The sequence below is a fragment of the Papaver somniferum genome, chromosome 3 (genome assembly GCF_003573695.1).
Source record: "Papaver somniferum cultivar HN1 chromosome 3, ASM357369v1, whole genome shotgun sequence".
Taxonomy (NCBI): Eukaryota; Viridiplantae; Streptophyta; class Magnoliopsida; order Ranunculales; family Papaveraceae; genus Papaver; species Papaver somniferum.
The window spans coordinates 218,628,602-218,700,690 of NC_039360.1; the positions used below are offsets into that span (position 1 = coordinate 218,628,602).

Below are 72,089 nucleotides of genomic sequence, written 5' to 3' on the forward strand. Positions count from 1 at the left end.
GCTGGGTAAATGTGTCGACTTGGCCGAAATTAGATAAAACAGTTGGGATATTAGGAACTCCCAACCGTGAACACATAAAACGGATGATATTTTATGAACTTCTGGTCGTTATTATTCCCAATATAACCTGAGTATGCATTACGGCTGGGTTTACATAAATTTCCCGTCCGTAATTAGATTTGAAAGTTGAGAAATTTTTTTATTCAACATGAATTGTTAATACGATTGAAAATTACTAATACATTCATTAACTAGACCACAATAAAACTCATTACATGCTTAATGTATCCCCGTTACAAAGTTGGTTTTAATAACATCCCTTCCGATGTATCAAGAAATCTTTGATGATGGTCATTTGAGCTTCGAAGTTGAATTCCATTTTCTCCATTCCTTGTTAGCTTGAGCCATGACTTCTTCATCAGTCTCACCTCTAAGTCGAAGTTGCTTGCACATACGAAGTAAAGCCATATACTCTTCCACTTTTTTGCGTATGTTTGAGAATCGAAGATACAATTCAATCCCATCGCGGTTGTTAGTGTTGCCTGTTTCACTACACAAATTTTCAAAAATCTTTTTCCAATAAGATTGACTTGGTACACCACCATTCCTTCGTTCTTCTCCCTTCTTTGGATAGCATAGCACAAAATTTTGGCAAAGAGATAAGTCTTCATCCAAAGTAAAGTCGGGTTTATCCTTGGAGTACGTTGCATTGAGTTTGTAGGAGTTTTAGTAGAGATTATTAGTGTAGAAGGTGTGATTTTGATTTGGAATGGGTGGTTATATGGAGATGGAGTTATTTCAAGTTTAAATAAGTGGTTGAAAAGCTAGAACCTTCTATAGATCAGTCTTCAAACGGATTTATTTTTCAAAATTCAAAAAACTAGCTGATTTGAAGTGTTACAAAAGGAAATTATAGGTAATTACGGCTAGGAAAAAGCAAGGTCGACCAAGCCGTAATTCTGTATAACCTGCAGAGTTTATGTTCTTTCAGAGTTACGGTTGGGATTTCATTCCGTAAACCTGATTTATTACTATCTATCAGAATAACGGCTGGGATTCCCGTCCGTGGAAGCAATTACGGCTTGGATATGTAGCCGTAACCAGGAGCCCCTTTTTTTTGGGTTTGCCAGAGTACTATACGTCTAGGAAAGTCCCAACCGTGACAAAAACGGATGAGTTTCCAAACCGTTGCTACGGTAACGGCTAGGAAATAGCCAGGTTGACCAAAACGTAAATACATTTACGGCTTCAAGTCCTAACCGTGATCATGATACACGGCCTGGATATCTAGCCGTAAACATGACTCATTGTTGTTCAGGGAATTCTGACCAAACAACGGCTAGGTTTTTCCCAACCGTGAACCAACAACGGACGGGTTTCCAAACCGTTATTCTCTTTACGACTGAGAGTTTCTAACCGTTTTCATGTTTACGGCTATGAAAGTTTGTTTTACAACAATTATAGTAATCTCGTAAGGATCTACACATATCTGGGAGGCATAAATCTCCGGTACATGACCCAAAGCAGACATTCCCAAGTAGTGATTTCTTCTCGTGTTGTTCCAAGACTTCCCCACCATGAAAAGGCTGACGATCTGAACCTATCAACTGCTATTCCAACTCGCATTGCATCACTTGTTACCTTCCTTTCATCGAATATGCATTCCACTTCATTGGCCCAATCCGAGAAACTCCAACCAGAGCCGTCGAATTCCGGAAACTCAAAACTTGATTTTACTGAGTTTTGAAGAAGGAAAAATGGTGATTTTGGTGAATTTTTTTTGAAAAAGTTTGAAGAAAATTGATGAAGCCCTTCATCACAAAACTCAAGATAACCTTATAATCAACTCCCAACACCAATTTTATCAATTCAAACCGGTCAAAAATCTGGAAAAAAAAATCTAGAATTTTCTGCTGTTACGGCTGGGTAAATGTGTCGACTTGGCCGAAATTAGATAAAACAGTTGGGATATTAGGAACTCCCAACCGTGAACACATAAAACGGATGATATTTTATGAACTTCTGGCCGTTATTATTCCCAATATAACCTGAGTCTGCATTACGGCTGGGTTTGCATAAATTTCCCGTCCGTAATTAGATTTGAAAGTTGAGAAATTTTTTTATTCAACATGAATTGTTAATACGATTGAAAATTACTAATACATTCATTAACTAGACCACAATAAAACTCATTACATGCTTAATATATCCCCATTACAAAGTTGGTTTTAATAACATCCCTTCCGATGTATCAAGAAATCTTTGATGATGGTCATTTGAGCTTCGAAGTTGAATTCCATTTTCTCCATTCCTTGTTAGCTTGAGCCATGACTTCTTCATCAGTCTCACCTCTAAGTCAAAGTTGCTTGCACATACGAAGTAAAGCCATATACTCTTCCACTTTTTTGCGTATGTTTGAGAATCGGAGATACAATTCAAACCCATCGCGGTTGTTAGTGTTGCCTGTTTCACTACACAAATTTTCAAAAATCTTTTTCCAATAAGATTGACTTGGTACACCACCATTCCTTCGTTCTTCTCCCTTCTTTGGATAGCATAGCACAAAATTTTGGCAAAGAGATAAGTCTTCATCCAAAGTAAAGTCGGGTTTATCCTTGGAGTACGTTGCATTGAGTTTGTAGGAGTTTTAGTAGAGATTATTAGTGTAGAAGGTGTGATTTTGATTTGGAATGGGTGGTTATATGGAGATGGAGTTATTTCAAATTTAAATAAGTGGTTGAAAAGCTAAAACCTTCTATAGATCAGTCTTCAAACGGATTTATTTTTCAAAATTCAAAAAACTAGCTGATTTGAAGTGGTACAAAAGGAAATTATAGGTAATTACGGCTAGGAAAAAGCAAGGTCGACCAAGCCGTAATTCTGTATAACCTGCAGAGTTTATGTTCTTTCAGAGTTACGGTTGGGATTTCAGTCTGTAAATCTGATTTATTACTATCTGTCAGCATAACAGCTGGGATTCCCATCCGTGGAAGCAATTACGGCTTGGATATGTAGCCGTAACCAGGAGCCCCTTTTTTTTGGGTTTACCAGAGTACTATACGGCTAGGAAAGTCCCAACCGTAACAAAAACGGATGAGTTTCCAAACCGTTGCTACGGTAACGGCTAGGAAATAGCCAGGTTGACCAAAACGTAAATACATTTACGGTTTCAAGTCCTAATGGTGATCATGATACACGACCTGGATATCTAGCCGTAAACATGACTCATTGTTGTTCAGGGAATTCTGACCAAACAACGTCTAGGTTTTTCCCAACCGTGAACCAACAACGGACGGGTTTCCAAACCGTTATTCTCTCTACGACTGAGAGTTTCTAACCGTTTTCATGTTTACGGCTATGAAAGTTTGTTTTACAACAATTATAGGAACTTTCGACTAGGTTTTGTGAAGCATCGACCTAGCCGAAATTGCACCAAAAATTCAATTATGTTGTTTTTTTTCCTCATTTTTCTTATATTAGACATATTAAGACTAACATTAATTCATAAATGCAAAGTTATAAAATTTCAACCATCCAAATCCTTGATCAAACAACGAAAATAGTAAAATGTCAAAGGCTTAGATGACAAAAAATCCATGAAGTAAAATACTAAAAAGCGAGTAGATAGTCATTCACTTGATTCCTCCGAAGAATCTTGCAAAAACTCATCCAAATCGTTCGCTTTGTCCTGTTCAACAACTTGTTCTACAACTCTAGCCTATTTACCTCCTTTTCCCTTGCCAGCTTGAGTTGGAGTCTTTTTACCTCCACCACGTCCACCTCGAGCACTTGTGCCACCTCGAGCAGCAGTTGTTTAGCCTCGAGCAGCAGTTGTTCCAGCATGGCCTCCTTTTTCACCTCGAGAACTTGTTCCACCTCGAGCACTTGTTCCAGCATGGCCTCCTTTTTCACCTCGACCGCCTTTTTCTTGCTTTGATTGAGCTTGCTCACGAGAGGGAGTATCCGAGTCGTCGCTAGAAGAAGGAGACCTATCCCTCCTACGTCTCCTTGATCGGTCATCTTCATAAGCATATAAACCTTCTTTCTCAGGGATTATTATGCCTTGGACTCGTTTGTTTCCGGATCGAGACTGAGAGTCTTCAACCACTGCAAATAACAAGCATTTACCTTATTTCCTGAGAAATCGGGAAAAAAGACGGTCCTAAGAGCGTGCAACAATTAACCTATAACCGTATGTCTAGCTATTTCTGCGTCCATCACGATTTCTCCATTTTTGGTCTTACGGTCAGAATCCTCAAACTGCTCCCTTAGACGAACCAGGTTAATCTTCCTTGACATATTAAATGTTTCATGACGTTCACCCGGTTGTTGAAATCCCCTTTTAGCTCTGGGAGGGGATCCATAACCTATCTCAAACTCTTCTTCCGCTTTATCTTTGATCCATTCAAGACGGTCTTTAGCCAAGACATAAAGGTCATCACAAGGTAGAGAATTGTTGAAACCCTCATACACAGCCTTTCCTTCCAAAGAAAGACCGAAGATTCCATTTGCATCATCCGGAGTCATAGTCATCTCGACGAATGGGAGTAGAAAAGTCATGGTTTCGGGCCAAAATCTTTCTCTAAAATTACACACTGTCACAACATCATACGACTTCTGCAGCACCTCGATTCCAGACCATAACCCCGAAGCTTTTACCAAATCTACCACATCTGGATGCTCTGGATTCTCACCCTCCAACGGCCAAAACTTTGGTTGTTGGTGCTTTAGTTTAGGAACCGCTTTATTGGGAAACTACATATTATATAAAATTGTGGTTATTACAATTAAATATACATAATAAAATGAAAATAACATATATTAAGTTTGATTTGTTACCTTTGTTGCACAGACTTTAGCAGCCCATGATGACTGGTAACCAATCAAGACGGAACGATCTCTTGGCTCACCCCAAGGTCTCCCATTATTCTTGGGAGGTAAAAACATCATAGCATCAATGATATCTCTTGCACTATCCTTTGGTGGATACTTCTTCTTTCCATCCTTATTGTCCTCCTCAACCACTGATTTACCTTTATCAAGAGCAGGACCACTAGAAGTGCCAGCTTCAATAACAACTCCACCTTCATTTCCTTCAGCAACAACAACTTCACCTTCATTTCCTCCAGTAACAGCAAGACCTTCATTTCCTCCAGCAACTCCACCTTCATTTCCTCCACTAACATCAAGTACACCTTCACTTACTCCACCAACTCCAAGTTCACTTGTATTCCTTGCGTTTTCACCCAATGGTTTTCCGTGACGAGGTTGCGGAGTGGGCTCACTAGAAGGTGTTACTTCTATTGATATTTCCTTCCTCTTTTGTTTTCTGTTCAAAGACAAACCAGACCAAAATGCAAAAGAAGATAAGTTACAACGGTTGGGAAATATGCATAGTTCCAGACGAAAACGAAATTACGGATGGGATATTTATCAACCGACCAAGACGTAAATAAAAAACGTCTAGGAAAAATGGAAAGTCCCAGCCGCAACAAAAATAACGGATGGGATTTTGATTTATCGACCAAGACGTAAAACCAATAACGGCTGGGAAAGTTTTTTTTCCGCATTGCTTACTCATATTACGGATAGGAAAACCTAGTCGTCGTACCAAATCGGATATATACACGGCTGGGAAACCAATAGATCCCAACCGTGAGACATATTTACGGCTGGGAATTCAAGAACTCCCAGCCGTAAACACTTTCTGAAACTGTTTTTTCAGACCTAAAATCTTCGAAACCAACTGAAAGATCGATAAAAAGCTTAAATAAAGAGTGGGTATTTCAATTCATACCTTATTGCTGTCATCTCAGGAGTCTGGGAGGCTGGTGCATCTCCTTCATTCAATTCTTCTTCATCTTCACTTCCTACTTCATTTGTTGAAGTTGGTTTCTCTGTTTCAAGAGAAGGTTGATTCGACGAAGAATGAACTAATTTTTCCTTTTCTTTCATGATTTTGTACAATGAGTTTAATCGACGATGAATTTTTTTTGAATCGTCGATTAATCGTTTCAAACGAAGAATGATAGATGAAGAAGAAGGAATAGAGAAAGGGGGAGTAAGGGAAGAAGAAGAAGAAGTAGGAGGAAAAGAGAGAGGTGGTGGGACGGTTTTTTTTTTTCTTTTAATGATTTTGATTTTCAGTTCTTTTTCATTTAATGAATTTTTTTCTTTTCTTTATTAGATTAATCAGTTAATAGAAGGGTAAAAGTGTTATATAAGTGAAAATGATTGAGGGTGTTTTTGAACTTTTACATAAATTTGATCTCCCCCTATACCACTTAGTCTCCATATAGTCTTTCAAGCCCCAAAATCCCACCAATTTAAGCCCCAATAATAGAGTTAAAAAGAAAGGCAATAAAATAGAGAATCCTTGGGCATTCACTAAAGATGCTAATAATTGATACCGTAGTTAATAAATGCAGCAAATAGAATGTTAGCTTATCCCCAATTTGTCATTTATTACCAATCATATCTTTTATATGATCTTTTTGGGCGATCAACTTATCCATAATTAAAATGTCAAGAATTATAAAACTAGGTGAAAAGCAGTTGAGGCTGCCTGTAACATACATAAAGTAGAGAGACTGCCAAAGCGGATGTATTATTAGAGATGATTACGTAAGTATATACGAGACCATGCGAGGAGGCTGGTACCGATCGTAGCCGCCCCAAGTGGTCATACAGCTCCAAACCTGCTAATGTCGCCCCTGTGAGCAGGACCAAAATGGTAAGTACGAATATATAGCTGTCGTTGTTTTTTCCTCATTTTCATTTGTGAGAACTGAGAAGAACTTCTTTAGGCATTCAATGATGTCTTCCGCACGGTGGCAGTTAATGATGCCACACATAGAATGCTCATGCCTATAATTTATGGACAAATGCTGTCCCACACGACTTTGTGGGATGGTTTCCCGTAAAAGCGGCTTCTAAGACGTTGGATGAGCAAACAAACGGTTAGATTTGTATTCAGTTTAGGACCCATCACTTTCAGTTCGAGACCCACCATTTCCCTAAAGGATTCAAGGTTTCTGGATCTGGGTTTTAGTCGTGGAACATAGTGATCTAACGACTTAGAAACCGTTTTTGCGGGAAGGCATCCCGCAAGGTCGTGCGGGATAACAGTGCTCCTATATATGTCCATTTTTTCTATATTGCCAATCATTTTTATCACATGTGTCATAAGCGCGTGTCACTTAATATATTGGCTTGTATTAAATGGGCGGACTTTATATGTTCGCTCCATCATCGTGCGTGCATTCGATCTCCGTTCCACTCCAAATGGTTATTAAACCAGCGCCCCATTTCAGGCGAACTCTTAATCTCCGCTCCACCATATATAATTTTGCTCCAGTTTTCAGACCAAATATACTCCCGAACCCTATAAATATCGACCATATACAGGTTTGCTCCACTCCATTGTGATTGATTTTCTGACCAAATATAATTTTACTCCGTCTTTTGCCCGTCCATTGTGGACGCTCTTAGGGAGGAGATTCTTTGTGCGTCAGGTAATGGGACCAATTGAATAACTACTCAATTAGTTTTTTTATTCTTTTTCATAGAAATGGAATTTATTTATAAATCAAATAATATAGTGTAATATGCTAACAATTTCTTGCTTATCGAAAATACTACATGAAATTATGGATTTGATAAAAGATTGTTTGTTAACCGTTCGCTCGCTATTAACAATGATTGAGTTTTTGCTGGGAAAGCTTGATGTCGTAAACTCGAACATGCGCAATGTGCATAAACTTTTCCATGTCTACGGATTATGGTAGGAATGCATATCCCACTGAGAGGTCACTTTCCTTAAATGAAGCAGCAATAAATATTATCCAGTCTGTTTTTGTACAAGACGATGAAGGTTTAATGGACCCTGAAGGATGAGGCTGGGTAGTATGATGTTAACAAAAAAGTATGATTGATTTTTAAATGACTTATAATTTGAAAATTTGGATTAGGAGTAATTTTTTCAAAAAAGACTAAGCATCTACAATTCTAAACGAACCGTTACTATATTGGTAGCCAAAAGCGAATACTCAGGTATTTGAAGAAATTCAAATATTTACCCACTCACTAACGGGAATCGGAGTTAATAGAATCAAGAGAGACTGAAATCCAACTTGCTTTGGAAAAGGGAACTATCTGAAGATGCGTTGGTCAGTTTCTGGAATTTTACGAATTACACATAGGATACTCTAAAGAGATTGTAAAAACATGATCCGCAAGCAGACTGGAAGTAGGAAGCCCATTCTGAACTAATTTTCATAAGAATAATCTAATCCAAGATCGAGATTCGGATTACATCCCACTTAACATTTAAGTTTTTCTGGGAAATATCATGAATGATTTAAAATCTGTATTTCATCGTCAAAAATCAATGTGTCGCGTTAAAAACATGGAAGCTATTGCTTCATCTTTTGAAAATTGCATTGTCGCTGTTAAACGGTTTTTATGATGGAAGTATAGTTCTTGTAGATATATCAGAGAACCTTTAATGTTGTTCAAGTACTTCTGAGTCCCAAAGGTCAAAACCAAATAGGGTTGATTAAGTCAAATCCTGGTCAACTATTTAGTCAAGGTCCATTGGGTTCACTGGGTCACGGTCAAGAAAAGTGCACCGATATGGTTCATTATATATGTATTCCTAGGCCATTTATAATAAACTTAAAATTACCACATAGGCCCGAAACACAATGTTAATCCTGAAGCTAGAAGAATTTCATTATTCAGTTGTTCTGACTGGTAGAAAATATTACCCTTGTCAAATTATGAGGTTTTACACGAGATTTATAAAAATATTACCCCAAAGATGGTAAAATTTAATATTATTCTAAAGTATATATAAGAATTGTGGATTATGATGTATGAGTGTTCCAGATCACGGTTTTTGTAGACACAGATGGAAATATCGTATATTCCGAGTATTTCCTTGGTCGGATCATTATGAATATTTTATAGGAGATACATAAGATCAATATACAGTATAACATAAAACAAAAATTCAGAACAATCTTACGGTTGTAATCTAAATATCAGGGTACTATGGAACTATTTTGGATTAGGGTTTTTTCGAAAATTATTATGCTTCGCAAAGGTTTTGGGGATGCGTTCATGCTCTGGTTTTCTTGAAACTTAAGAAGACAATATAAGAATTAATAAAATAGAATATACGCAGAAATCGTTGAAATCTAACAATGAAATAGTTATGTTTGATAATCCTACATCCGTGGAACCCTAATAAAATAGAAAATACTCAATGTATCGACACCCTTCACCTGCCATTTGCTTCATTTTAATCTGTAGCACTTCAAGTTGATACTTCAGTATTGATATAAATTATTTTCTCTTGATTGTATCATCTAAAGTTATGGTTTTTTCTTTTCCTGGTAAATAAGATGCCAATATATAGTGGAAGTGAAATGCCAATATAAAGCGCTAGATAGTGTAATGTTAGTTAAAGTATGATATGTTTTATTGTACTAATATTATCCACATGGTAACCACGTTGGCCACTCTTTTGATTTATTTCGAGCAAAAAATTAATAAGTGTGCTTCCAAGTTTCTGTTTATCACATAAATTTAGTCCTCAATTTGAGAATGACGAGAGGGTCTCATCCTTAACTGAGTACTGCGTAGGCGAAACAACTACCGTCAGAAATTACTAAGCATTAAACATGGCATCCCTATATCAGAAACTATAAATTGAGGAAACCTATTGACCATGTGTATGCTTTTATTTACGCTTCACTTCGTATTTACAGAAGCAAAACAAGTGCATCATCAATTTTACAGTTTGGATATGTGATCTCGATTCAGTATTTTTGTTTAATCATGGTTTTACTTGGATATTTGATCTAAATTTATTTTTATGTTTTGTCTTGATTTAAATGATTTTTAGTTAAGAAAAAAATAAAAATAAGTTAATTTAGTTTTAATCAAAGAGGTTTGACTGCTACAAAGTACAAACTATAACTTGTTCGGTCCAATCCATTGAGACAGTCATGTGGTTGGATTATGTAATTCGTAGGCTGGAAAAACCAAAATCGCTTTATTCGTTGCACATGCACTGAAAAGGACAAACAAACATCGCAAACTGGGTACTAGAAAAATGAAGCACAAACATACGCGAGACACACTGTTTGTAGATAAGAAACAAAAGCAACACTTAAAGACTTTTATCTTCTATGATCTGGAGATATGCTTGATGAACAAATCCAACTCTTCAGGTGAACTCATCCCTTCTGCTGGTAATACAGACTTCCGAAGAGCCAGACTCAACTCCTCTGCTCGCCTTCTCATGTCCTTCCCGTCATCGGAATCCATCAGTTTCCTAACCACTTTGTCAATCACAGTCGAAGAAACTAGGTCGTTTCTATTAGCCCATTCTTGAACAAACACGCCAACTTTTAACACCTCTGTCACCAGCACAGCGTTCCACGGGTGGTCCGAGTGCATAGGCCAAACTGCCATAGGCACACCCATGCCTAAGCTTTCCACGACAGAGTTCCAACCACTATGGCTTAAAAAACCTCCGGTGGACGGGTGTGCCAATATCTCAACCTGTGGTGCCCAATCCCGCACTATCACACCCATCCCTCCTTCGACGACCCTCTTCTCAAAGCCAATGGGTAGACCAATTCTCCGGACTTCATTATCAGCATCAACGACATCGTTTCGATCTGCTTCTCTGAAAACCCAAATAAACCTATGCTGACTGCATTCCAGCCCCTTTGCGAGTTGGTTTATTTCTTCCTCTGATAATGTCGTTGCAGTTCCGAATGCTACATACAGTACTGAATTTTGAGGTTGTGCATCTAGCCACTCTAGGCATTTGTGGCGAGACTTCACTGACGCTGCTGACGGATTCTGCGGTGTCCCTCCAACAGCTGGTAGTCGCCCTACTAATGGCCCAAGGCACCACAAAGTCGTATTCCCTCCTTGAAAAGGCGGGACGGATAACAGTATGTCGATGAACTTCCCTTCTAAAGGACGGCATGTGTTATATATATAACCAGAACTTATCTGTGATGCCAGTTTCATCTGCGGGGCCATTATTTTTTCGAAAAATCCATCGAGTAAGCAGCCATCTAATGTCAGCTGATGCGAATACTCCTTAAGATACTCAAAGCTAGGCCAGTTTGGTCGACCATAAATCTCCCATCTGGTATACAAGGCAGTGAAAATCGTAAAAGGACTGAAACAATACACTTCTAAGTTGTGAATCTTGGCTGATGAGGAGGCTTTCTCGACTGCGAAAGCCATGAAACAGTCGTGAACTAGGACAACCCGTTGAGAGGTGACCGAGAGAGAGCTTAAGAGTTTGGCGAGGGGCTGGTGGAAGTTCACCACGCCTTCAAAAGTGGGTGCTAGTTGGACTGGCAATTTGTTGGAAGAATTTGGATCTGGAGGAGGAGCAGGGAACGAATGAATCCCCACATCATGAAACTGTATTGGGTTGGTAGTAGAGAGGTTGTTCCCTTGTACACGCTGTGTTATTTGCTGAATGTTCACGGCTGTAGTGATAAAATGAACGGGTATTCCTCGTACCGATAAGAGATGGGATAAGTGTACTACTGCGCTGAAATGACCTTGTGTTGGAAATGGAAACATCACGACTATCACCGGTTCTAGTGGTAGTAGCGTTGATGAGCCATTGAAATCATGATCTTGTTGATGACCCATAAATGATGTTTGCTTTGATTTCGAGTTAAGATTAGCGACTGTTGATATGGTCAAGTTTTTGAATACATATTTTTTTTTGTTTTCGGCCTCAGTATTTATAATGTACTACCTCCGTTTTTAAAAAAGAGTTATGATAACTTTTCAGGCCGAGCTGAAAAAATTATAGTACATCTTTTCCAGAAACTGAGGGAATATCATTTCGAAAGACGATCAACTTATTATATCAAAGTAGGTAATGATGAATACAATATTTTCCCCTCTATTTGCAATAATTGCTGCTGGTGGCAATTCGTTTCATTAATAAAAACGCCGGGGCAGGTAGAAGAAACACTTAATAAAAAGATTAATCGTTACACCTCAACGAACTACAATATATGCTGTTTGAACTTCTTTTCTAGTTCTCTAAATCAACATTTTTCGGTATAAGAAAATGGGTGTTCCAGTTGATGATCATAGCATCACTTCGGAACCATCTTTGAAGTTCTTGATATATGGAAGAACAGGGTGGATAGGTGGTCTTCTTGGCCCAATCTGTGACAAACAGGGCATATCGTATGAGTACGGAAGAGGTCGTCTGGAGGAAAGGTCCTCGTTAATGGAAGACATTCAGAACGTCAAGCCTACTCATGTTTTCAATGCTGCAGGTGTAACCGGTCGACCTAATGTCGACTGGTGCGAGTCGCACAAGACAGAAACAATCCGTGCCAATGTTGCTGGTACACTGAACTTGGCTGATGCGTGTAGGGAGAATGGATTGCTGATGATCAATTTCGCTAGTGCATGCATATTTGAATATGACGCTGAACACCCAAAAGGTTCAGGTATTGGATTCAAGGAGGAAGACGTGCCCAACTTCGCTGGTTCCTTCTACTCAAAGACCAAGGCCATGGTTGAAGAGTTGCTGAAGGAATATGACAACGTTTGCATTCTCAGAGTTCGCATGCCGATATCGTCAGACCTTAACAACCAACGCAATCTCATCACAAAGCTCAGTCTTTACGACAAGGTTGTTAACATTCCCAACAGTATGACAGTCTACGATGAACTTCTGCCTATTGCAGTGGAGATGGCTAAGAGGAATCTGAAAGGTGTATGGAACTTTACAAACCCAGGAGCCATGAGTCATAACGAGATATTAGAGATGTACAGGGAATATATCGACCAAGACTTTAAATGGAGTAACTTCACCCTTGAAGAACAGGCTAAGGTGATTGTTGCTGCTCGATGCAGCAATGAGATGGATGCGTCTAAATTGAAGAAGGAGTTTCCTGAGTTACTGTCAATTAGGGAATCGCTTATCAAATATGTGTTTAAACCCAACCAGAAAACTTCTGCTTTATATTTCAAGGAACTGTGACAATCTGCACTTGGCATTAGTTTGTACTTTATTTGAAGCGGTTAATAAATTCGGAGGTGTACGTGTGTCTCTGGTGGCTGTAATACAATTCTTGTTTTTCCGGTTTAAGCTGATACTTCAACATTACTCATGAAAGAAACATACAGATACTTCCAAACTAGACTCAATTAGATTTCAATGGAGACTCAGACAACATCAGATGGATAAAAATTGCACTAGTTTTCGTTCTGATGCTATCTCACCTTAAGATACAAAGACGGAAGAATATGGTTTCTGGACTAACCCCCTATGATTTATATAGTAGAAGTGGAAGATCAAAGGGGTCCTAAATATAGAAGTTTGAAGAAATATGGAAACGCGTTTCAAATCACAACTCTAGTACGTGTTTCCTAATCTTGTATTAACTCGAATATGTAAACTCTGTCTACGAACTGTTTGATAGAAATTCTTAATGAGTTTTCCGTTTGCCCAATTGGTTTCTATCACTATCAAGCAACATAATGTTTCACTGATTTCACCCAGCAACACAATGCTTCTAAATGGAGAAACACCTTTTGTGTGTGAATGTCAGTAAACCTTTTGGTGATGAGATTTCTGAAAAAAACACACTGAAAATGAAGTGCTGTTCAGTTTCACTCTGACATTTGTATTTTCTAGTTTGCTATATTCAAATGGCTTGAATTGGTTGAAGTAAATTTAGATACTTATTAAATATCCTATATTACTGTAGATGGTACACAATATGGTTCATGCCGATGGATCCGTCGTTCAAACTTTTGATTACTTAAAGCAAAATGGGCTACAAGGATTTGTTGATATTTGGCCAAGACCTACTGCCATAGCATGGAAAATTATTGCTTGCTATGCAGCATTTGAGGATCTACTTCAACTTGCTCTTCCTGGCAAACGATTTGAAGGTCCCATCTCTCCTGCAGGGAATGTACCTGTCCACAAGGTAATAATCAGCATAATAGTGTCCGTGTATGTCATGATTATCGGCAATCTAATTTTTAGCATGTGAGTCTTGATGAGCAATGATAACTCGTTTTAAAAACTTGGCTTGAAGTACCTTTTACCTTTTCAGTAAGATCTCTTCTTTGTACAGATGGTATTTGGAAAACTGAAGACAATTAGAAACGTTTAACCCTGCAATCGTCTATGACCATTTGGGAGAGATTTACTCAGCACTCATCTTCGGAAGTTTAATCTTTTGCATCCTTCTATACATAAAAGTGAGGGTTATGGATTGAAATGGGCACAACTACTTCTTTGTTATCAGTATTCACTTGTTTACTAATACACTATATGTCGCACCTTTCTAATTTACAATCTTTGTCTATAAGGGTCATATTGCTCCATCCTCCACCGACTCCGGATCATCTGGGAATCCTATCATTGACTTCTACTGGGTGAGTTCTTAAATTTGATGGACAATAAGTTTATACTTTAGCGACTCCGGGTTATCTTTTACTGAATCTGATCATCTGGTCCACATTCCTTTAACGGGCAGAAGTTTATACTCTATACATGCAAAAGGTTTACTATTGGCGAAGCTTTTCAGGATCTAACTTTATGATCTTTAGCGTTCCCATATTTGTGTCGTATTATGAAGTTAATGGGAAAGACACAATTTCCTAGAGTAAATATTTCTGCAACACTAGTTAACTATCCCACATAATATGCAGAATTAAGCTTATGGAATTTGAACTGTCTCGGGGCTGCAGCCTTTTTTTTAAAGTTTTATGTTTGGGAAACACATGCATTATGCCTGCCATGGTAACCTAAACTCATTTATGTGTTTATGTGATTCTTAGAAGAAACCGATGTATGTATTTGGTTTTTCTTTTGTCTCACAATTATACGTTTCAATATGCACTAATATCTTGTCATATCCCTATAATGCAGGCAATGGAGCTATATCCTCGAATTGGGAAATACTTTGATATTAAGGTCTTTACAAGTACAAATTGTAGATTCGGTATGATGTCTTGGGGTGTTCTTGCTGTCACCTATTGTATCAAGCAGGTTAGTCGCTTAATCATCATCATCTAATGGATAGTTTCAGGAAGAGCACAACAGATCCTTTACCTGTGCCTTATAATGCGATACCATTTGTAGGTGAAGCAAGACAGTTAATAAAAGTAGGCATAGAATCTCAGCCAGGATGTTGTTAATTCAGATAGTCCCTTTCTAGATTTGCTGTCATGTAATACTCTTTTATTCTCTTGTTTAACAATTCCACCACTTCAATAAATGATTGCAGTATGAAATGAATGGGAAAGTAGCTGAATCTATGCTTGTGAACATTGTATTGATGCTTGTGTACGTAACCAAGTTCTTTTGGTGGGAAGCTGGATACTGGAGTAAAATGGACATTACACATGATCGAGGTACCACTGAAGTACCCTTTTTTGTTAATTTTAACAGTACTGGGCGCCATCTACCTGGAGGTGTAGATGAGTATAAATCACTATCATCACAAAAGTACATGACTTGCCTTCTAGATTGTATTTATCGACATTCGGTTTGCAATGGCCCCTATTGAAAAGAATCGAAATATCTCCCTCAAGATCTATCTGCAAAAGAGGCATTTAAATCATTACAATCTTCTGGGTTTGTAATTTTTAAGAATTTCAGTTGCCTCAAATCTTCTTCTTTGATTTCTACAGCTGCGTTTTATATTTGTTGGGGATGCTTGGTCTGGGTTCCATCAGTTTATACCTCACCTGGAATGTACCTAATCAATCATCCAGTGAATCTTGGTACTCAGGTAAGTAACTAGGGCACATTATCCATGCACCATCCTTGTTTAGGTGCAAGTGCTATTTTGTGATTCTAACCTTGACCAATTGCTTCCAGACAGCACTTCTTATCTTAGCTTCTGGTGTTCTGTGTGTATACATTAACTACGACTGCAACAGGCAAATACAAGTATTCCGCAGAACAAATCGAAAATGCTTGGTGTGGGGAAGAGCTCCATCAAAGGTATTCCACATTGTTATTGCTCCCATGTTATCTATTTCGCCGCAGTTATTCTGTTGTCTACGCAACAGTTATCCTCGAAGCAGGCTGTTTATATATTTTAGAAGCCTAAATATAACTAAATTTTTCTGTAGATTGTCATCTCCTATCAAACTAGCAAGGGGGAAACCAAAACTAGCCTTCTTTTAACCTCGGGATGGTAAGTTCTCTTTTCTTTTATTTGATACTTCACAAAAATTATTTGAACTTGCTTGGTACATCGATATGTATTTGCGAACCGGAGCAATTCATTTGCTGCTCAGTATTAGATATGTCGGTCGTAATTATGTAGTTAGTATTGATCTTTCATCAGATTCTTCTTAATATCATATATTGCTGCGCAGGTGGGGTTTAGCACGTCACTTTCACTACGTGCCAGAGATATTATATCTGCTTTCTTTTGGACTGTGCCAGCGCTTTTTACCCATGTAAGATTCTCCCTTTAATCGGTACTGCTGTTATATGTTAAAATTTTGTACCTAGAAACAGATGGAGATTAATATTTCACTGTACAATCTCCTCTCTATATTTACATAGTGTTTCACGTTGTAAAAGAATCCAAAAGTTATTACATTGGAGAATTTCTTGGGTTTGGAATATGCAGTTTTTTATTAGGCAGGCATAATTGGTTCTTATGGAAAAAATATGGGGAGTCCACGACAAACCCCAACCACTATGTATAAGGGGAGTGACGTTGTCGAATATACTGTACTGTATCAGCAATATTTTAATTAGCTACTCAATGAACCGTGCTCAGCTCTAATTACATTTTCTGTGGTTTGTTGATCATCACACCTCTTCTCTGAATTCGTTACGAAAACGATCATCCACATTTTTTTATGGAATTCTTTGTTGAAGTAATCCAGTTTCTAGCTAATATTCCATTACTGCAGAGGCTTCCAGTTTCATCTTTTGGAAAAATCGCTCAGTTAGTTCAACCCAGATATTACAGTGAGTTTTTTCATTGCCTTTTTTTCTTTCCATTGATTTTTTTTTTTTAACTTGATGATCATGAAATGTGATGTGATGATGTGGAACCTAATGAATATGTTGTTCGACAAGGGAAAATGGATGATGGCATTTCTTTTATTTGGATAGGGGAGTTAATTATTACTTAATTGTAACAAAAAAACAGGATTACATCCTGTTTGTTGATTTTCCCAACAGAACTTTTCAACTTTCAAGTTGTATTAGACTATATATATATATATATATATATATATATATATATGGATTCCGATTGTCGAATCATTTGCATAGAAGGCATGTGTGTGTAACGCATATAATTTTACTAGTTTTAATTTAATTAACATGATTGTCGTGGCGGCAGGCCAAGGTCCATGGATATAACAACGTGGAGGGAGAAAATCGTTTGTTGGAGCTTCGGTTAAAACCGTCTGATTATTTTGGTTATGGTAATTAATATCTGAATGAAATTGCAAACTCTATTATTTGTAGCTTCAAAATTTTCCTTTTAGTAGCTTTAGCTTGATTTTTTGGTTTTCTAGGGGATTTATCATCTTATCATCAGGCAGACGTAATCGCTTTAGATGAGGTATCTATTTGTCATATTTCATTATGTTTAATTAACTTCATAAAATGCACCTTAGTTAAGTATGGAAGTGGTAAATCACAAACTGATATCCAGTAGTCGTTAATTGTATATGGCAGCTCTCTTGTCTGGTGTTGCCCCATGAACATACTACTTTGCTACAGCCAAAATCAATCTGGACGGTGGATGAAACTCATGAGACCTCGTTGATGGAACGAATACTGCATTTGGATCCAGTTGATGTATGTTTGCGATGGCTAATGACTTCCTCTTGCAATTTTATGTATTAGTATTTCGTTTTTGCCTCAGCAATTACTCATTTCTTATGTTTTGAAGGTCAACTTATTCCGCGGAATCACATTGCCAGATACTCCAAGGACCGGAAAGGTTTTTGGAGGACAATTGATTGGCCAGGCAGGCTATTTTCATTCTTCTTTCTCTCTTTCTTTTGCTGGTCATAATTTTCATTTGATTTATACCGGGTAAAATTATCTCTAGCCATTTCCAGTACAATCCCTGCTTGATCTTTAAATTCATATATGATGATTAATTTGCAATAGTACTTAGATCTAAGTAGAAGCACTTCCATTTTTCGACAGGAATTATGTCCTGCTACAAATTTAACCAAGTAATTCGTGTGTTTACTGCTCCCATATCTACTGACTAAAGAATATTTCTAGCGTTCATTCACCTCATCCTTAATATGTTATTTGACACATTTTATTTGCCATGTGTATCATCCAAGGGTTTAGTGTTTTGACATAGTGAATTCTGATGTGAGTTCATTTGCAGGAATTAACTGCAGCTTCAAAGACTGTTGATCGCGGGAAACTTGTTCGTAGTTTCCACAACTATTTTTTACTCGCTGGCGATCTTGGGCGGTAACTTGGTATATTCAATATGACTGAGTAATGTATGTTGCTAACTGGCATAGATACAATGGGTTCAACATAGAGGAGTCGGGAGAAGATAAGGAATCCAACCCTCTATAGTGTGAGTTGATCTCCTACCACTCACACACAGTATGGGAAAAAGGGGATGGGTTTATCACTGTACTAGACAGTGGAACCCCACGTAGTTTTATTTCAAAGCCGGTTTTCAGGTGTATATCTTTGCAACTTTCTTTAGTAGGATGGTGTGGACTTACCAGCGTATTATATAATATTCTCGCCCGGTGTGAAATAAAGTAAATGCTCTTATCTAATTGAAGCACACAATTTTCAGTGCCAATTATATATCACGTTCATCGCTTGCGTGATGGGAATAGCTTCGCAACCCGACGAGTAGATGCAATGCAAAGGGGAAATGTCATATTCACTTTGCTCGCTTCATTTCAAGTAAATTACTGCGTACTTACAAAGCTGCAACTGCAATATCGAGAGGAAAAAGATCTTAATTGTAAAAGTGCTTTGCTATGTTTGTTTTATAGAAGGAAGAAATTGGGTTTGAACACCAACAAGTTACAATGCCATCTGCTCCTGCTCCAGAGACGGTAATTCTGTACTACATATGCACTTCTCTATTTTTAAGGACCGTATCGGATTCCTCATATGTTACTGAAATCCTTTTTCATTCCAGCTTTTATCAATGGAAGAGCTCCGAGAGAGAAGTTATTTGGACCTTCGTCTTCCTGAGTATGTATCCTCTGTTTAAACATTATAGTACTGTCTGATTTTCGTTTTAAGCAAGACCTAACTTAGCCGAGTTTCAGGAACTATCGGAGGAAGGTGGTTACAGATCCTTGGCCTGTAGATATGAGATTTTCAGCCAACTAGCTGTACAGTGCAAACTAAAATCCCCGGGAGGTTTGATCTAGTTCATTATTTTCTTCTATTCCCTTAACCCATGGTTGTGTTCATTCCTTTGTTTAGTGATAAATCGAGGGTCTTTCGGATTTTTGGATTTTGATTTATTTAATTTTTCATGACCAAATGTGTCATTTCGTGGACATTGAACAATTCCAGTTTGAGTTTCTGGCTTAAAGCACAGGGAACACTTTCTGATGACCCTGCACTACATAGGTAAGTGAGTACTGGTATTGTGGTAACCCACAGAGCTATCTTGAATTTTCATATCGTAATACTAATGTTAATAGGGAAGGTAATCGTGAATGGTTGGGTTGCAGATGTGTAGCGGCCTATATTTCAGATCTTTTACTAATTGTAGTAAGCTTAAAGCCTCATGTTAAGGGAGGATTGAAAACCATGCAAGTAAGTTTGGACCACTCGTAAGTTGCTCGCTTTCCCGTTACATCGTAGTTTAGTCTTAATTAGATAAGCTAGAAAGAGACGTACATGTATTTTTCTCTCGGCATGAAGCCATCTAGAGCAATAATTTAAGCTATTGGCATCTTTCATTCAAATTGTCTTTAATCCTTTTGTATCAATTATTAAGTGATAGTATATTGCAGACAAATTAAGAAATTGTGAGATAAAACTTTTTTCTCTCTCTATATCCGTATCTACAATTTCCTAGGAATGTTTTTTATTTGACTTCTTTTTCTAGCAGTACAGTATTCTACATAAACAAAGATTTCACAGGAAATTCATATTTTCAGTGTAGGAAAAAGAAAAAAAAAAAGAAATTATCACTTAAGAGCAGAAGCCTAATTTGTTTTAACGTTATTCTTCTCGTTTTCCAGGATGTGGTTCCACAGGCCTTTTAGAGCCGATGAGTGGTTACTAAACGTGGCAAGTACACGAACCTTTGTGCTTTTCTCCATAGTATTTGAACATAGTTGCCTAGTTGGTAACATTGTTGTTCATCGTTGATTTGAAGTAATTCTTTAATAAGGTTAATGTTGATATTACTGTCTGATCATTTATTTGTTTGTGATCAGATTGAAAGTCCGTCTGCCAGTAGTGGTCGTGGATTCTGTTCTGCTAGAATGTTTAACCAGAAAGGGCAGGTAAATTTTTCTTGGCTTGAACTATAGGTACACTGTAGAACTACTAATCATAAATTTACTTATGCTCTGTCTGGATGGCAGCTTGTTGCGTCGTTCATTCAAGAGGGTGTCATTAGGACGGCCAAAGCACAACAATCAGTTGCCAAATCAAATCTCTGATTTTGCCAATAGATCTTATGTATTATCATCAATGGACCCTGTGGAAGGAAAGGAATCAGAATCCAGAAGCCATTCAACAAGAAGTCTCTCTCAACAACTAAGCTCATTCAGAAAATCATCAGGCATACAATCGCGTACCAGCTCTATCTCCCACCACCTTGAATCAGCTCTTTTCTGCATTTCTTTGTTCTTGTAGTTGGCTTTTCTTTTCTGTTTGCTCTCTGGTTCTTTTTCTTTCGGGTGGATGCTTTGTCCTTCATTGTCAGAATTTTGTAATTTGTATTTGTCTTTGCAGTTGGCTTCTGGTTCTTTCAATAATGTACCCATCAAAAATATGTTAATTGATTTTTGAAGGTAATAATGATGAAGAATGGATCTTGTAAGCAAATATGTTCATCAGATTTTTTTAATTATTTTTTCTCTCCTTTGAAAGACACAGTGCGCACAATTAGCTTTAGCATCAATGCACCCTTCAATAGAAAGGTTCCCATGCCTCGTTGCCCATTCCCACTGTAGCATAAGTATACCAATATTTGTACGAAATTCATTTCTCATTTTCTAAACTGTACTACAGAGTGTTTCACGTTGTAAAAGAATCGCCACAAAAGTTCTGTCGAATAATTTACGTTAGAAAATTATTTTTTTTGTCATTACGTTGGAGAATTTTTAATATTGGGTTTGGAATATATATAGTGTTTTTATTAGGCAGGCATACTGGGCTCTTATGTTTTATTAGGCAGGCATAATTCCCCAATTTGCCAAGAGTTGTCGAATATAAATCTAACAAGTACACTTAATAAAACATTTTTAGATTCATTTTTTTTGGAAAAAAAAAATGATCTATGAGGAAGATCAAACACAGTCTGCTAAACATGAGAGTAAGTCTGCAGCTATGGACATCATCAAGAAAGCGAATCGACCGGTAACCTTGAAGGTAAGTAATACGTCAAATGCCGCTTAAATATTTGTTTCGCAGATTATAGAGCGAGTTTAAGAGCTTTTTCTTATGATCACTTAGTTGCTAAATGATGATAATACTAATGATTTGATGCAGTTTCAAGAAGTTTCTTACGGGATCAAACTCAAGAGTGGATCAGGTCAGGTAGAGAAAACGATCTTGAAGGGAATAACAGGTTCAGTGCAGCCTGGCGAGATGCTAGCCTTGTTAGGTCCATCAGGTAGCGGCAAAACAACATTGTTATCGGCTTTAGGAGGTCGCCTTGGCGGACGTCTAACCGGAGATATTACGTACAACGGAAAATCCTTCACCAACTCAATGAATCGAAACACCGGTTTCGTTACTCAAGATGATAAGTTTCATGTTCACCTCACAGTAACAGAAACACTTGTATTCACAGCTCTTTTAAGATTACCAAAAACCCTTACGAAAGAAGAGAAGATTAAGCATGCTGAAGAGGTGATAACTCAACTAGGGCTAACAAAGTGCAAGAACACCATCATGGGAGGACCGTTTCTGAGAGGTGTTTCTGGAGGAGAACGTAAAAGAGTTAGCATTGGGCAAGAAATGCTGATGAACCCAAGTTTATTGTTTCTCGATGAACCTACTTCTGGTTTAGATTCAACATCGGCGCAGCAAGTCGTCAGTTTGTTACGGGAGTTCGCCAGAGGTGGACGGACAGTTTTGATGTCAATTCATCAACCTTCTGGTAGAATTTATTACATGTTTGATAAGATCTTAGTCCTGTCGGAGGGTAACCCTTTGTATTTCGGGAAGGGAAATGAAACTATGGATTACTTCGCTGGCATCGGATACTCTCCGTCTGTTACTATGAATCCGGCGGATTTCCTTTTAGATCTTGCCAACGGTAATTACATTCTCAACTCTTAACCTTTAATCTCGACCTTAACCAATTCCCAATATATATCTTAATACATATGATCCAAGTGTAGTCACATTCCAGACCTTTACAATGTGTTTGTTTTTTGTTGACCGATGTCTGGATACGACTCGGCACAAGTCAGACCATTGTAGTTTGAGTCAGATCTGATTCGCGACATGGTTCAACCTTAATTTCTGGCTCAGATATGTTTAAATCAAGACATGAAGTGTCCTCAATTCATGGGACCAACCCACTAACTTGCATATTTTTGAGCCAGACGAGTCATATCTGACTCAAAAAACGAACACATAGAGTCAGATCCAGAACTTTGATTCGGTTGAGTCAGATCTGACTCAAAAAACGAATACATAGAGTCATATCCAGAAGTCAGGTGAATTCAGTCAGATCTGAAAGAAAGAAAATGTTAGTTATTTAATTTGTGTATTTTTTAAATTTTCATAAGCATCCAAAAAGATAATAATATTGTTGTGAGTGTTTGTGTGTGTTTTACAGGTGTTTATACGGATAAAATGGATGAGGGTAAAATGGAGGCAGTAAAACAACAACTTATCTCTGCTTATAAGATACATCTTGATGATAAGGTGAAGAGGGATATTATTGAAACGGAAGGCCAATTGTTAGATTATAATCATGCAAAAGATGACAAGGATTTAGGTAAATGGAGTACAAGTTGGGCTCAACAGTTTTGGGTATTGTTGAGAAGGGATCTTAAAGAAAGAAAAAACGAAACATTTTCATTCGTAAGGATCACTCAAACATTCCTCCTGTCACTTCTTTGTGGGCTTCTTTGGTGGAAATCTACTACTGCTAATTTACAAGACCACGTATGCATTCTATTATGGACAAATTTGCTTTCTACTGTAATTTTCTTTAGCTTCTTTTTCTGTCCTCGACTCAGTTTTTTCAATGATCAAGGAAAAAAGAAAAAACACAAAACCTGACACACTAACTTATTCGTATTAGCAACCACTATAGTTGCCAGTGGGCAAACAAAAGGGATAAAAGAAACTAAATAAACAAAAAACTGTCACGCATTCTACTGGGACCATGAGGCACGACCCCTTAGAGCTTAATGACCAACCACAACCGCCCTTGCCGTAGCGGAAAATATATTTGAAAACATCTAACATTTTTCTTACCCGAGTTATCTATTTTGGTGTGATATATATCCATGACGATCCTAATTTCTAGCATATAAACTTAGTATGAGGTAAAATATTTTTATGTTAGATATCCACGAGGCTATATTGACATTTGGTGCGATATTTTCATGGCGCCCAAATCAAAATCAATTGGATATTAATTAATTTTCATTTAGAATGTTATTTTTAAAACATTTTACACTCTAACAAGCATGTTAGTTAATTTTTCATTTAGAATGTTATTTTACAACCTTTTGCACTCTAATTTTACCATTCAGCAATTTAAATGAGAACCATTGTTTGTGAAGATGGAAATTATGAAATTTCCTAACAAAATTTGTGACAATGTAATAAACAATGAAAAGAGTTGACTAATGCAAACTAGATCAAATAACATGTTGACTTGTAACATTATGTATGGCAGATTGGATTACTATTCTTTTACTCCATGATGTGGGGATTACTCCCACTTTTCCAAGGTTTATTTACATTCCCACAAGAAAAGTTGATGCTTTCTAAGGAACGATCATCAGGCATGTACCGTCTCTCATCCTATGCCATGGCAAGATCGGCAGGCGACCTACCAATGGAGCTTGCTATGCCTTTTGGGTTTATCATTATAACTTATTGGATGGCAGGCTTGAAACCAACGGTTTTTCATTTCTTGAAAACATCAACTGTCGTCCTATACACGGTTCTGGTTTCACACGGAGTAGGTCTCGCAATTGGTGCGGTGGTCATGAATATTGAGTCTGCAACAATGTTGGCAGGAGTCATAGTGAATGCATTTTTTTTGGTTAGTGGTTATTACATAAGAAACGTTCCTAGCTTCATAGCATGGCTCAAGTAAATGTCTGTTACATTCCATAGCTACAAACTCCTATTAGGTGCGCAATATAAGAGCGATGAGATGTATGTGTGTGGGCCTAATATCACCTGCAGGATCGGGAGCAATCTATCTATAGAAAAAATTGGACTTGGAGGTGAAGGAATATCATATCTCTATCTAACTGCAATGCTTGTGGTCTTCAGGTCGATTGCTTACTTCGCCCTCCTTAGGGTTGGAAAGATATCTAGTTGATGGGTTGTCATAAAACCTGGAGTTCAAGACTTAATGTAGGTATACATCCACCAGTGGAACTCGACGTGGTTTCCCAAAAAGATCAACAAACTTAAATACCAGCAGATATTAATCAAGTCAAAGATGTCATTGACTAGCAACAAAAATACCAATTATACCCACTAGCTCGTACATGAAACTTTGATGAATAACTAATTTGTTCTTGTTCTTTCAGTCATTCTTTTCCCACATGGTTAATTGACCAAAAAACTGATTTATTCTGATGTATGAAATAAAAATTCTAATGGTTTTGGGCTATTGTGATTTTTCCACCCACAATTTCTTTGAGGCTTGACCTCCAAATAAGAAATTATATTGATACTCGGTATCAAAAAAAAAAAGAAATAAAAAACGATACATTGTGGGTTCTATCATTTCCATGTTTATTGTTTAAACGCTGAGGTCCTTTCTATACACCGGCGCCTTTTACCTTTTATATGTGAAGACATGATTGAATAAGGCTACTGATTATCAGTTTCAAGTTCTTAAGTTTACTGTGGTTAAAGTTGTTGAAGGGATGTAAACACAAAGCAACATTTAAAACAATATTCAAAAGTACATATTGTATTAATGAATTGAGTTTTTAATCACACAAGTACCATCAGTTCTTGATATTAGATATAATTAAAAACTGATAAGAAAAATGATACTTTTACTATAAGGAAACATAGTCAAATCAACATTGCTCAAGGTGTTTCATGTTGGAGAACCATATTTGAAACATGATGTTTATTGGTTAATACCTAAAACATTATTTTTCACTCTGGTCAACATACTTCTTTCTAGAATGATCATTAGTCTGCAACTTTATTCTTGCAGATCAATACTCACTACTCTACAAACTAAATTAATTCCAAAATGCATGCAAAGCTAACCATATCACGTATGAGTGTTCTTGGAGGTTCGACTTTAAAAGGATTTTATCATATGACGAACTTAACATGTTTCCTCTATGTTACCAGCCATTATTTCCTTTTATTCACACCTAGATAACTTTTCAGATACCACAAGGTAGGAACTATAATCTAACGTCATATTTTTTTCAAGACTTGGTACTTTCAATTGATTTCTTAAGATATATGGTGTGGATGACTTACCCTATTATTTCATTAGAAGAATTTTATGCCTTCCAAGATCAACTTTCAGTTGTGGTGTGTAACTCATGGTCGTTTGAACTCATGTGACATAATGCAGCAAAAATGCATTAACAGTTATAGCTTTTATATGCTCTGTGGTGACAATTTGGAATCTCAGGACCATACATAATCATTCACTGCAAGGTTTCTCATAACATGTGGTCTTTCCTTTTTTTCCTGAAAAACTGGGATTGAGTTTTCCTTAGTTTAATGTTTGGTCTTACTACTTTTTGGCATTACATACACCAAACTGCACTACAACAAAACCTTAAATAGTTTATTGGGTCAAAATCATCGGCTGAAGTCGATTTTGGATGCTGCTGAACTTTGTCGAGTGAAAATGGCAGTCGAAGCTAGTGTTGGGCAAGGCTGTCATATGATAGGCCTTGTCCAACAGGACAATCGATTAAAAGTTGGCTCACTACAATTTGGCGAATAAAACTGGATGTTACATATATTTGGTACTTCAAAAATAAGCAGTGGCCATGTAGTTGCTGTTGGGAAATAATTGTTAGATTATAATCATGCAAAAAATGATAAGGATTTAGGTAAATGGAGTACAAGTTGGGCTCAGCCGTTCTAGGTATTGTTGAAAAGGGATCTTAAAGAAAGAAGAAACGAAACATTTTCATTCGTAAGGATCACTCAAACATTCCTCCTGTCACTTCTTTGTGGGCTTCTTTGGTGGAAATCTACTACTGCTAATTTACAAGACCAGGTATGCATTCTATTATGGACAAATTTGATTTCTACTGTAATTTTCTTTAGCTTCTTTTTCTGTCCTCGACTCAGTTTTTTCAATGATCAAGGAAAAAAGAAAAAACACAAAACCTGACACACTAACTTATTCGTATTAGCAACCACTATAGTTGTCAGTAGGCAAACAAAAGGGATAAAAGAAACTAAATAAACAAAAAACTGTCTCGCATTCTACTGGGACCATGAGGCACGAACCCTTAGAGCTTAATGACCAACCACAACCGCCCTTGCCGTAACGGAAAATATATTTGAAAACATCTAACGTTTTTCTTACCCGAGTTCTCTATTTCGGTGTGATATATATCCATGACGATCCTAATTTCTAACATATAAACTTAGTATGACGTAAAATATCTTTCTGTTAGATATCCACGAGGCTATATTGACATTTGGCGCGATATTTCCATGGCACCCAAATCAAAATCAATTGGATATTAATTAATTTTCATTTAGAATGTTAGTTTTACAACATTTTATGCTCTAACAAGCATATTAGTTAATTTTCATTTAGAATGTTATTTTACAACCTTTTGCACTCTAATTTTACCATTTAACAATTTAAATGAGAACCATTGTTTATGAAGATGGAAATTATGAAATTTCCTAACAAAATTTGTGACAATGTAATAAACAATGAAAAGAGTTGACTAATGCAAACTAGATCAAATAACATGCTGACTTATAACATTATGTATGGCAGATTGGATTACTATTCTTTTACTCCATGATGTGGGGATTACTCCCGCTTTTCCAAGGTTTATTTACATTCCCACAAGAAAAGTTGATGCTTTCTATACCATGGAAAGATCGGCAGGCGACCTACCAATGGAGCTTGATATGCCTTTTGGGTTTATCATTATAACTTATTGGATGGCAGGCTTGAAACCAACGGTTTTTGATTTCTTGAAAACATCAATTGTTGTCCTACACGCGGTTCTGGTTTCACACGGACTAGGTCCCACAATTGGTGCAGTGGTCATGAATCTTGAGTCTTCAACAATGTTGGCAGGAGTCATAGTGAATGCATTTTTTCTGGTTAGTGCTTATTACATAAGCAACGTCCCTAGCTTCATAGCATGGCTCAATTACATGTCTGTTACATTCCATAGATACAAACTCCTATTAGGTGCGCAATATAAGAGCGATAAGATGTATGTCTGGGCCTAATATCACCTGCAGTATCGGGAGCAATTTTTCTATAGAAAAAATTGGACATGGAGGTGAAGGCATCTCATATCTCTATCTAACTGCAATGTTTGTGGTCTTCAGGTCGATTGCTTACTTCGCCTTCCTTAGGGTTGGAAAGATATCTAGTTGATGGGTTGTCATAAAACCTGGAGTTCAAGACTTAATGCAGGCATTGACTAGCAACCAAAATACCAATTATACCCACTAGCTCGTATATAAAACATGGATGAATAACTAATTTGTTCTTGTTCTTTCAATCATTATTTTTCCACATGGTTAATTAACAAAAAAAACTGATTTATTCTGATGTATGAAATAAAAATTCTAATGGTTTTGGGCTATTGTGATTTTTCCACCCACAATTTCTTTGAGGCTTGACCTCCAAATAAGAAATTATATTGATACTCGGTATCAAAAAAAAAGAAATAAAAAACGATACATTGTGGGTTCTATCATTTCCATGTTTATTGTTTAAACGGTGAGGTCCTTTCTATACACCGGCGCCTTTTACCTTTTATATGTGAAGACATGATTGAATAAGGCTACTGATTATCAGTTTCAAGATCTTAAGTTTACTGTAGGTTAAAGTTGTTGAAGGGATGTAAACACAAAGCAACATTTAAAACAATATTCAAAAGTACATATTGTATTAATGAATTGAGTTTTTAATCACACAAGTACCATCAGTTCTTGATATTAGATATAATTAAAAACTGATAAGAAAAATTATACTTTTACTATAAGGAAACATAGTCAAATCAACATTGCTCAAGGTGTTTCATGTTGGAGAACCATATTTGAAACATGATGTTTATTGGTTAATACCTAAAACATTATTTTTCACTCTGGTCAACATACTTCTTTCTAGAATGATCATTAGTCTGCAACTTTATTCTTGCAGATCAATACTCACTACTCTACAAACTAAATTAATTCCAAAATGCATGCAAAGCTAACCATATCACGTATGAGTGTTCTTGGAGGTTCGACTTTAAAAGGATTTTATCATATGACGAACTTAACATGTTTCCTCTATGTTACCAGCCATTATTTCCTTTTATTCACACCTAGATAACTTTTCAGATACCACAAGGTAGGAACTATAATCTAACGTCATATTTTTTTCAAGACTTGGTACTTTCAATTGATTTCTTAAGATATATGGTGTGGATGAATTACCCTATTATTTCATTAAAAGAATTTTATTCCTTCCAATATCAACTTTCAATTGTGGTGTGTAACTCATGGTCGTTTGAACTCATGTGACATGATGCCGCAAAAAGGCATTAACAGTTATAGCTTTTATATGTTCTGTGGTGATAATTTGGAATTTCAGGACCATACATAATCATTCACTGCAAGGTTGCTCATAACATGTGGTCTTTCCTTTTTTCCTTAAAAAATGGGCTTGAGTTTTCCTTAGCTTAATGTTTGGTCTTGCTACTTTTTGGCATACATGCACCAAACTGTACTACAACAAAACCTTAAATAGTTTATTGGGTCAAAATCATCGGCTGAAGTCGATTTTGGCTGCTGCTGAGCTTTGTCGAGTGAAAATGGCATTCGAAGCTAGTCTTGGGAAATGCTGTCATATGATAGGCCTTGTCCAACACGACAATCGATTAAAAGTTGGCTCTCTACAATTTGGCGAATAAAACTGGATGTTACATATATTTGGTACTTCAAAAATAAGCAGTGGCCATGTAGTTGTTGTTGGAAAACAATATTCTATTAACTTTTATTTTTCGAGTTTTTAACTAAATAATAAAATTAATTTATGTTTTCTTTGTGAATGAAAATCTTATTAGTCCCACATCGGGGAATTCCTCTTCTTAAGTTGTATTATTCCATTATATAAATAAATTCTCTAGTTTTGTAAAACCCATGGGAAAGGGGTTTCTCTATATTTTAGAGAGACCCCTAAGGGAAAATATTTTTATTGTTTAAGCGTTCTCGATTTTCCTTAAGGGTTTTTTCGAAGTTTCAAATTTCAAGTTGAGCATCTACTAATATGCTAGTAGTAGGTGTAGTATGGTGTTTTATCCTGGAGATATCCCTTCTGTGAAGGCTATAGGATTACTCTTGAGTGTAGACGTGCACTAATGTCTTAAGGACAGCGTGTTGAACACGTGACTGACTCTGTTTTTCTAAAGTTTTTCCTTGTTATTGTTGCGGAGATCTAGGGAGCTCGCCCATTTTGTCAAATCGAATAAAGGATCTAAGTATCAATAAATTTTGCTTATTTGATTTTTTTCTTGTTTTTGATTAATGCACCCAACAATCTTAAGACATTATAGTTTGTAATAATCATGGATGTTAATTATGGAATTGTTCAGAATTAGAGTTTTAAATTTATCTCTTAACTAGAACGAATTTTGATGAACCCCTTTGACCTAATGTAATAGACACCTTGATAGTTACCCACATAAAATTTCATAATTTTTGGAGGTGTAAAAGTATTTTTTTGATGTTTTACAAAACAGAGAAACATTCCTGAAGAATTCTGACGAGTAGAAATTTGTTATTGACTAAATTAGTTTTTATGGGTTAACCATTAGTTTTTTTATGGCGATTCAATCGAAGTTTGTGAATCTAAATGTTATCTTCATAATTCATATTTTATCTTCCGATTCAGAATTAAGGTTTGTGAGATGTGGTGTGTTAGGTAATTTGGAAATTACCGTCTCCCTAGTCAGAGTATAAACGAAGATTATGACATTAAATTAGAAAGGGACATGGCTAACAGGCGCATGTGGTTGAACACAAGTCTTCCATATATGACAAGGATGAGAACATCAAACGTAACTCTAAGCGTAGTCTTCATAAGAAAGGTATGTTTCATAAACCTGAATCTGGCATTACTTTAATTAAGGGTGATTGTTATGTTTGTAAAACTCATGGCCATACGGCAGTAAATTGTAGACAACATATAAACCTTAATAAGTAGAAAGTGAATGCTAATTTAGTTGAAACAAACTAGAATGAGTTCAGTGGCATAATTAATTTCGAGAGTTATTTTAATAACCAATGTGAAAGATTGGTAGGTGGACTCTGGAGCCACTAAGCATGTTTGTTGAAACAGAGACATGTTCACCTCCTATCAGAGGATATGGGATATCGAGAAACTCTATATGAGTGACTCATCTGCGACAGAGGTTGCATAAAAGGGAAAGGTCGAGCACAAACTCATATTTGTAATATATTCTCACATTGAATAGTGTTTTCATGTTCCGGGCATATGCAAGAATCTTGTATCTTGTTTTGTTGTTGATGGTAAAATACTTAAGATATTAATTGAATCTGGAAAACTTGTCATAACTAAGGGAAGTGATTTTTTAGGCAACGATTATAAGACTTAGGGTCTATATAAGCTTAACGGGAAAAAATAAAATGATGAAGTGAACATAGTTGATTCTTGGGTTTTATTTTGTGTGATTGAATGTTTTGCATGGTAGACTTGGAACCGTAAACTTATAAGTCAATGCATAAACTGGCTAGCGTAGGCTGCGTACCCAAATTTAGTTTGGATACTGAACACAAAAATTAAATCTTTGCAGAATCAAAATATGCTATAAGACCTTTTAGCAAAATTGTTTATAGTAATTTCTAAGCCCTTCGAATTAATTCAGTTAGACTTATTTGACATGAAATCAACCCAAACCAAGGTGGTAAAAGGTTCTTTATAACTTTCATAGATGACTGTACGAGGTACTATCTTGTATACTTTCTTAGGGGTAAGGATGATGCCTTAGAATCCTTAAGAGTATAAACTTAAAATTGAAAGCGAAGTATATGTTACCACTAAAAGGGTTAGGTCTGAACGTGATGGCGATTATGAAATTCATATAGGAGAACTTTACTTATTAAATGACATTATTCATGAGATCACACCTCCTTATTCACCATAGTATAATGATATAGTTGAACGTAAGAACAGAACCATTAAGGACATGATATATGCAATGTTGATTAAAGGATTAACTGCCAACTTGTGGGTGGAGGTCGTCCTCTAAAATTGTTATGTCCTGAATAGAGTAACCTTTAAAGGATCAGATAAAACTCCATATGAGTATGGAAACATAGTCAACCTACTTATGCATACATCAAAGTGTAGGGGTGTTTGGATAAGGTAATTATTTTTAATCCTAAGAGAACTAAGATATGACCCAAAACTGTTGATTGTGTCTTCATAGGGTATCATGAGTATCCTATTGCATGCAATAGATTGTGAGTTATGTTATTTCTGACATTGGTGTGAATATTTTTATGGAGTCTAGGGATGTTGAGTTCTTTGAACATGTTTATTTTGAAACCTGTCTCTTCCTAGGGATGTCTTGTTGATCCCAAAGATGTCTTTCAACTAGTCAAAATATACCTTCGAAGGAAGATGAAGTAATGTTGATCCTAGGATAAGTAAAAGGATTAGAATTGTGCCTTGTTATGGACCTGACTTCATAACATACTTAACTTAGTTTGTGCCCCAGATTTGTAAAGAATCCTTGACATCTACTGAAACCCCAATCTGGTAAGAAGCTTCATTTAGTTGTGAAATGGATTCAATCCTTCAGAACCATACTTGGGAGCAAGGTAGTTAATATCGGTTTTACAGGCCGATATTACAGGTTTTTATCGGATATCGTAAAATACCTATACGATACTGAAAATATCGGTGATACAAAGATGGAACTGTATTATCGGATGTACAGGTCGATACGGACCGATATATCGGTGTTACTTATACAACGGTAATACCGGTTCAAGGAATAAATTTTATATCAACATGTATCTAGTATTTACTAACAAGTACAACGTCAATTGGAGAAGTTAAAAAAGTCTTAATATATTTATGATATAAAATCAGCAACTATTTGGTAGGATATAAGATGGAAACTATTTTCGGTTTCAAGGCAGGGAAATGTAAAAGATAAAAGTGAATGATAATAAGAAATATTTGACGGAATAATATGACAACAATCACAATGCTAGCTAATGAACAACCTTGTATTTTGAAAATTTTAGATATATGCCTGATTCTTATTATTTTTTACTATGGTTTTATAAACATTTGAAATTCTAGTTCTAATGTTGTATCATTGATAAAAACCGATATTATATTTTGTATAGGTGTATCGGACCCGGCCGATACGAGACCGATACGTGATATTAATTACCTTGCTTGGGAGCTTGCTAGTTTACCTCCATGGACTAATACCATAGGATGTATATGAGTCTTTAAGAGGAAACGTAAGGTAGATGGAACTGTGGAAAATTATAAGGGTTTCCTTGATTCTTATTCACCTGTGACGAGAATTACTTCTATTGAGATGTTAATTGTTATTGCTGCCATGAACAATTTAGAGATACATAAGATGGATGTTAAAATATCTTTTCTAAAACCGTGAATTGGATAAAGAAATTGACATAGACCAACCTGAGGACTTTGTAGTAAAAGGTTGTCAAGAAAAAGTTTGTAAGTTGAACAAATATTTTTATAGTTTTCAAATAAGCACGTAAAAAGTGGCATGCAAAATTTGATCATGTGATAATGAGTAGTGGATCTAAGTTAATGAATCTTACAAGTATATTTACAAGAAACTTCTTAAGGATGCATGTATGATTGTATGGATGTAAGTTGATGATATGCTTATACTTGATACAAACATAGATGTAATTAATTCCACTAAAAAACGGTGCTGAATGAGAACGTTGACTTGAAATATTTAGGCCTTGTTGATGTAATGTTAGGGATGAGGATTAGAATATAATCTAACATTTATAGTCTTAGTCATTCTCATTATGTTGAATTTGTTCTTAAGAGATACAATCAGTATGATTGTAAGCCTACTCGTACTCTGTACGATTCTTCTTATAGAATCAAGAAAAATAAGGGTAATGGAGTATCTTAACTTGAATACTCAAGAGTTATAGGATGTCTGATAAATTTAATGAACTGTAAGAGTCCAGACATTGCCTATATTGTGAGTAAGTTAAGTAGATATACTTGTAGTTCAGAGCAAAATCATTGGGATGCACTTAGTAGATTATTACGGTACCTGAAATACTCTATTACCTTTTGTTTGATTTATGAAAGGTATCTTGTTGTCTTTGAGGGAATTTGTGATGCAAACTGGATAGTTGACTCAGAGGAGTCTAAGTCTACGAGTGGATATATTTTCACTCTAGCAGGAGGGTTTGTTTTTGGAAGATTTCCAAAAATACATATATTTCTCAATTATTATGGAATCTGAGAGCATTGCGTTAGGTAAAGCACAAGAGGGAGTCGAGTGTCTAAGATGCTTTTTAGAAGACATTGCTCTCTGGAATAGGCATGTGCCAGCTATATCTATACATTGTGTTATCCAAGCTGTAAATAGCTAAACAACTAATCTCAGTATACGTTATTTCCATTGATTGGATAAAGTCCAAAGAGAATATCGCAAACCCTTTGACGAAAGGTTCATCTAAAGAGAAAGTTAGTGTTGCATCGAGGGGGATGGGACTGAATCTCATTAAATAAAATTTTCATGAAGGATACTCAACCTTGCTGACTGGAGATCCCAAGATTAAGGTTTCCAATGAGACAACTAATTTATGGTGATTAAAAGTATGCACTATCAAGAGAATTACATTCTTTGTCCCTCCCTATGGTGATTTTTTGTGATAGTATGACTGCATGTGAAGCATTACTTTTAAGAAGTCTTATATTAATGAGTTCTATAGTTTCAAGATTGAAGTGGGGTGTAACAGTAACACTCTTTATGGAAATTCACCTATCTGAATGAGGAAGTGGGCCGCTTCCTATGAGAATATGAGCTTTGATTCTGTAGAGCATTCTGAGAAACAGGGTATGTCTAGGGCCAAATTGGACAAACCGGCACGAGCTTGGAAGCAACCTTAGAGATATTATTAGTGGTTGTTATCGCGAATCACATCAAACGCTAGCAGTTCAAGACATCGCGTTCATTATCTCTAGCAAGTAGTTCCCGTAATATCTCAGTAAGAAAAGGTTCAAGACCTCATGGACACCTCTGCCTAAAATGGTATTTCCTGTGTTTTTTTTTATGTTATTTTCGTTTTGATGGTTTTGGTATTACTGGAACTTAGGACCTAAGGGTTTATTAATTCATGCTTTTTCACTTTGGTAAAAGAACCTTTAGACTCACTCGTGAGAAACTAAATAAGAAATCTCTCTATACTACTATAATTTATGCAATCCATAGTATGACCCTGGGGTCAACATACTTTTGTATGAGGGAGAGGACGTAGAAATGACTAGTATGATTTCAACACACGGACGGTCAATATCTATTCGGTCAGATAGGGTCGTGGGGATTAGAGTGTTGATTTACCAAGATTTATCTGTGTTTTTCATATTATACCGAGGTTTTCATTCATGTGGGGGATTGTTGGGAAATAATATTCTATTAACTTTTATTTTTATAGTTATTAACTAAATAATAGAAATTAATTTTTGTTTTCTTTGTGAATGACAATCTTATTAGTCTCACATCAGGGAATTTCTCTTCTTAAGTTGTATTATTCCATTATATAAACAAATTATCTACTTTTGTAAAATCCATGGGAAAGAGGTTTCTCTATATTTTAGAGAGACCCCTAAGGAAAAATATTTTTATTGTTTTCTTAAGCGTTCACGATTTTCCTTAAGGGTTTTTGCGGAGTTGCCAAGCTCAAGTTGAGCATCTATTACATATGCTAGTAGTAGATGTAGTAGGGTGTTTTATCCTGGAGATATCCATCCTGCGAGGGCTATAGCATCACTCTTGAGTGTATCCGGGTGCTAATGTCTTAAGGACAGCATGTTGAAGACGTGACTCACTCTGTTTTTCCAAAGTTTTTCCTTATTGTTGTTGCGGAGATCTATGGAGCTCGTTCGTTTCGTCAAATTAGAGCGCTGCTCGGTTGAACTCGCAAACGTTGTTATCTCAAGCTTGTTTGTCAAGTTTAGTTGCCAAAACTATAAGTATTTATTTCTAGTCTACTTATAGTTATGTCTCAGATTAGGATAGAATGTGTAGTTGAGCTTTAGACTTCACGACATTCATCGATTAAAGACGAAGAACTACTAAGGGTAGCTTGTGGAACTTCATCAACAAAAGGTATGTGGAGACTTGAACTCATCTATCACTCAGAAGTTTATTTCTATTCTATCTCTTATTGAGACAAAAGTTGTATAGCTATATAGAATTTATACACATTTGATATTTCAAGCTGAGTTTAACTTGCTTACATATTTCTCGAAATATGTGTTGGTAAGATTTCGCTTTAACCAAGTTCATCTTTATTCTTGACGAAAGTCAAAAGATGATCAAGTGAAAATCTCCTGGTAACATCTTACACGATTTGTGTGAGACAGTCAGTTGATGTAGACTCAGAATGTTTCGTATTGATCTATTCATTACTTGAAAATTGCTTTGAAGCTAATAGTTTGTGTGATATATCTATTCTCGTCTTCCAAGAATGTTTCAATGATTAACATGGAGTTTAGGACAATTATCCATTAATTGGATATAGCATGGTATGCATACTTGTATGCTAACTATTGCAAGTTATTCAAAGTCCGGGAACCATAATATGCATACCCGTATGCGTACTGATTTGATAAATGAAGTCCGAGAACTTAGTATGCATACCCGTATGCGTACCGGCTGAGAAGTTCAAGTCTGGGAATCCAACTGAGTTTGGTCACGTGCGACAGTATGCGTACCCATTCACATATTGGCGAACCCATACCAAGTCCGGAACTCTAAGTATGTGTACCCGTTTGCATACTTGAGTGGGTTAAGTTCTAAAATCGGTTTGTTCATGAAAAAATACATTTATATATTAAGGAATGCAATCTTTTGTAAACCGTGGCTATAATGTTCATGAACTGATTTAAGTGAATCAAAATCTATTTTGCTTCAATTGTGTCTTGTATACTTCTATGAGAATATAAACAATTGAAAAATTCCATAGTAGTTTCATTTGAGTCATTTGAACTAGTTGTGATTAAGATGAACAAGATTGATATGAAAGTGTTCATATGGCTAACTTCGGTTAACTATTGTTGAGACAACTATGTGCACACGGTTAGGTACGGTTACTCATATCTAAATGAAGTCACATTTCATTTGTGTATAACAAGCTAAGCTCCATCTAACGGTTGAAAGATATTAGCTTGACTCTAATCAGGTTTTCATCTAACAGTGAATATTGAATGCTTTGTTACCAAGGTAGCATTGATTGCGAACTTATTTTGAAAACTATATAAGGGATAACTCTAGCAACTAGGAAATCTAATCTCCATACCTCATGTGTGATAGTAGTTGCAACTAGAGTCGATTCTCCTTTAACCCGGGTTTTTCCTAAGACCATTATAGGTTAACGACTTAAAGACTTCATTGGGATTCTGTAACCAGACCCAACTATTTTCTTTGTAGTTGCGTGTTCTGATCTTACTTTGTTCTATCGTATTGAGTACTATATTTAATAAGATTTTCTCGAGATTTAATCTCTGATAGGTAAGATAAAAAGTAGTCACAAACATCTTCATCTCATTGTTTGTGATTCCATAATATCTTGTTTCGCCTCCATACGATTAATATTATTGTGAGGTGATTGATATTACTAGGCTGTTCTTCAGGAATATAAGTCTGGTGTATCATTTGGTTCTTGTTCACTTGCTTTATCAAAAAACGGAACAAAAACTCCTAGGTATTTCTGTGGGAGACAGATTTATCTATTCAGTGGAATTTTCTGTGTAAGACAGATTTGTTTATCAAGTCTTCGACTTTGGGTCGTACCAACTCTTAGTTGTGGGTGGGATCAGCTAAGGGAATCAAGTGCGCAGAATCCGGCATGGTTCAAGAGGCGTAAGGAACGCGACTGTACCTTAATCAGTGTGAGATTGCTTAGGGCTCAACTACATTCCAGTCCGAAGTTAATTGGTAGTAGGCTAGAGTTTGTAGCGGCTTAATACTGTGTGGTGTTCAAATTTGGACTAGGTCCTGGGGTTTTTCTGCATTTGTGGTTTCCTCGTTAACAAAATTTCTGGTGTTTGTGTTATTTCTTTTCCGCATTATATTTTTACATAATTGAAATATCATAGATTGTGCGTAGTTCAATCAATTAGATAATCTAACCTTTGGTTGTTGATATAAATTGATTGACGCTTGGATATTGGTCTTTGGTACCATCCAATTTATTTCTCATATTAATCCGGCCCACATATTTCTATCTGTTCGATTGTATATTGATTTGATAAATTGAGATATAACTCTTGAATGTATTTTCCTTGATTGAGTCTGACTGTTTAGTTTATTCTCTTGGAAATATATTGGAGTTAGTCCATACAGATTTCTTATACAAAATATTGGGTGTGGTTGTTAGACCCCTGGATTTTCAATTGGTATCAGGGCAGGCAAACACGTTTAAGACCTCATAAGTCTGTGTTTGTAGCAATCTGACTCTATGGACAGAAGTGTTATCTCTATAAACGTACACCAGTCTTCGATGGCTCGAATTACTCATGGTGGAAAATTGCTATGCTTGCTTTTATACAAGCTCGTGATTTTCAAACATATGTCTGTGTTCTTAATGGCTATGATCCTCCGGTAGTTACAGAAGGCGATGTAACTATTCCAAAGGATATTGGTAGATATGAACCTGACGAGAATCTTTTTGCGAAGCAAAATTCTGACGGCTTAAATGCTATAATGCATGCCATTACCCCAGATCTTCAGCACCATGTGACTACGTGCACTAAGTCTAAAGAAGCCTGGGATATCTTAGAAACTGTATTCGAAGAAAATTCCTCTGAGAAAGAAGCTAGGATTCAAAACCTAAGTTCTGATTGGGAAAACCTTCGTATGGATGGTGAAGATTATTTTGATGAGTTTAATCACAAAGTTTCTGAAATTGTTAATGCATCTTTTGCATTGGGTAAGACTATTCCTGAAAATGACATTGTGATGAAAATTCTCAGATCGTTGCCAGCCAAATACGACTCTAAGAAGCATGCCATCGTTGTAGGAAATAACCTTGAAACACTTTACAGAAACTCACTCATTGGAAAGTTGAGAGTTCTTGATCATGATCAGAACATAGTTAGAACATCCACGTTCAATGCTGTGACCAACTCAAGTAGTTCTCCTTGCTTTTCTTGGGATGATGAATGTTGTTCAAATCATATTGATCCTGATAGGTCATTGATTTTACAAAAGGTCCAAGGAAATTTTGAGAAGAAGCAAAAGATCTGAGGGAAATCTTTCTCTCTCTTATGCTTCAGATGATCCAATACAAAGACATTCATTTCAGTTGGTCAATCTTGTTAGAGCACTACTCGGTCGAACTCGCAAGCGTTGCTATCTCAAGCTTGTTTGTCAAGTTTAGTTGTCAAAACTATAAGTATTGATTTCTAGTCTACTTATAGCTAAGTATTGGATTAGGATAGAAAGTGTAGTTGAGTATTAGACTTCACGGCGTTCATCGATTGAAGACGAAGAACTACTAAGGGGATCTTGTGGAACTTCATCAACAAAAGGTATATGGAGACTTGAACTCATCTATCACTCAAAAGTCTATCTACTCTATCTCCTATTTGAGACAAAATTCGTATAGCTATATAGACTTCGATTATACACATTTGATATTTCGAGATGCGTTTAACACGCTTACATATTTCTCGAAATATATATGTTGGTAATTAAGATTTCACTTTAACCAAGTTCATCTTATATTCTTGACGAAAGTCAAAAGATGATCGTGTGAAAATCGCCTTGTAACATCTTACATGATTTGTATGAGACAATCATTTGATGTAGACTCGGAACGTTTCGTATTGATCATTCGATCACTTGAAAATTGCTTTGAAGATAATAGTTTGTGTGAGACAGTTTTTGTCGTCTTCTAAGAATGTTTGAATGATTGAAATGGGAGTTTAGAAAAATTAACCATGATTGGATATATCTCAGTATGAGTACTTGTATGCTAACTGTTGCATGTTATTCCAGGTCCGGGAACCATAGTATACATACCCGTATGCGTACTGGTTGGTTAATGAAAGTCCGAGAACTTAGTATGCATACCGGTATGCGTACTGGCGTGACATTCAAGTTCCCGAAATTCAATTGAGTTTGGAAGGTATGCGTACCCGTTCGCATACTGGCGAACCCAAACTAAGTCCGGCTACTTAGGTGTGCATACCCGTTTGTATACTTGAGTAGGTTATGTTCTAAAATCGGTTTGTTCATGAACTAATACATTTATATATTAAGGAATGCAATCTTTTACAAACCGTAGATATAATGTTCACCAATTGATTCATTTTGCTTCAATTGTGTCTTGTATAATTATATAAGAATACAAAAAATTGAACAACTCAAGAAATAATTTCATTTGAGTCATTTGAACTAGTTATAGTTAAGATGAATATGGTTGATATGAAAGTGTTCATATGGCTAACTTCGGTTAACTATTGTTGAGCCAACAAGGTGCACACGTTTAGGTACGGTTGCTCATATCAAAATGAAGTCACTTTTCATTTGTGTGTAACAAGCTAAGTTCGATCTAACGGTTGAAATATATTAGCTTGACTGTAATCAGGTTTTCATCTAACGGTGAATTTTGAATGCTTTGTTACCAAGGTAACATTGATTGCAAACCCTGATTTAAAGACTATATAAGGGCGAACTCTAGCAACTAGGAAACCTAATCCCCACACCTCATGTGTGATACTAATTGCGACTAGAGTCGAGTCTCCTTTGACCTTAGGTTTTTCCAAATCCCAGTAGGTTACGACTTGAAGACTTCATTGGGATTTGGAAGCGTGTTCTGATATTGTTGTTTTCCATCGTGATTGAGTATTATCTTCTCTAAGATTTGCTCGATATTTAATCTCCGATCGGGGAAAACTGTTTCTGCTGATTTTGGTAATTTTTGGTGTGTGGATGAGAAACGAGTTTAAACCCTAAACAAATTTACTACACGAGAGTACTTTTGATTCGAGAGATCAATCTGTACAATCCTGTCCTAAACCAAGAAATGGTCGTTCCAGGCTTGCTTCGGTCACAAAGTGAAGGAGAAGGGTTGGTCTTAGGTAGGGAAGCGAAGAAAGTGTTGAGACCAGAATAGTTGATTCTGGAAGTATAGGTGTTTCGTAACTTGTATCAGAAAGTTGAACTGGCTAGCTGGATGAAAAGTTATCAGATGATTTATGGATGTCGTCTGTTCTCCTGACCAAAACTTGTTGTTTTGTGGAAATAGGTGAGACCTATTTATACAAGTCGCAATAAAACGTACCTTGGTCTCATAGGAAGTGGAAACGATTGAGTGGTAGAAGAGTAACATGTAACGTTGGATTTATGTTTCCAGAATGAGGGAGGTGGATCCGCTCACTCCATTATTCTTGCCATTACTAACCGTCCCGCTTTATGACACTTTCTTGTAACAGGCGTATTGCACGCCGCACGTTGTAAACCGCCAGACCAATACCCTGATGAATATCCCCTAGTTTGTGACATGTTTGATGTCTCGAGTGTTTTCTGTGGAAAACATGTAGCACTTTTCTAGGTGTGGCGAGCCAAAATCAAGAGACTTGCCGCAGGAAAATAGTATGTGATGCTATTAGGCTCGTCTTGACTGATCGTCTGAAACTTGCTACCAGTCTACCATTTTGGTGGCGAACTTGGATGGCTGAGATTGCATCTCATGAGGAAGGGTAGCCGTTGATTATGGCTATCTTCTGTTGGCGTCTGATGATGGCATAGTGGCGCTTTGAGCGCGCGCCAGTGGCATTGCGGCATGGCCGACATGTCTTGTGCATGCCAGTGGCACGGTTATGAAAGTGGCACCTGGCGTAGCCATGGCCATTAGTTTAGGCGGCTGGTCGCCTGAAAGTTGCCACAAGTCTGCCAGCTCGGTGGCGAACTTGGATGGCTGAGATTGCATCTCATGAGGAAGGATAGCCATTGATTATGACTACCTTCTATCGGCGCCTGGAAACTTTGTCTAAATTATGGTTTAGCATGCCAAAACCCTAATTAGCATATATGGCATGTCGTTTGACATGTGCGCCTGGCAAGCTAGGCATGCCGATTGGCATGTGCGCCTGGCATGCGTGTTTGGCGAGTTTGGCATGCTGCTTGGCATGTCGATTGGCATGTGCGTCTGGCATCCGCGTTTGGCAAGTTTGGCATGGTGCTTGGCATGTTTGGCATGCCGATTGGCATGTGCGTCTGGCATGCGCGTTTGGCGAGTTTGGAATACCGATTGGCATGTTTGGCATGACGATTGGCATGTGCGCCTGGCATGCGCGTTTGGCATGCTGCTTGGCATGTTTGGCATGTCGACTGGCATATGGGCGCGGGTTTTGGGAATCCAATTGTATTTGCGACCATCTGGAGTGGTTTTCTCCTTTTCAACACTATGGCGAGTTTAGAGCAACCTGATTGGTCAATGGGAAGTGAGGCCGGCCAAGCATGGGAATGGAAACACTTTCTGTGCGCTGTGGCGGATTTAAAGAGACATGATTGGTCAATGGTAAGTGGGGTCGGAAAGCTAGGGCGTGGCCACACTTCCAGTGCGTCGTGGCGGACTTAAAGCGACCTGATTGGTTGATGGGAATTGGGGCCGGAAAGCTAGGTCGTGGCCGCACTTCCAGTGCGCTGTGGCGGATTTAAAGCGACTTGATTGGTCGATGGGAAGTGGGGACAGCAAGCTAGGGCGTGGACACACTTCCAGCGCACTGTGGCGGATTTAAAGCGACCTGATTGGTCGATGGATATAGGGACGGATTAGGATGGGGCGTGGCCAATGATAAGTGGCTCCAGCTGGCCTAAAGCATGGCCACGCCTCCCTTTGCTGCTACGGCTCCTTGTTTTTCTGATTCTGGGCGAGGCTTTGCACCTGTCAATCCATGGAGGATTAATTACCTAGTTTTCCTAGGATTAATTTTGACAAGCAAGGTCTGGTATACTGCGCGAGGCGTGAAACCCTAACTTCTGCAAGTTAGTCAGGACAATTGATTGAATTCTATATGTTGACACAGAGTTATTTTAAGTTCATTTCCAGAGAGCAGCATGCTTTTCTGATTGAATACCTTATGCAAAGATCTTATCCTTGATATTTGGAGATTCGTGCTATCCTGCTGTGAGTGAACACAAATCGTCATGCCATATCAACATTAAGGGTTCAGGCGGAGAACATAGCATATAAGGCATTCAAAGGAACTTAAATATAGGCCAGGCACCTAAATTTACAGGACATCTGGGATGGTTTCTACACTCGCCAGTATGGATAAATTTCATGTAGATATATTGAACGGCTCAATAAATATGTCGGTGGAGAGGTTAGCGCTCACGGCACCGTTTCTTTGCAGAGTGACATCACACCAGATGCAAGGTTCTACGATTTTAACCCTAAGCTAAAAACCATTATCAACATTAAGTCCCCTGCTTAGCACATAATAGTGGCATTATTACGGGGTAAGCATGAGATGGTGACAGGAAAGAGTAAAATCGAAAGACCAAGAAGTGAAGAGATTGCCAAGGAAATTCAACTAACCTTTGGTGGAAGGCATGAGGAACCCGTGTTGGTGTATTTTGCACAAATTCGTCTTGGCCATGGGATGTTGGCACCAATGCGGCATCTTTGGATAATGGTTGAGGAATGGTTCATGGTACCGCTGGCTAAGGCATTGGTTAGGACGCGGTTGGAGTTGGTTTGGGATGCGAATGACACTTTTCGGGAGCGGAAAAGTTGGCGCTGAGAAGGATGAGATTTGTTGGTACTGGATAGGGCGTGGAGTCGTTGGCGTTTCTGGCTTGGCTTATGAAGATGGCGCTGCTTTGAACGGCTAAGATGGCGTTGCTTCGGCTAATGAAGATGGCGCTGCTTTGAATAGCTAAGATAGCGCCGCTTTGGATATGTCTGTGGAATGGTGGAAACTGCACTTTGGACTTTGGATATCAAACAGTGAAGACGGAGCCGGTGTCTTTTGCATAATGGGCAGAGATAGTGCGGCTTTGATCACGGGGTGCTGAAGTCATGGTGTTGCTTGCTAGACCGTGGAGCAGGCGGATATGGCGCTGCAACTTGGCCCGCAGAACGAGAGATGGATGGTTAGGTCACGGAACACGCAGATACGGCGCCTGGCTTCAGTCCGTGGAATGGCGGAAACTGGCTTCAGTCCGCGGAATGGTGGAAACTGGCTTCAGTCCGCGGAATAGTGAAAATGGCATGCGGAAGGCTTGCTGGCTAGATCACCGAATGCTGGAGCATTGGAGAGTCGGCTTGACCACGGAGTGCTGGAGCCATGAGAGTTGGCTTGGCCGCGGAGTGCTGGAGCCATCGAGCGTTGCAGATTGGGTGACTGGTGTTCCTCGTTGCGGCGCGCTGCTGGTTCGGTCATGGAGCGGAGGTATTGGCACACTACTTATTCGGCTATGGAGTATGAGTGTGGTGCGCCCAGTTATCTATTTCCGTTCATGGAGCAATAAGGAATCCTTATTCTGTTCAAACTCTAGAAACTGTCTTCGTATGAAAAGGGGTATCGACCCTCTTCTGTTTCTTGTTGTTCATCCGGCTCCGTGCTTTCATTTGCAGTATCTGACTCCTCTTCGTCATTTGTTAGCGGTGGTAGAACGAGCATTAATTGGCAAAAAAGAAATCTCCAATAGTTATAATCAGCATTAAGGCGAGCCAAGAGAACTCAAAGTAGGTGCTCTCGCATGTATCCACCCAACAATAACCCTCGATCTTCTCCAGAATGTGTAATAAGGTTCTGACTCCAGAAGAATGAGTATCTGACCTGTCCAGTGGATTTCAAAATTTACCAAACTCCATTGCACTCTTGGGATGGATGGATGAAATAATGTCAGGGCTAATCTTGTAGATTGTGGTTGCGTTGTGTTCATCCTTTCATTTAGGTTATTTGGTACCTAAACTTTCTGATTGCGATGATGACATGTTGTGGATGCTTGTATGGTCAAAATCTTCTGGAGTCATTGGGTGAAATAGATGAATTGAGAGACGTTTTGTTGCCGATGTGATGCTATCAAGTCTTCAAGGACTTCGTTCCAAATGACATCCTTTGAACCATCTTATGAATCTTGGACTATTGTATGGAATGCGATGCGGTGAGCAGTCCCCAGTTATACTTCTGTTAGATCTGATGGCGTGGTCGGATATGTGAATGTATCTATGTGGCGTGATTTTGGAGTCTTTGATGCACGTGTACGTCTTCATGTTGAGAAATTCCCGCGGGTCGTAAAACTTCGACAGTGATTTACATGTTCCTTTGTAGTGATTTTTGCTAAGGTGAAGCTCTGACTGGTATCAAACAAACGAGCGGCAGCAGATGTGATCATAAGAGGCTACATTGTCGTGGGAACAAAGTAGGTTGGCTGGAATTGTATGGGCGTCCATGGAAGCAAAGGGATTGTCTGGATGCATAAGCGAGTAAACTGTACGCGATCACGAGCTCTGGCGGTATGGATCAAAAGATGGCCACGACTACGAACCTTGGCTGGTTGCGATTATGATTCTTGACAGGGGGAGTGTGGCGGCTACAACACGACCCTTTGCTATAAGGAGTGGCATCTACGGGACGATCCTTGGCGGGAATGAGTGGCGGTTATGGCACGATCCTTGGCAGGAAGGATTGTGGCGGCTACAGCACGACCCTTGGCTGGAAGGAAGTGTTGAAGCGGCTTCGGCTCTTGGAGAGGATGTTGAAGCTTATGGAGAAAAACGCTGAAGCTTCGGCTTTGGATCCTGGAGCATCTTATAGAGAGAATGCTGAAGCGGAGCGGCCGTTGGAGCGAACGTTGAAGCGGAGCGACTTCTGTAGAGAACGTTGAAGCGGAGCCGCTGCTAGAGAGAACGTTGAAGTGGCTCCTGGAGAGAAACGTCCAAGTGGATCCTAGAGGAAACTCTAGTGAGGGCTCTATTAACCCTCGACTTCGAAAAACGACTTAATACGATATGGCATATGGGAAGACGTCACAAATAATGTTGGTCGGCAAGTCATGTTTTTCTCCTCATGGGAAAGAATACGCTTCTTCTGTTTGATTTTCCCTTGCAACTCTCAGAGCCTTGACGCTTATAATGTTGAAGTCGGAGGCCACATCAATCAGCATGCTGTAAAACTCGACATCCTTCAAGTGAACAGTGGTTAGGAGTCCCCAGTTTCATCTATTAATCGTTCTTTCCAGGAGAGGTTGGGGTTTGGGAACGGCTTCCCTGGATGGAAACAACTGCTTTCCTGATGCAGTGCGGTTGAGGGCTGCAAATATGTCTTGACGTTGCGTCTTGGAGAAATACAGAATCTCACATAAATGTTTCATCATAGACTGCACAATTTTGTGGGCGTAGTCCCCAGAAATCATGCAGCTCCTAACGGGAAGAGGGTCTCTGTGAACTCAGGAGGGTTGCTTATTTTCTTTGCCCAGATTTTGCAGAAGTCGTTCCTGATCTTCACATGTGATGAAATTGGATTGCTGATTCCTTTCTACTGGGCGTTTAGGAGCAACGCAAGCCTCTTCATCTATAAAGGCGTTTCCTGCTGAAGTGCTTGTGCTGAACGTTAAAGGTATTCCTTGTCATTTCCATCTGGGGTTGACGTGACTCTTGTGGTAGCCGCTCTGTTAGTGTCTTGAAGAAATAGGTATCTCTTTCTGAGTTGTACCCATGTTTGTATGAGCCTTACGAGAACCTTTTGTCTTTCCATCAAATCAACAGTGGTAAGAGGAGATCGGCTTCTTCTGGATCTGATGCATGTCGTAAGTGCAATCAAATTAATAATCTTATTCCCACACAATTAACTGGTAATATAATGGAAGTATGGATCGTTTCCACGAAGAGCAGAGAGTTTTAGTTGTCAAAGTGTCACAAGGGGGAGGGGGGTTGTTTTAGATTGTGAAAAAATAAATAATCAAAGCAAATAAAATTTTATTGTAATCAATAGAGAGAGATATGATCGAGGAATCCTTCTTCGTTCATGGAGCGGAGGTATTGGCACACTACTTATTCGGCTATGGAGTATGAGTGTGGTGCGCCCAGTTATCTATTTCCGTTCATGGAGCAATAAGGAATCCTTATTCTGTTCAAACTCTAGAAACTGTCTTCGTATGAAAAGGGGTATCGACCCTCTTCTGTTTCTTGTTGTTCATCCGGCTCCGTGCTTTCATTTGCAGTATCTGACTCCTCTTCGTCATTTGTTAGCGGTGGTAGAACGAGCATTAATTGGCAAAAAAGAAATCTCCAATAGTTATAATCAGCATTAAGGCGAGCCAAGAGAACTCAAAGTAGGTGCTCTCGCATGTATCCACCCAACAATAACCCTCGATCTTCTCCAGAATGTGTAATAAGGTTCTGACTCCAGAAGAATGAGTATCTGACCTGTCCAGTGGATTTCAAAATTTACCAAACTCCATTGCACTCTTGGGATGGATGGATGAAATAATGTCAGGGCTAATCTTGTAGATTGTGGTTGCGTTGTGTTCATCCTTTCATTTAGGTTATTTGGTACCTAGACTTTCTGATTGCGATGATGACATGTTGTGGATGCTTGTATGGTCAAAATCTTCTGGAGTCATTGGGTGAAATAGATGAATTGAGAGACGTTTTGTTGCCGATGTGATGCTATCAAGTCTTCAAGGACTTCGTTCCAAATGACATCCTTTGAACCATCTTATGAATCTTGGACTATTGTATGGAATGCGATGCGGTGAGCAGTCCCCAGTTATACTTCTGTTAGATCTGATGGCGTGGTCGGATATGTGAATGTATCTATGTGGCGTGCTTTTGGAGTCTTTGATGCACGTGTACGTCTTCATGTTGAGAAATTCCCGCGGGTCGTAAAACTTCGACAGTGATTTACATGTTCCTTTGTAGTGATTTTTGCTAAGGTGAAGCTCTGACTGGTATCAAACAAACGAGCGGCAGCAGATGTGATCATAAGAGGCTACATTTCGTGGGAACAAAGTAGGTTGGCTGGAATTGTATGGGCGTCCATGGAAGCAAAGGGATTGTCTGGATGCATAAGCGAGTAAACTGTACGCGATCACGAGCTCTGGCGGTATGGATCAAAAGATGGCCACGACTACGAACCTTGGCTGGTTGCGATTATGATTCTTGACAGGGGGAGTGTGGCGGCTACAACACGACCCTTTGCTATAAGGAGTGGCGGCTACGGGACGATCCTTGGCGGGAATGAGTGGCGGTTATGGCACGATCCTTGGCAGGAAGGATTGTGGCGGCTACAGCACGACCCTTGGCTGGAAGGAAGTGTTGAAGCGGCTTCGGCTCTTGGAGAGGATGTTGAAGCTTATGGGAAAAACGCTGAAGCTTCGGCTTTGGATCCTGGAGCATCTTATAGAGAGAATGCTGAAGCGGAGCGGCCGTTGGAGCGAACGTTGAAGCGGAGCGACTTCTGTAGAGAACGTTGAAGCGGAGCCGCTGCTAGAGAGAACGTTGAAGTGGCTCCTGGAGAGAAACGTCCAAGTGGATCCTAGAGGAAACTCTAGTGAGGGCTCTATTAACCCTCGACTTCGAAAAACGACTTAATACGATATGGCATATGGGAAGACGTCACAAATAATGTTGGTCGGCAAGTCATGTTTTTCTCCTCATGGGAAAGAATACGCTTCTTCTGTTTGATTTTCCCTTGCAACTCTCAGAGCCTTGACGCTTATAATGTTGAAGTCGGAGGCCACATAAATCAGCATGCTGTAAAACTCGACATCCTTCAAGTGAACAGTGGTTAGGAGTCCCCAGTTTCATCTATTAATCGTTCTTTCCAGGAGAGGTTGGGGTTTGGGAACGGCTTCCCTGGATGGAAACAACTGCTTTCCTGATGCAGTGCGGTTGAGGGCTGCAAATATGTCTTGACGTTGCGTCTTGGAGAAATACAGAATCTCACATAAATGTTTCATCATAGACTGCACAATTTTGTGGGCGTAGTCCCCAGAAATCATGCAGCTCCTAACGGGAAGAGGGTCTCTGTGAACTCAGGAGGGTTGCTTATTTTCTTTGCCCAGATTTTGCAGAAGTCGTTCCTGATCTTCACATGTGATGAAATTGGATTGCTGATTCCTTTCTACTGGGCGTTTAGGAGCAACGCAAGCCTCTTCATCTATAAAGGCGTTTCCTGCTGAAGTGCTTGTGCTGAACGTTAAAGGTATTCCTTGTCATTTCCATCTGGGGTTGACGTGACTCTTGTGGTAGCCGCTCTGTTAGTGTCTTGAAGAAATAGGTATCTCTTTCTGAGTTGTACCCATGTTTGTATGAGCCTTACGAGAACCTTTTGTCTTTCCATCAAATCAACAGTGGTAAGAGGAGATCGGCTTCTTCTGGATCTGATGCATGTCGTAAGTGCAATCAAATTAATAATCTTATTCCCACACAATTAACTGGTAATATAATGGAAGTATGGATCGTTTCCACGAAGAGCAGAGAGTTTTAGTTGTCAAAGTGTCACAAGGGGGAGGGGGGTTGTTTTAGATTGTGAAAAAATAAATAATCAAAGCAAATAAAATTTTATTGTAATCAATAGAGAGAGATATGATCGAGGAATCCTTCTTCGTTAATAAACCGTCAATGATTTATTATAGTTGCCTACTCTTCGTTAATAATAGATTATCACCAACCGTAGAATAGCAGCTAGATCAGTGATATCCCCTAAATTCCTTATATCACTGGATATGGAAGTTCTCGCCTACCAGATTCTATTCAACGAACCACCAAGTAGTAGATCACTCAAAGTGTAATCCAATTGAATGCTTTATATTTTGTGAATTTATAGGTTGATCCTACTAGTTAGACTCTTAGATCAAGGTCCACTTTTTAGTGTTGTTTATACACACAATCGTTCTACAGAACCCCTCTGCAAGGTTTTGTGTTCTCTACTTGTGTACAAGTTATTCGACGATTACTTATCTCCTAATTGATTGAATCAACAAATTAATTTAGTTGGCCACCTAAACAATCTATCAATCAATCATAAATATTCAAATAGTATAAACAAACGATAATCATATGAAGAACTTCAAATTAGATTAATATAATAACTCAAATCTTGTTTACAACTTAGAATTCATTCTCAATCAATAGGTGTTTAGCTACTCATGGATGTAGAAACATCCATGATATACATATGAGAAAAGTAAAGAGATAACGTTACGATTGATAATCGCTCCTTATGATGTTTCTTCTCTCCAAACCCTAACAACTTCGTTACCTAATGATATGATCCTATTTCACATAACCTAATACCTTTTTATAGGTTTACATTGCTTGGCCTTCACGTATTTAGTTTGGTTTAGGAACCCGACCTGAAATAACGAAATAACGAATCCAAACGTGCACTTAGGTCTTCCAAAGTGTGAATACACGTTTCCCATTTGCTAAGTGCGCGAACCCAGTCCGAAAAATTCAAAATCCAGCAGAAATTTTCGGAATTAAGTCTGCGAACCCGGTCTGTGAACCCAGTTCGCGGACTTCATTGTCTTCGGTATTTGATAAAAACTGTTTTGGCCACAACTTCTTCATCCGAACTCGGAATGACCTCATTATTTTTTCATTATTTTTATATTTCAATTATCTTAAAGATGATGATGATAAATCCTTAATTTGAATGAGTTAATATAGGTCTTTGGCCTGAGTCTTGATTTTGAGCGTTTTGCTCCTTTTCGTCGCATTTCTTCCACTTCTCTTGGACTTGGTCACTTGGAATACTTATCTCCAAAGCTATTTTCAGCACTTTTTTTATCGTTTGTGGATGATTCACCTAATATAGGAAAACAAGAGAAAACAAGAGTAATAATACGAAAATATGCAAGAATAATAGCAAAAACAAGTACGGAATGGGCACTAAAATCATATGAATTATGCATTTATCAAATTCCCTTACACTTAGATTTTGCTAGTCCTCGCGAAAAATAAATAAAACTAATCCTAAATACAACAACTCCACGTCGTGAGGATATGGTTACTCTTAGCATGAATAACATGCCTTTAAACCCCTAGGTGTCCCTAGTGGACGAGTTATAGTATCGTGAGGGCTTACAAGAGATATACCCAAAAAACATACTCCAATCTCTCGCCTTGGAAGAACTTCTAAGGATAGACACAAAGTAGTAAGCCAAATAATTAGCTCGCTTATGTTCTTTACCTGCAAGCATCCCACATACATTCCAATCTGCACATACAAGCAATTACTTACGTGTGACATTCAACCTGATTGCCAAACTCTACTAAGATAGTCGTCATACTTGTTGCAACGTTTATCACAACACTCGCATACTGAAATCACATGGATAGATAAGAAAATGGAAATGGAAAAGTGAAGTGTGCAAATGTTGACTTAAGTGAAACATGTTACCCACAATACTTGTATGAATGTCGTCAAAGGATATATATTTATAACGCACTAGTTGAGCGAAGCACCCATTTAACTCGACCACATGATTAGATACTCTAAGCGCATGTTCCTTTTCATCAAGTATGTGATAGTTGCCTTGGATCCTGCACTCCATGCTTGCTTAGACGACGGAGACAGAGATAATGTTTCAGACATACTGTTATCAAAGTGTCAAGAACCTCATCAATAGTCTTTTTGACTTGCTATATAATGATGATATGGTTTTTCTTCATCGACTATGATTAGTCTGAAATTCCGAACCTATCTTTTATTAATGTCGATAAAAGAAGAGGAGCCTTATTTATTTATAATTTTTTTTTCATTTCTTTTCTATTTTTTTCTTTTTTTTCGTCTCACTCTTCATGAGTATAAGACAATTGTCTTATGGGGCTTTTATATAAACTCAACCAATGATTACCTTGCTACAACATCCACGACAGTATCACGATCCCACCAAATCACTTTAGAAAAACATATAACTGCAAAAATAAAAAGAAACTGATTCAGTAATGATTGATAGCGAGGATGAATCTTTCAAACGACTACCATAGATTAGTTTCGCATTCAATTATGAACGTATATATTTAAGGATTGAAGTAAATGGAACTTAATCTATAGCTTGAAGAACTGTTTCAACCTTAAAAGGTTTAGAGTGTCATCCTAAATAGCTCATAATTAACTCCAAAAGATGAAGTCTCAAGAATGCAATAAATCAAAGAGTATTATTTATTTATGTGTATATGAAAATAGTATGATACTAAATGCTCCACCACACTTAAACTCGACATTGTCCTCAACGTTCAAAACCGAATTTTTTTTGAAATCTGACATAACAGCAAATTAAACTCGAACTCTGTACCAATGGGTAGGGAACAAGGCAAAACATCCTAAAAGAAAGTTGTTTGCCTACGTCTTTTATATAAAGTGTCAAAAGGCCACAGCTTTTCAATAAAAGGTCTGACTTTTATGGCCTCCGGACTGACTGTCATGCAATCTGAAAAAGTTCTGGAAAAATATTGAAACTCAAATGTCCAGGCCTATAGCTCCAACTTAACAGACTCCAAATTCATACTTTCTTATTGGAAAATAAATTTATGTCTGTCCTCTTTAAAAGTTGGAGTCAACCACTCAAATCGGACTCCGTATGAAGTCTCGAGATCTATTTTCATGACAAGTGCGCAATCAGAATTTTTTGACGAAAAATCGTCAAAACTTTCATTATAGATATAGAACTTATAAAATCTAAGATGGGAATGCAAGATATGATATGCAAAACTAAGAAAATCAAAAACAAAAGGGATAGAGATACAAAACCGATGGGTTGCCTCCCATTTAGTGCTTAGTTTAATGTCCTCATCCCAACTTGGCATTCCGTCAGTTATTCCTCCAGAGGGAGATAATCATGAAATTATTGCACATACATATCCACATAAGAAATGCTTTCATAATATGGCTTCAATCTATGGCCGTTCACCTTTAAATTTGTTCCATCTCTAAGACTAGAAATTTCAACTGCGCCATGAGAATAAACATTAGTAACAACATACGATCCAATCCATCTGGATCTTAGCTTACCAGGAAATAGTTTAAGACGAGAATAAAATAAAAGAACTTTTTGACCCACAACAAAACTCTTTCGATAAATCATCTTGTCATGGAAAAGTTTCGTCTTTTCCTTGTAAATACGAGAACTCTCATAAGCATCATTACGTATATCCTCTAGCTCTTTAAGTTGTAACTTCCTTTGTTTCCCCTCATTGTCATAATCCATGTTGCACATATTTATCGCCCAATATGACTTGTGTTCAAGTTCAAATGGAAGATGACAAGCTTTGCCATAAACCAACCGATATGGAGACATACCAATCGGTGTTTGTTACGTTGTTCTATATGCCCAAAGTGCATCATTAAGCCTATAATTCCAATCTTTCTGTGTAGTGTTCACGGTTTTCTCAAGAATGGATTTAATCTCACGGTTTGATATTTCGGCTTTCCCACTAGTTTGTGGGTGAGACGGTGTACCAACCTTTTGTGTTATGTTGTACTTCTTGAGTAGAGCATGGAAGGATTTCTGAAAATGTGAGCCTCCGTCACTGATAACCACTCTTGGTGTACCATGTCTAGAAAAAATATATTCCTTCACAAACTCACAAACAACTTGAGAATCATTAGTAAGGGTGGCTTTAGCTTCCACCCATTTCGAAACATAATCCACAACAAGAAGTATATAAAATTTTCCATTAGAATTGACAAAAAGACCCATAAAACAATTCCCCAAACTTAAAATACTTCAACAGCAAGAATTGGTGTGAGTGGCATTTGATTTCGAGCACCTAGATTGCCCGTTCTTTGACATCTATCACAAGATTTGCAAAAAATATATGCATCCTCAAATAGGGTAGGCTAATAAAAACCACTTTCAAGTACTTTGAAAGCAGTACATTTAGAACCAAAGTGACCACCACATGCATATATATAACAAAAAGTAAGGATAGACTGAAATTCAGAATTAGGTATGCACCTGCGGATGATTTGATCAGAACCGTATTTCCACAAGTAGGGCTCATCCCACACATACTGCTTGGCTATTTTCTTAAGCTTAAGCTTTTGAAAATTAGACATTGTACTAGGTACTTGTCTTGTAACCAAGTAGTTCACTATATCCACGTACCAATGTGTTGAATCTTCAATTGAGAAAAGTTGTTCGTCTGGAAAACGATCTTGTAAAGGAAGTTCTTCTTCGGAAACAACAAGTCTACTAAGATGATCCGCAACGGTATTTTCAACGCCTCTTTTATCCTTTATTTCATAATCAAATTCTTGTAATAGTAGAATCCACCGTATAAGTCTTGGCTTAGCTTCTTTCTTCTTTAATAGGTACCGAAGTGCTGCATGATCAGAATATACAATCACTTTTGTACCCACCAAATAGGATCTAAATTTTTCTTGTACAAACACTATAGCCAAAAATTCTTTTTCGGTGGTAGAATAGTTGATTTGTGCATCGTTTAGGGTCCTGGATGCATAATAAATCACATGAGACAGCTTGTCTACTCCTTGACCCAAAACGGCTCCAACTGCATAGTCACTTACATCACACATTAATTCAAATGGCAAAATCCAATCCGGTGACTTGATAATTGGTGCAGTTGTCAACAATTCTTTCAATTTATCAAAGGCATCCTTGCACTCCTTGTTGAAGTCAAAAATAACCTCTTTTTGCAATAATCTGCACATCGGCATTGAGATTTTGGAGAAATCCTTGATAAACCGCCTGTAAAAACCTGCATGACCAAGAAAAGAACGAATTTTCCTCACCGGAGTGGGATATTGTAAGTTTCTTATTAAGTCTATCTTTTTGTCAACTTCAAGCCCCCGAGAGGGCACAATGTGACCTAACACTATTCCATGGCTTACCAAAAAGTGACATTTCTCCCAATTTAAAACAAGATTAGTGTTTATGCATCTTTTAAGCACAAGTTCAAGATTTTATAAAAAAATATCAAATGAATCACCATAAACACTAAAATCATCCATAAATACCTCAATTATGCGTTCTAAGTCAGAAAATATACTAACCATACACCTCTGAAAAGTGGCAGGCGCATTGCAAAGACCAAACGGCATTCGCCTAAAAGAAAACGTACCAAAAGGACAAGTGAAAGTAGTCTTCTCTTGATCTTCTGGTGCAATAAAAATCTGATTGTATCCCGAATAACCATCCAAAAATCAATAATTTGAATGTCCCGCTAACCTCTCTAACATCTGATCAATGAAAGGCAAAGGAAAGTGATCCTTTCGGGTTGCGGCATTAAGCTTTCTGTAGTTTATGCACACTCTCCATCCTGTTTGAACTCTTGTAGGAACAAGTTCATCATTTTGATTTCTAAAAACAGTGACACCTGCTTTCTTAGGTACCACCTGTACCGGACTAACCCATTTGCTATCAGAAATTGGGTAAATCACCACCACACTTAGCAATTTGAGGATCTCTTTCTTCACGACCTCCATCATTGGGGGGGTTAAGCCTACGTTGAGCATCACGTACTAGCTTAAGATCATCTTCCATTAGGATTCTATGCATGCACATGGATGGACTAATTCCTTTGATACCAGCAATTGTCCACCCAATAGCCGTTTTGTACTCTTTCAGAACCCTAAGTATATGTTTTTCTTGTATTGGGGTGAGGTTCTTTGCAATAATCACCGGAAGTTCTTCTTTGTCACCCAAGTACGCATACTTTAGGTGGTCTATAAGCGGCTTCAATTCTAGTTTCGGTGCCTGCACAATACAAGGTAATGGAGCCTCATTAGTTACGGGTAAAGAAATATTACCCGGTTTAGCTTATTGTAATTTTGTTAAGGAACCACACATCTCAACCAGTTCTTTGGCTAAGTAAACGTCCAGGTTCGGTTGTTCGTGAACGTCCAAATCAATGTTATTCCATAGCACAACTCCAAGTTCATCTTCATTATTCAAATCAAACATTTGTTGCGCTAACGAACCAATAACATCAATTGAGAAAGCTGAGTGAACATCACTAGGATAGCGCATGGTTTCAAAAATATTGAAACGTATTATCTCCTTATCAAATTCCATAGTGAGTGCACCACTATCAACACCAATCTTCGTCTTTGCGGTCTTCATAAAAGGTCTCCCAAGAAGTAACAAATTAGATGAACAATTATCTCCATTGTGCATATCCACAATGTAAAAATCAACCGGAAATATTAACTGATTCACTTGCACTAACACATCCTCCACGACTCCCTTAGGATATATATTGGACTTATTAGCCAATTGAATGGTAATCTTTGCCTCTTTTAAAGGTCCAATATTCAAAGAATCATAAACATCGGCTGACATAAACTTATGGAAGCTCCCAAATCAAGCAAAGCACGCTCGAATCATCGGTTACCAATGGTAATGGAACTGTGAAGCCGCTAGGATCCTCACACTTTGTAGGCATCTTCTTTAGTAACATTGTTGTAGAACGTTTTTCTACTTGAGTAATCTCATTAGCAATCAACCTATCCTTCCTTGTACATAAATCCTTCAAAACCTTGGAATACCTGGTTACGGTTCGGATGGCCTCAATAAATGGAATATTGATGTGTATCCATGATTTCCTTGTCTTTAGATTGCTTCTCCGACTTGGCAAAACGACTAGGGTAAGGAGGTGGTATGGTAAAAGTGGGAACCGTATCCTTAGGTTGGTCGTTTGAGGTTGGCTTTTCTTTGGGACAATTTCCTCTTCTACTTCCTTTTCGATGTCGTTACTAACCTCTTTTTGTTGATGTGGCTTTTCAGTTTGTCTCCCACTTCTTAGAGTTACTGCATTAACGTGCTCTCTTGGATTCACAAAAGGTTGAGATGGGAGTGTTGTAGACGCATGAGCCTTCATAAGATTCATATCCGTTGCCAATTGCCGAATCTGAGTATGCAAATCTTTAATGGCAGCATCGTTCTTTTGTTGATTTTTCATTACTCTTTCCTTAATACTCTCATTAGAAGAAGCAAAACTCTGCGTAGTTTGCAAGATGATATTGAGCTTATCGTCTACAGATGAATCTGTATTTTGTGCTTGATGCTGTTGTGGTTGCTGAAACTGTTGTTGAAAACCACCCTGTCTTGCATATGGATTAGGAGCTGCAGCTTGCTTGTTAGCATAACTGAAATTAGGATGATCTTTCCAACCAGGGTTATAAGTACTAGAAAATGGATCATACCTGGGCCTCTGATTAGGAAATATAGCATTTACCTCAGATTTATCTTCATATGAAGGAATGATCACTGCTGCCATCCTTTGTATTACCTTCTCCATGTTGTTCATTTGTTTCTCTGATTTGGAAGTTTCTTCCATATTTCTAACTCTTCTGACATTTGAGTCATGTCTGGTGTAAAATTGTTGAGCATTCGAAGCCATACTCTCGATCAAACTAGTCGCCTGCGAGATTTTCTTCTCAGTAAGTGAACCACCAACGGCTGCATCAATCAAATTTCGTTTCTCTGGAAGTAATACTTCGTAGAAATATTGAATGATGAGTGTTGGAGATATGTTGTGGTGAGGTCAACTCGCCACCAACTTTTTGTACCTATCTCACTATTCATAAAGAGATTCCCCAGTAATCTGAAGAATACCACTAATCTCTTTACGAACAGAGGCTGCCTTAGAAGTAGGAAAATATTTCTCTAAAAATAGCTTTTTCATCTCATTCCATGTTGTAATACTCCCTGGAGGAAGGTAATACAACCATTCTTCCGCCGAATATATTAAAGAGAATTGAAAAGCTTGAAACAATGATGTATCACTGTTTTCGGTACTTTGCCTAAGACTCATCATCGTCTGTTGAAATTTCCGAAGATGACGATTCGTATCTTCACCTGGAAGTCCCTTGAACTTTGGTAGATGGTGAAGAACATTCAATTTCAGCTCCACTAGATTAGTGATTGTAATACACAGTGGTTACGAATCTAAGCATGGATAGGTCAAATCTCGCAGCTTCCTCTCCTGAGGTGGAGGAGGATCTATCTCGCCGTCTGTATTAACCATCTCTTCTGTAGAGGTTTCTAGTTGCGTTTGCTGACGTGCTTGTAATACCAATCCTTTACGGATTTGTATTCCGAACCTCTAGTATTCCCAGTCTTTTGGTGCCAGAGATTAAATACCTGAAATAAAAATCTAGAAAACAAAATTAAAAGCTAAAAAGAAATTCTAAAAACAAGATCAAAACTAATAAAAATAACAACTAAAGCTAACGTCCCCGACAGAGGCGCCAAAATTTGATGCGTGTCGTAAGTACAATCAAATTAATAATCTTATTCCCACACAATTATCTGATAATATAATGGAAGTAAGGATCGTTCCCACGAAGAGCAGTGAGTTTTAGTTGTCAAAGTGTCACAGGGGGGGTTGTTTTAGATTGCGAAAAAAAAAATAATCAAAGCAAATAAAATTGTATTGTAATCAATAGAGAGATATGATCGAGGAATCCTTCTTCGTTAATAAACCGTCAATGAGTTATTATAGTTGCTTACTCTTCGTTAATCATAGATTATCACCAACCGTAGAATAGCAGCTAGATCAGTGATATCCCCTAAATTCCTTATATCACTGGATACGGAAGTTCTCGCCTACCAGATTCTATTCAACGAACCACCAAGTAGTAGATCACTCAAAGTGTAATCCAATTGAATGCTTTATCTTTTTTGAATTTATAGGTTGATCCTACTAGTTAGACTCTTAGATCAAGGTCCACTTTTTAGTGTTGTTTATACACACAATCGTTCCACAGAACCCCTCTGCAAGGTTTTGTGTTCTCTACTTGTGTACAAGTTATTCGACGATTACTTATCTCCTAACTTAATCTTAGCAATAGATTGAATCAACAAATCAATTTAGTTGGCCACCTAAAAAATATATCAAACAATCATAAATATTCAAATAGTACAAACAAACGATAATCATATGAATAAATTCAAAGTAGATTAATATAATAACTCAAATCTTGTTTACAACTTAGAATTCATTCTCAATCAATAGGTGTTTAGCTACTCATGGATGTAGAAACATCCATGATATACATATGAGAAAAGTAAAGAGATAACGTTACGATTGATAATCGCTCCGTATGATGTTTCTTCTCTCCAAACCCTAAAAATTTAGTTACCTAATGATATGATCCCATTTCACATAACCTAATACCCTTTTATAGGTTTACATTGCTTGGCCTTCACGTATTTAGTTTGGTTTAGGAACCCGACCCGAAATAAGGAAATAACAAATCCAAACGTGCCCTTAGGACTTCCATTTGCTAAGTGCGCGAACCCAGTCCGCAAACTTCAAAATCCAACAGAAATTTTCGGAATTAAGTCTGCGAACCCAGTTCGCGGACTTCATTGTCTTCGATATTTGATAAAAACTGTTTTGGCCACAACTTCTTCATCCGAACTCGGAATGACCTCATTCTTTTTGCATTATTTTTATATTTAAGTTCTCTTCAAGATGGTGATGAGAAATCCTTAATTTAATGAGTTAAGATTAGTCTTTGTCCCGAGTCTTGATTTTGAGCGTTTTGCTTTCTTTTCGTCGCATTTCTTCCACTTCTCTTGGACTTGGGCACTTGGAATACTTATATCCAAAGATATTTTCAGCACTTTGTAGATCTTTTGTGGATGATTCACCTAATATAGGCAAACAAGAGAAAACAAGAGTAATAATACGAAAATATGCAAGAATAATAGCTAAAACAAGTATGTAATGGACACTAAAATCATATGAATTATGCACTTATTAGGATCCTCCAGTCTCTCGTCCTGATGGTGGAGTAGCATCGGTTCTGGTGACGGTTGGAGCTGTTATGCTTGAAGAAAAGTTGGGAGTGGCGACAGCGGCTCTAGCTCTGGTGATCGACGGTGTAACACCTAAAGGAACATTTTCCACGCTGCTAGTGTTGGCGGGTGGCGTATTAATGCCACTGGAAGGAGTGTTAGTACCAAGGATGATTTCAGCGCTAGTGTTCTCAGGGTTTGTTGTTGATTCGGACCTGAGTTCTACCATCTTTAGATCGTGTTGAAGAATGGAATCGGGAATTGAGAAATTGATATTGTACCCGAGAGATTAATCTCTCACTGTGGTCACCAATTGATTGTAGGTGAAAACCGTTTTTGCTGATTTTGGTAATTTTGGGTGTGTGGATGAGAAACGAGTCTAAACCTTAAACAAATGTACTGCACGGGAGTACTTTTGATTCGAGAGATCAATCTGTACAATCCTGGCCTAAACCATGAAATAGTCGTTTCAGGCTTGCTTCGGTCACAAAGTGAAGGAGAAGGGTTGGTCTTAGGGAGGGAAGCGAAGAAAGTGTTGAGACCAGAATAGTTGATTCTGGAAGTGTGGGTGTTTTGTGACTTGTATCAGAAAGTTGAACTGGCTAGCTGGATGAAAAGCTATCAGATGATTTATGGATGTCGTATTGTTCTCCTGACCAAAACTTGTTGTTTTGCGGAAATAGGTGAGACCTATTTATACAAGTCGCAATAAAACATACCCTGGTCTCATAGGAAGTGGAAACGATTGAGTGGTGGAAGATTAACATGTAACTTCGGGATTTATGTTTCCATAATGAGGGAGGTGGATCCGCTCACGCCATTACTAACCGCCCCGCTTTATGACATTTCTTGTAACTGACGTATTGCACGCCGCACGCTATAAACCGCCAGACCAATACCCTGATGAGTATCCCCCAGTTTGTGACATGCTTGATGTCTCGAGTGTTTTCTGTGTAAAACATGTAGCACTTTGCTACGTGTGGAGAGACAAAATCAAGAGACTTGTCGCAGGAAAATAGTATGTGATGCTATTAGGCTCGTCTTGACTGATCGTCTAAAACTTGCCACCAGTCTGTCAGTTTGGTGGCGAACTTGGATGGCTGAGATTTCATCTCATGAGGAAGGGTAGCCGTTGATTATGGCTACCTTTTGTTGGCGCCTGATGATGGCATACTGGCGCTTTGAGCGCGCGCTAGTGGCATTACGGCATGGCCGGCATGTTTTTTGCATGCCAATGGAACGATTGTGCAAGTGGCTCCTGGTGTAGCCATGTCCATTAGTTTTAGGCGGCTGGTCGCCTGAAATTTTCCACAAGTCTGTCAGCTCGGTGGTCAACTTGGATGGCTGAGGTTGCATCTCATGAGGAAGGATAGTCGTTTATTATGGATACCTTCTATCGGCGCCTGTCAACTTTGTCTAAATTAGGGTTTAGCATGTCGAAACCCTAATTAGCATATATAGCATGCCATTTCACATGTGCGCCTGGCATGCGCGTTTGGAAAGTTAGGCATGTCGATTGGCATGTGCGCCTGGCATGCGAGTTTGGCATGTTGCTTGGCATGTGCGTCTGGCATGCTCGTTTGGCGAGTTTGGCTGCTGCTTGGCATTTTTGGCATGTCGATTGGCATGTGCGCTTGGCATGCGCGTTTGGCGAGTTTGGCATGCTGCTTGGCATGTTTGGCATGCCTATTGGCATGTGGGCGCGGGTTTTGGGAAGACAACTGGATTTGTGACCATCTAGCGTGGTTTTCTCCTTTTCAACACTGTGGCGAGTTTAGAGCAACCTTATTGGTCAATGGGAATTGGGGCCGGCCAAGAATGGGCGTGGCCACACTTTCTGTACGCTGTGGAGGATTTAAAGAAACCTGATTGGTCTATGGGAAGTGGGGCTGACAAGCTAGGGGGTGGCCACACTTCCAGTGCGTTGTGGAGGATTTAAATCGACCTAATTGGTCGATGGGAAGTGGGGCCGGAAATCTAGGGCGTGGCCACACTTCCAGTGCGCTGTGGTGGATTTAAAGCGACTTGATTGGTCAATGGGAAGTGGGGCCGACAAGCTAGGGCGTGGCCACACTTCCAGTGCACTGTGGCGGATTTAAAGCGACCTGATTGGTAGATAGAAATAGGGCCGGATTAGGATGGGGCGTGGCAAATGGTAAGTTGCGCCAGCTGGCCTAAAGCATGTCCACGCCTCCCTTTGCTGTTGCGGATCCTTGTTTTTCTGATTCTGGGCGAGGTTTTGCACCTGCCAATCTATGGAGAATTAATTACCTAGTTTTCCTAGGCTTAATTTTGACAAGAAAGGTCTGGTATACTGCGCGAGGCGCGAAACCCTAACTTCTACAAGTTAGTCAGGACAATTGATTGAATTTTTTGTGTAGACACAGAGTTATTTTAAGTTCATTGCCAGAGAGAAGCATGCTTTTCTGATTGAATACCTTATGCAAAGATCTTATCCTTGATATTTGGAGATTCGTGCTACCCTGCTGCGAGTGAACACAAATCTTCATGCCATATCAGCATTAAGGGTTCGGCCGGAGAACATAGCATAAAAGGCATTCAAAGGAACTTAAATATAGGCAAGGCGCCGAAATTTACAGGACATCTGGGATGGTTTCTACACTCACCAGTCTGGATAAATTTCATATAGATATTTTGAACGGCTCAATAAATATGTCGATTGAGAGGTTAGTACTCACGGCACCGTTTCTTTGCAGAGTGACGTCACACCAGATGCAAGGTTTTACGATTTTAACCCTAAGCTAAAAACCACCATCAACACTGTGTTATTTATATTTCCGCATTATATTTGTTTATATAATTAAAATATCACAGGTTGTGTGTAAGTTCAATCAATTGTGAATCCGACCTTTGGTTGTTGATTAAATTGATTGACACTTGGATATTGGTTTTTGATATCGTCCAAGTTATTTCTTATATTCAATCGGGCTCGCAAATTCCTATTTGTTTGATTGCAGATTGAATTGAGAAATAGAGATATAACTCTTGGATGTACTTTTCTTAAGATTGAGTCTGACTGTCTAGTTGATTCTATTGAAAGTATATTGTAGTTAGTCCATGCAGATTGCCTAAACGAAATATTGGGTGAGGTTGTTAGACCTCCGCTTTTTCAAATCCGCATACTTCCAAAGTTTGCACAGAATTTCAGCTTTCACAGCAGAAACTTCCTCTAACTCAAATTCTGATTCAGAATGCGAGTCTGACACTGAGATTTTTAAATTCTTGGATAAAAATGAAGAAAATCACCAAGAAAATCTTCAACTAAAAATGAGTTTGAAGAAACTTGAATCATCACTTCAGGTGAAAAATCTTGAGATTGACTGTCTTAATGATGAATTCGCCAGAACCCTATCGTTAAAAGAAAAAGAGATTAATACTCTTAAGTGTGACCTGCAAAGGCTATCTGGAAGTTCTGACAAGATTTCAGCAATGTTTTTCGGTCATAAGTCTTTTGGACACACAAATGGTTTAGGGTTCAAAAGCAAGACTGTGAGCACAAATAATTTCTTTGTTCCGGCCGGTTCTGGAACTGTGGATATTAAAAGTTGTGATAAACAGGAGCCAAATATGCAAAATGAAAATTCATCTCTGAAGTGTATGTCTTATGGAAATGCAAGTCATATTCAGAGTAAGTGTTGTAAATTCAAGAGAAACAACAAACGAATTGCCCAACTTCAGAATGACATGCAAAGGATGAATCTGGTATTAGGCAATCAACAGGGAACTCATGATGACAAGAAGAAGTCTAAGAAAAACCAGATTCAGACGAGGTAAGAAAGTTGTTTATGCAACTAACCTTGATAAGTCACCAGGTGACACAAGATATGAGCATTCTGCTCACTCCATCGCTATTTAACTATAGCGATGTTTACATCCTCATCATTAACTTGAGAATATGAGGATTGCAACAAGGTTGCTCAAGTCTTATATTGTTGTTAATTTCTTATCCTTGGCAGTTTAAGATGATTTAAGTTAATATTTGCAATTGAATATTTTCTTATCAAAAAGAGATAATGGATCGTGAACCATGAAGACTTTGTCAAAGTTTTTGTTTAGGGTTTACTTATCTGATATGCTATTTATATTCATTTGTGATTGAAAAAGCAAGGGTCTAACAACCACACCCAATATTTCTCTTATCAATCTGTATGGACTAACTCTTATATACTTTCAAGAGAATCAACTAGACAGTTAGACTCAATCTTAAGAAAAGTATATCCAAGAGTTATACCTTTATTTCTCAATTCAATTTGCAATCAAACAAATAGGAATTTGCGAGCCCGATTGAATATAGGAAATAACTTCGACGGTATCAAAAACCAATATCCAAATGTCAATCAATATAATCAACAACCAAAGGTTGGATTCACAATTGATGAACTTACACACAACCTGTGATATTTCAATTATATACACAAATATAAGGAGGAAAATAAATAACAGAGAAACACCAGAAATTTTGTTAACGAGGAAACCACAAATGCAAAAAAAAACTAGGACCTAGTCCATATTTGAACATCATACTGTATTAATTCGCTACAGACACTAGCCTACTCCAAGTTAACTTCGGACTGGAATTTAGTTGAGTCCTAACCAATCTCACATTGATCAAGGTACAGTCGTGTTCCTTACATCTTTAGAACCACGCCGGATTTTGCGCACTTGATTCCTTTAGCTAATCTCACCCACAATTAAGAGTTGTTACAACCCAAATTCGAAGACTTGATAAACCAATCTGTCTTATACAGAAAAGTCTATTGAATAGATAAATATATCTCCCAAAGATATACCTATGAGTTTTGTTCCTTATTTTGATAAATCAAGGTGAACAGGAACCAATTGATACACCGGACTTATATTCCCGAAGAACTGCCTAGTAATATCAATCACCTCACAATCAAGCTAGTCAATATCGGTTGTACATGCCGGTATTACAGGTTTTTATCGGATATCGTAAAATATCTATACGGTACTGAAAATATCGGCGATAGGAAGACGGAACGGTATTATCGGCTGTACAGGCCGATACTGACCGATATATCGATTTTACTTATACACCGATAATATCGATTCAAGGAATATATTTCTATCAACATGCATCTAGTATTTACTAACAAGTACAATGTCAATTGGAGAAGTTAAAAAAGTCTTAATATATTTATGATATAAAATCAACAACTATTTGGTAGGATATAAGATGGAAACCATTTTTTGGTTGCAAGGTAGGGAAATGTAAAAGATAAAAGTGAAGGATAATAAGAAAGATTTGCCGGAATAGTATGACAACAATCACAATGCTAGCTAATGAACAAACTTGTATTTTGAAAATTTTAGATATATGCATGATTCTTATTATTTTTTACTATGGTTTTATAAACATTTGAAATTCTAGTTCTAATGTTGTATCACTGATAAAAATCGATATTATATTTTGTATATGTGTATCGGACCCGGCCGATACGAGACCGATACGCGATATTAACTACCTTGCTCACAATAATATTAATTGTATTGTAGCGAAACAAGATATTGTGGAATTAAAAATGATGATACGAAGATGTTTGTGACTACTTTTTATCTTGCCTATCGGAGATTAATACTCAAGCAAATCTTAGAGAAGATAGTACTCAATCACGATAGAAAACAACAAGACCAGAATATCCAACTACAGAGAAAATAATTGGGTCTGGCTTCATAATCCCAACGAAGTCTTCAAGTCGTTAACCTACCGGGTTTTGGAAAAACCTAAGTTTAAAGGAAAATTGACTCTAGTCGCAACTAGTATCACACAGGAGGTGTGGGGATTAGGATTCCCAATTTCTAGAGTTCTCCTTTATATAGTCTTCAAATCAGGGTTTGCAATCAATGTTACCTTGGTAACAAAACATTCAATATTCACTATTAGATGAAAACTTGATTAGACTCAAGCTAATATATTTCAAACGTTAGATCGAACTTAGCTTGTTACACACAAATTAAAAGTGACTTCATTTACATATGAATAACCGTACCTAAACGTGTACACCTTATTGGCTCAACAATAGTTAACCGAAGTTACCCATATGAAAACTTTCATATCAACCATATTCATCTTAACCATAACTAGTTCAAATGACTCAAATGAAGCTAGTTCTAGAGTTGTTCAATTGTTTATATTCTCATAGAAGTATACAAGACACAATTGAAGCAAAATCGATTTTGATTCAGTCGAATCAATTCATGAACATTATAGCCACGGCTTGCAAAAGATTGAATTCCTTAATATATAAATGTATTAGTTCATGAACAAACCGATTTTAGATCATAACCTACTCAAGTATACAAACGGGTACACATACCTAAGTAGCCGGACTTAGTTTGGGTTCGACAGTATGCGAACGGGTACGCATACCTTGTCCGGAACTTGAACCCCACGCCAGTAAGCATACCGGTATGCATACTTAGTTCCCGGATTTACATTAACCAACCAGTACGCATGTGGGTATCCATACTATGGTTCCCGGACTTGGAATAACTTGCAACAGTTAGCATACAAGTACGTATATTGTGGTATATCCAATCATGGCTAATTGTTATAAACTCCTATTTTCAATCATTTAAACATTCTTAGAAGACGACAATAGCTGTCTCACACAAACTATTAGCTTCAAAGTAATTTTCAAATGATCGAATGATCAATACGAAACATTATGAATCTAAATCAAATGACTGTCTCAAACAAATCATGTAAGATGTTATAAGGCGATTTTCACATGATCATCTTTTGACTTTCGTCAAGAATATAAGATGAACTTGGCTAAAGCGAAAGCTTACCAACACATACTTCGAGAAATATGTAAGCGATTTAAGCTCAGCTCGAAATATCAAACGCGTATAATCAAAGTCTATATAGCTATACGACTTTTATCTCAGATAGTAGATATAGTAGATAGATTTTTGAGTGATAAATGAGTTCAAGTCTCCACATACCTTTTGTTGATGAAGTTCCACAAGATCCCCTTAGTAGTTCTTCGTTTTCAATCGATGAACGTTGTGAAGTCTAATGCTCAACTACACTTTCAATCCTAATCCGAGACTTAGCTATAATTAGACTAGAAATAAAGACTTATAGTTTTGACAACTAAAGTTTACAAACAAGCTTGACATGGCAATGCTTGCGAGTTAGACCGATTAGTGCTCTAACAATCTCCCATTTTGTCAATTTTAGTGACAAAACTATCAATACATATGGATTACAAAATAGATAGACTTTGTAGCTTCTCATCCAATGCTTGATTTCCTTGGTTCTTCAACATTACTCGAAATCTTCGTCACTTCCAAGTACTCCAGTGATTATGAATGTGTTCAACTCAGCATCATAGTTGTTGAAGATCCGTAGCTATAACAATATGTAAAAACAAGATGTTTTCGTATTGTTATGCAGTGTCATAGTATTATTACACAGCATAAAAGTCTAATTGTATCACAATTTTGACGACAATACTATGGTGATATGTATCACTCCCCCTTAGTAAATACTTCACCTCACATGAAAACCACTCCCACTTACATAATGATCCGTAAACCATATGTATTTGTAGTGTGAACTACACATTAATTCTCCCACTTTTTGTCAATATAAATTGGCAAAGGTACGAAACTAGTGGGATGATAATGAAATTCTCATAGAGATTCTTCATGACTAAAAGAAAACATATCAAATTTGTTTAGATGCAATCATATAGTCGAAAATAAATGCATTCACCAAGGAGTTAATAGAGATACAAGAAAACTCCTACAATATTCCACAGTCGCACTCCCCACAAAAGTTTGGAAATTAAACAAAAGTTCAAATAAGAACTCTCCCCATAAAAGGTCATTCCCGAAAAAACAACAAGAGCGAACTTACTTTTACAAGAAAAGAAGGATTTCTTTGGACATTAACAAATCACATTAAACATGAACTTGTATCTAGAAAACTCAATTAAATTAACCACAAGAGAACCCATGATTAATCTAATAGGAAATGTTCAACATAAGAAAACTTACGGAGCCACACAGTATTTTCACATAGAAGTATATCAGGGAAAAATCAATATTGCGGAATATTCAAAGATTCATTCTTTCTTTCTTTTTTATCAATATTTGTATAATGATATCATAGACTTAATCTTTGTAGTCAAACGTTCATCCTATCTTTCATCAATATTTGCATAATGACATAATAGGCTTAACTTTTGACGAATATGGGACAATCATAGTTCACGAACGCAAAGACACATATCCCATAACAATTTTTGCAATATATGAAACCAAAAAGATTAGTACTGCAAAATCATCTTCCAAATAAATTTTAGAATTTAAATAAATAAATCTAAAAACATTGTAAGATGAAAAACGTTGGCAATAGCTATCTGTACTCACAATAATTTTTATTTCAAACCCTAGTTATCCTTCTTAAAACACAAGAATAAATTCTCATAAGAAGTTTCCTAGACATTAATACCTTTGAAAAATTCCTTATCGTCCCCGAACTCCTTGTCGTCAACAGCCATTGGAACATAAGGTTCATGAAGATAGGAGTCAATTCCAATAATCCTTCTTAACTGCTGCCGAAACAGGACCTTCTGAATTTCAAGAGTCTGATAGGTGTCATAAACACCTTCATTTATATCTATAGTTTATGTTTTCTTTGTTATGTTTTCGTTTGAATTATGTATCTTATGTTTACATTTGAGTTTATAAGGTGCAATGGAGTCATTTGGAGCAAAAGAAGTACAAATTATCCATTTTGAGCTTGAAGGGTAATTTAGTCATTTTGACGAGTGATATCCGGAGCCCAGTCAAGGATAAGGGGCAACCAGTTGGAGTCTAATAAGAATTGCTGAAAGCACCCATGGTGTTGATAGCTGTCCCATACTAATATACCTAGTTAGGTCGAAGTCAGCTGATTCAGACAACATCTCATTTCTATTATTCGTCTGCAAATGGGGTGAACTGATGGTGATTTTGGTTCAAATTTGAGAAGATGATTTTGATGTTCAAGAAGGCAAAGAAAGGTTGGGTTTAGACGGAATTTGATGTTGCTATTAAGGAGAGTATGATTGTTGCTTCTGGGATTCGAATTGCAGGTAGAGGAAATGGGTTTGCTGATGCTGAGAAGAACGAGGAATACTTCATGGTTTTGGTTAGGCTTCTGAGTCACAGATTGAGATTCTAGTTCGAAGACAAACATGGAACATGGGTTTGAAACGGATTTGGTATATGGCAGCAGTATGATTTGAGTTTGAGGATTCTGAGTTAGGGTTTGACCAAGAACATATGGCCGAGAATGAGAAGGAAGAATTGAAAGAAAGTTGAGAATGGAAGCTGCAGAGATGGGTTTTGAGCTGGAATTGATGGCACTGGTGGTGCACAAGAAGAGATATAGGATCTGGTGGTGTTGTGGTTGCTGACAAGAATACAAGGGATTTGAAGCTGTAGCAAGAACAGGAAGGTAACTGGGTATCGAAGATTAGAAGCAGCCAAGAAGAAGATTTAACTGATGAGCAGATGGTGTTGGTACTTTGATGGCCAAGTCAAGGAGGAGGAGAGAAGTTGCAGCTTGAGTTTTGTTGTTCTTGCAGCATCTGCAGTTGAGTGCCTGAGATGAAATCGTAGGAGGTTGCAGGTACTGGAGTTGTTTATTGCAATTTGATGCCGAGAAGTGATGCTGAGTAAGTGGACTGAAGTTTGACAAGATATAGAATGCTTGAATATTGCAGCTTAAGGAATTGTGTATGGCTGAGCTATGGAGGGCAGTTGATATGGTTCGAATGAAGGAATGAAAGCTTTGCGGGTGATAGGAGTTGAGCTGCAAGGAACTAGCTGGTGATGTGCAGTGCAGGGGATTGAAGTGGTTAGAATGAAAGTGCAGCTGGAGTTGTTGTTTAGCAGAGGGTTCTGGTACTGAGATTGGAGGAGTGCTGGTGATGTAGATGCTGCTCGTAGTTGTGTTGGTGTTGCCAGCAGGGAATGGAACTGATGTCATTAAGTTGGTACTGAAAACATTACAGGGAAGAGTATGGCAGTGTGCAGAAATGAATGTGAAGAAAGAATACATATGTATGCGTGGGAATTGGATATGCAGGGGCTGAGTGTTGCCCGGAAGTAATGGGGTGTGCTAGATAAGGCTGAAATCCGAATTGGCTTGTCAGTTCATCGGAACTGAAAGGCATATCATGTTATTGGGCCTTAACTGAGTTGGACTGGGCTTTCCCTGGCGTGGAAACTAAATTGGTCTGAGCCGGATGCAGTAATGGGGTGACCTAAACCTGGCAGTGGAAATACTATAAAAAGAAATCCCTTTGCACATTATTATCTTATCTCTACTTTTATTTTGTTCTAGGGTTTAGAAACATGGAAGCTTTTCTTTTTCTTCTTGTTATGAACTCCGTGAACATGAGGTAGAATTTTATTATTGGTTATGGATTAGTTGGATTTCACATAACATGGTTACTTGATTCAATATATTAGTTTTGTCTCGTATTTATCGTTCATGATTCTTTGAAAATATAGTTGTACGATTGACGTATTACAACATGGTTGATTGTTTGTTTTGTCAAGTTGCAAATTGGTAGAACTTGTAATTACATCTATTGCTAGTTTTGGGTTAATCATCGAGCGATAATCCTTTAACACAAGTAGCATAAATATGGTTATAGTTTGTAGTGATACATCCTTGTAATCATAAATTGTTTGCGCAATGTATTTCGATTGCATTAATTAGCCTTATTTCATGAATCTTAATGCTCCATGGGAATTGAACTTGATTAACGCAAGCAAGGTAGTTAATATCGTTTATCAATATCATTTCGGTTGGGTCCTATACACCTATACAAATGATAATATCTGTTTTTATAGGCGATACATCATTAGGATTTTTTTTAATATTTATTATTTATCAAAAAAAATTGATATAACCATAATAGAAAATAATAATTGTAGTAAACATACTTCAACCTTACAAAATAAGAGGTGGTTGATTAGAGCCTTATACTATCAACAATAAAACCAAGCATTGAATATATGTTAGCCCATCAACATCACACTTATAGTAATTACATCCACCATAATCATATATGAAGTTAGCAAAATTAGTGGAGTTACTTTCTTGAACTAAAAGTTCAAGAAATCATAATCAAAAGACAAAATATATTAGTGATATATCAGTGTACAAGTGAAACCTATATTATCAGTGTACAAGTGAAACCGATATATCGGTCCGTACATGACGATACACACGTTTTTATCATTTCTCCTTCGTATCGTAAAGGTTTTTTCCGATATCCTATAAAAACCTTTAATATCGGCCTGTACAACAGATATTGACTACCTTGAGCGCAAGGCGTTAGGTTATTCTTTTGGTAGAATTCATATTCGCATCTTTTAATGTGTTTGCTGATGAAATCAAGAAATTAGCGGGATATCCTTTCGACAAGGTATTCTAGGGCTTTTGATAATGAGAGATTAAATATCAATTCTAGTTATTAAGACAAGAACATGTTTGTGAATGAAAACAAAATCGTTAACCAATATCTTTACATCTTGATTTGCGTGTTTGCTTTGTTTTATTTATTTTTAGAATAACTTAGTTTATAAAAATCAGAAAACCTCCCGTTATTATATATAGGAAACCGAAACATATTGACAACCCAAGACATCTCCGTGGGAACGATCCTTTATTGCCCTTACTTCATTATATGTTTTGAGTAGTAAGAAATTATAATTATTTTTGACGCCTACGACAACAATCAGAGTCCTAAAAACAATAGCCTTTATTTGTAGTATCTCCTTTCTTGTTTCCTTCAACTCTTCAAGAACACCAGAAAACTTCTGAAGATTTGAAGTGACAGCCCTTGGTTTCCTCACATTCCTCTTCTTTCTTTTCAAAGAAGAGGGTACTTGAGATATATCTTTTTCCTTCATGATTGATAGATTAACAATCATATTAACCTCTTTCCCATCAGAAGACATGATGCTTGGAGTCAAGTTCAACAAGAACCCTTGTGATAAAAAGAGTTTTTTTTTAGAGAAGGAAAAAGGAATGTGGGGGTTACAGACCCTTTATACAGCTAAAAAGATTCACGTACTCACAACTCACAACCCTAAAGAAGGTATAATTGTCGATTTTAACCCTCTTTTTAATAATTAAACAGGGAAACTCTTTTCAATATCAATTAGATATGAAAAGATGGAAAAATTCCAAACAAGCGAAAAACGAAACCAAAAAGAAAAAGCAAAAAAAAATTCATTTTACAAAAGCCTGATGTGTGCAATTTCTTGTCTCTTTTGAACCAGGATCTTGAGACAAGATACACCAACAACACAATTAAGTTGTGCTGGGGTGGACAATAATCTATCCACCATAATGTTCTTAAATGGAATTCTTAGAACCCTGT

General features: G+C 37.7%; 2 protein-coding genes and 3 pseudogenes across 2 annotated transcripts; 4 read left to right on the top strand and 1 right to left on the bottom strand.

Annotated features, from left to right (window-relative positions):
- Nucleotides 1-10,194: 10,194 nt before the first annotated feature.
- Nucleotides 10,195-11,694, bottom strand: LOC113360673 (zeatin O-glucosyltransferase-like). The gene has a single exon (XM_026604158.1). The coding sequence runs from the start codon at nt 11,692-11,694 to the stop codon at nt 10,195-10,197; it is 1,500 nt and encodes a 499-aa protein (XP_026459943.1).
- Nucleotides 11,695-12,081: 387 nt separating this feature from the next.
- LOC113358698 (trifunctional UDP-glucose 4,6-dehydratase/UDP-4-keto-6-deoxy-D-glucose 3,5-epimerase/UDP-4-keto-L-rhamnose-reductase RHM1-like) lies at nt 12,082-15,076 on the top strand. The gene is made up of 6 exons (XM_026602338.1): nt 12,082-13,429; nt 13,782-14,006; nt 14,157-14,283; nt 14,395-14,460; nt 14,737-14,827; nt 14,957-15,076. Exon 1 carries the CDS (start codon nt 12,125-12,127, stop codon nt 13,049-13,051), a length of 927 nt encoding a protein of 308 aa, XP_026458123.1. The 5' UTR covers nt 12,082-12,124; the 3' UTR covers nt 13,052-13,429; nt 13,782-14,006; nt 14,157-14,283; nt 14,395-14,460; nt 14,737-14,827; nt 14,957-15,076.
- LOC113360674 lies at nt 13,794-16,518 on the top strand (annotated as a pseudogene).
- Nucleotides 16,519-16,717: 199 nt separating this feature from the next.
- LOC113360675 lies at nt 16,718-21,077 on the top strand (annotated as a pseudogene).
- Nucleotides 21,078-21,526: 449 nt separating this feature from the next.
- Nucleotides 21,527-24,776, top strand: LOC113360677 (annotated as a pseudogene).
- The last annotated feature ends 47,313 nt before the right edge of the window (nt 24,777-72,089 follow it).

Coding starts and splice junctions, on each gene's coding strand:
- LOC113360673 (XM_026604158.1), bottom strand. CDS start 11,694: ATGGGTCATCAACAAGATCATGATTTCAATGGCTCATCAACGCTACTA.
- LOC113358698 (XM_026602338.1), top strand. CDS start 12,125: ATGGGTGTTCCAGTTGATGATCATAGCATCACTTCGGAACCATCTTTG.